We start from the raw sequence: 63,039 nt of genomic DNA on the forward strand, positions 1-63,039 counted from the left end.
CTTCGAGGGTCACGACCGGCCCTTGTCGATCCCGTACTGCTTCGGTCTTCATCTCGAGCCCTCTCAAACTGGACGTGGGGACCTGGGGGTGCTCCGCCGGTCCTGTGGGAGACAGCTTTGGAGACCTCCCTCATAGTCTCGGCCATCCGGTTATATTTGTCCTGGAGGTCTTCGAACTGCTGCCTCGTCACGTACTCCTGGGCTGCAGGAGGCTGATGGTCGCTGCCTTCACGTACTGAATATCCAGCTGAACGCTGGTATCTGACGGACACTTCCCGGTCGTCATGGCCCCTTTCTCGTCCTATCTCCGCCGAGGGAGGAAGCTCCCCTGAAGGTTCTTCCCCCATGTCTATGTTGGACGTCGCTCTTGTCCTCTTTCGGTTGTAGGTTCTCCCCACCATTACCGTCGTTCCCACAGACGGCGCCAATCTGTTGCTGCCAAAAATACCCCGCTAGTCGAACCTACACAAACACAGACGACGGAGGCCCGGAGCTTTGTCCGGGGTTAGTCCTCCGACGCTCAAGTCAGGGTCGGCCGCACAGTTCAATAAGGGAGTAATGGTGAGGGTATCAGAACTTACCTTCCCCTTTCTTCCGTGCCTTCTTATATAGCTCTTAGGGCTTAGGGTTTTTCCCCTTCTTCCCTCTTAGAGTCCCACTTGAATACGTCCAACCTTCTGGAGGGAATATTCCCCTTATGCAGACGACGTGATCCCGCGTGATTTTGCGAGCGTGCCTCGGTGATTGAGTGTGCTTGAGCGTGAGTGGTTTCTTGGAACCTTCGTCTGGCGGAGGACACGTGTATTAGAGGCGACACGTGTCATTGCCCCCACCGAGAGGTCAGTTTGGCTATATCAGTGGGAAAAAAAAAAAGACTAAACTCTGTTATTCATTAAATGCTTTTTGAGCTTTATGAAACTTTAATACTATTTATATAAATATTAAACAACTATCTTATTCACAATTTTTATACCTACTTTTGGATCTATACCTGTTGAGACTGACAGGTAAATCCCCTCCTAATTACATCCACCAATACTTCCTTTGGTTGAGACGAAATATGTTAAGAATCTTTCCTCTACCGTTGTTGGCCCATTCACCCAATTGAGTCAATATTGAGAAATCATTTGCAATGATTTTTCTTAATTTATCAAAATAAAAATGATATCTTTGACTCTTAGTTTACTTGAAAAAAAAAATCATTTATGAATAATATTATGAAAAAAAAAGCTATCCAATCCATGTGAAGATGTCTTTGTGTAGCCTCCCATTGATCTGCATACTGGTCAATTGGAAGCCACGCAAGCGGGTAAAGTTTTTTTACCCTATTTTTATATATGTGTGTGATCTCAAGTTATTAAGAGTCATCTTGTAGTACTAATCTAGAAAAAATATGATCCTAATTATATCACATCATAAAAATTGTGAACCATGATCTTCACCTGATTTTATCCAAATGATGTTGTTGTTGTTGTTGTTGTTGGGATCTTTGATACAAGTGTTCGACATGAAGCCTCTATTTATCTTTTACTCTAATCCTAATTTTCTTCTTCCTTCTTCTCTTATGGTTTGAGGCCACACACGCGCGCGCACACACACACTCAATCACTATATTCATGATTTCTGCTGATCCTTACATGGATCAGCCATTATATATGATCCGAATTCCATCTAATAGCATTGTATCAGTAAATTGGTGTTGGCTCATCTCCAATAAAATGACATCTTTCAGATTTTAGCTTCATTCTTTGTTCATTTTACACTGAAATTATTTAGCAATATCCTCTATTACTTGGAATTGCCATATCATTTGACAAGGTGTTCATTTTTTATTTTTTTTTAATATATTTGTTTATGAATAACTTCTAGAAACAAAAGAAAAATCAAATACTATGTTTTAAAGTATTCTCTTAACATGTGCCAATGCTCAAATAGGTTGAAGATAAACTTATAATTAGATGATGATATAAATAACATATATTCAATTTTGAAGACTAAATTTACATTAGGAGGAATAAGGCAATTAAAATGCTTGTTACCATACAATGGATTCCACCTACCTCCCCAATCCTTTTTATCTTTTGAATAAAGGAAAAATACACCCATCTAGAGTCATAAATGCTCTGCCCATTATGTACGAAGTTGATAATATCTCTACTGTTTTTTCGATACCCTCTACACACCATCCTAATTCCTTAGTCAAGGGTGAAGTGTGGGTGAAGGAAAATTGCCTCTATGAATAAATATAACTTCTTCAATTTTAATTCATTATTATTTTTTTTTTTCAATACTCATATTTTCCCTCATGGTCATTCATTGGCAGTTCTTTTAGTGCTCGATGTCATCCCAAACCTCTTCAATCAAACAATTTTCTAGGCCAAGCATGAAGGACAATTAGTAGGGAAGTTGTCCGACTATTGTTTAAAATCTATGAAATTCAACTACCTATTTTTTCAATTTTGTTTTTGTACAGTTCTTTCGATTCTTTATTATTTATAACTAGGTCTGATTATAAGTGAGATTTTTCAAAATTTTGTTTTCGATGGATCGTTCATTACAGGTTGGAGCTGACTGTGGAGTGATAGCTAGTAATTGTGGCTTCCGCTGCTTCATGGTGTAGACATTGAACCATGCAAAGATCCATCACTTCTTTTTTTGGTTTGGTTCTCAAAATTAAGCTTGAATTTCTTATTCGAGAGTTAACTGGAGTCCCATCATTCTAGAATTAAAATCTGAACTAAACATAGCCTCAATTCTAGGATTCTTAATCTGGAGGATTAAATCAAGGACTGATGATAATAAGAGGTCTAAGGTTCAAAGGTTCAAGTCGTATTATAAGTCTCTACCTATATCTAGCAATGATAATATCACACGCTTCGTAGCAGGGGCCCACAAAACTCTCATTTTCTCACTCTTATGGCCCTTTGTAGTGGTCCCATCGGGAATCTCGTGGGCTTACTGTGAGTTGGGGAGGGCTTGTCTTAATCGTATTATAATACACCTTTTGAAGCCCATATAGCTGTTTTTACAGAGGGCTAGCTACTCAGGCCTACCTCTATTTTTAACTAATAAATTGTGTATCACGTAGGACACTCAAAACTCTTAAATCAGGCAGGGAAATGTGATACATCATCCCCTTATCACAATTGATCACTAGAATTTCTTTTATTATTTGCTTAATAACTGTCACACCTCGCCTCTATTCATATGAAGGTTAGTGACATTGATATGCACATGTGTCCACAATCCATCCAGGATCCACGATGCAGTAGTTTAAGTGCATAAAATTATGAAATGATTCTATGATCACAAGATAATAATAAGAGTCAAATATACATAACTGGTAAGTCTAATAATATTTACCAAAATATTTTCGCAGCGTAATTTAAATTGCAATTATGCCCTTAGGGCTACATCTGATGTGTAAACAAAATAATCAAAAAGAAAGATAATACTCTCATCCTCAGCGTGCTCCGAAAGCACAATCATTGCATACACAACCATCCTCGTGCATGACCAGCTCCTCGTCCTAGAAGTCACCTCCATAGAAGGTCGGCTCCTCAACCACAGTCTCTGAAGGCTTTCCTGAATCCACATCTAAAAAGGAGGCAACAACAGAGGTGAGCTTCCATGAAGCCCAATGAGGGGTGCACATACACACAAACAATCACAATATTCCATAATAATAGAGACAAGTATGAATGCTCAACCACAACTACATTAATGAAATTAGATGAATGCAATGACATGATCCGGTTATTAACAAACAATCTTAAGCAACAATTTTTAAGTTCAAAATGGGTATTAGTGTTATTGCAACATAGGGGATATCCCTGGTTCACTGGTCCAGAGAACCCCTTCAGTCTTTCAGCGATATACGCTAGTTGCGAGTCAAGAGTCTACAGATTCTAGTCTGGAGAACCCCTTCAGCTATCCGCAAACCCCTAGTGAATAATCTCAACCTACAGCCACGGTCCCAATCCAGAGAACTCCTTCTGGTCATCCGTGCTGTAGGACAGTAGCGGTTTTAGTCCGGAGAACCCCTTCAGGTCTCCATGATGTGTTGTGGTTTAGCTAATACATAAACCCATATTGACAATGGCTGTAGCACCTGAGTTATTTTCCTAGCCCAACACATTCTAAGTCCATATTGGTGTTGGCGCTACTATAACATAGTTGTGAGACAGGAGCTTGCATGTGTCGGTCCGGAGAACCCCTTCGATCATGGCAAACCCCTTATCAATAATCCCACCCTACAACCCCGGTCCAGTCTAGAGAACCCCTTCAGTGCCCGAGCTGTAGGATAGCCAATAACTAAACTCCTATTGGCAAGGGGCTGTAGCACCCGGGTTATTTTCCTAGCCTCATGCATTCTAACATGCCACATTCCATATCATAAGTCATACTTATACACACACCATCATACCATTATGCAATATCACATTCACCAAATAGAACAAGTTAATAATATGCAAACATCAAGTTATAAATAACAATATCATCAACATTCACAATTTTATATTTAATCAGGAAACAATTTTAACATGCAACTGTCATGAATGCACGTATGGATGACACGTTATAAACATTCCATAAAATAGCATAAAATCCCCTCACCTCGAGTCATAGGTGATGATGGATAGCCGATGGCCTCGCGTCGCGTTGTCTCGTCACCTCTTGGTTCTACTCCTAGGATACACAAGATTTTTTTTAAGAAAATAAATCAACCGTAAAGAAATGAGACCCTAAGCATATGCTCTAACTTAATTTCTTATTTCTCTTTTATTGGAACTGTTCTCATATTAAAGGTTTTATAATTATAGGGCGGATTTATACGTTGGGGATGTTTACCCATCTCAATTAACTTAGATTAAGTGTATTCAATGGGTTAGTTAAGATAGATTTACACAATGCACCAAATTTCCCCAAAGTTTCCAGTCGTGATTAAGTTAAATTAGGGAATTTAAGTTGAGGGTGTAAGTGGTGACCACCAATGGCTTATGTGGTCACCCCAATCCACTATACATGTATTTAATTTCATATTTTCTAACCCAATTTCGAGTTTAAATGGTGGGGTATAGAGGGTTTGGGCAAAACCCACTATTTATATGGTTTAGTTACCCAAATTTTGGGATTTTACTAGGGAGGGGTCATGGACTCAAATTGATCCATCAATCTTGCTAAGATAAATCTCTTACACTAAACCACTTTCTCAGTTTGTAGTTTTAACAAGTGGGAAAGTGGGTTTTAATAATTTTTTCCATTTCTAGGTTTTGTGTTACTCAAATTGGGGTTTTTGATTGGGATTTCCTAAATGAGGGTTTATAAACTTGAAATAAACCCAAGATTTTGTTAGGGTAAGTTTCCCACACCAAATCCTCTTTCCTATTTGTAAGTTTAGAGAGTGGAGATGTGGGATTCAGTTGGGGCGATCTCTGTTAGCTCAAAAGAGAGGAGAGAGAGAGAGAGAGAGAGAGAGTGAGTGAGTGGAATTTACCTTAGTTGGTAGGAAACCCTTGCTCCTCCCTTCATCTTCCTTCCTTGCTCTCCTTCTCCTTCTTCTTCTTTCCCTTTCTCCTTTCCCTTGCTTTTACTTTGGTAGGTGGAGAATGAATGGTAATAGGCTATTTATAGTTACTTAATTAACTAAGGCCTGTTTGGGAGAAAAAATGGGTTTTCACCCATTACCGGATTAACTCGTTATTTGGCATTAACGGGCCCACTTTGGGGTGACCTGATACATTAATCCATTACCCAATAAGTGGTACCAACCAATGGAGGTGGTTTGAGGTGCACAAGTATGAAGGTTTGGGTCCCACGGCCACATAACCCGATTTTGACTGGTATTTTCACTTTTAAGGTTTGGGGATCTTCCCGTGAAGTGTAAGAGCTTAACTAACATTTTCTTCTGCACCCGGAACCCCTTTCAATTTTTAAGGCATGAGGAGCAAGTGCAAGTGGAGTCATCCTTCCCTTCCTGGCAAAATACGGCTGTTAGTATTCATCGGTATTGATATCCTTCGATGCTTCATTTGTACAATTAAAATAGAAATTTTAAGACATGGGTATAACAATAACAAAGAATGAGAGGAGAGGAACCACCTTATTAGCATTTGGGCTAAAAGCTTGAAACATGGTAAGTGGAGATGATGATGTGGGGAACTTATACTAGCCTTTTAGTTACATAATTACAGTTGCAATGAATTCGCCTCCAAATCTTCCAATGTTTCCATGTAAAATGCCAGAAAATAAAAATATTATGTTGACAAGGTTTTCTATTGTGAAACTTAAAATATATATATATATGAAAATTTTGCGTGGAGAAAATTTTTACAACAGAACAAACAGGGCTGAATAATAGAATTAGATTTTTTTTTTGGGTAGAATAGAAGTAGAGTTTTACTACCTTGATGTTTAGCCAGGATCTACCACATTGGATGGCCCCACATATACAATTGATCTAACATATGACGAAGAAAAAAATGAAATTACGAAATTTCCTTACAACCGATCTAATATAGAGAACATGATGCAATGTTGCCCAAAATGCGATCTCTTGCACAAATATGATGTTTACAACAATGAGTCCCAAGACTCGCAACACTTTATATTGCATTTGTCAACCGTATCATTTATCTAAAATTGATGGTTCAAGGTATTAATATTGTGTCAGTCGTTTGGCTGATATGTATTGATATCATCAATATCTAATACCAATATGATATTAATACTATACTGATGGCATTGGTATAGAAGAGGGTAAAATGGAAAAAAAAAATAAAGACATTGATATTTTAAGGGGTAAAAAATGGTTCAATCTGACACCGGCCAATCCAAATCAATACCAATATCAATCGATGCTGATACCAATGTCTTGCTCAGGTTGGCCTTACAATGACCTTAAGGGAGAAGGGGGGTTGGGAGAAATAAGAGAGAGCCATTGTCATAAATCAAACGGTTTTTATCGTCTTGACGAAATAGGCCTCTCCAACACATAAAAATCATCCACTACTCTCACCCGTGATATGCTCACTGCATCCCTCCAGCATGGGAGAGGATCCGGATCCCAACCCATATCCTTGAGCGACTTCATGTGGCCAGCCACAGGCCCACAGCCCAACAACGTAGAGGGCCCTAAACACTCCTTGAGGCACGGGATAGATTGGTCCTTTGATGATTAGGGTTTCTCTCTCTCTCTCTCACGTGAACTGTGAACAGTACTTTTTAGATTTCAAGCGGAAGTGCGAAAGGAAGAAATTAAGGAAAAGTATAAAAAAAGGGAAAGGAAAGAGTTTCAACAGGAAAAAAGAAAAGAGAGAGAGAGAGAGAAAGAAATATCCGGTTTTGAAGGGCGGATTGGTGGTGCTATTTGAATCATCGCTTTTTCATTGATCAAAAAACCCTCTCCTTCCCCAAACCCAAACCCTTGGCGGCTGACCCCCCAAGTTCCCCCGCGCCTTCCTTTCTCCCCTCTTTCTATCCCCTAGGGTTTTTCTCTCTCCTCCAGAACTCCCGCGCCTTATCCCCCTCTTTAACGTTTTAGGGAACAGGAGTACTCCCCTCCCTTGCTTATCTCCTCCGAAGGTCGGATCATGGCAGCTGCTGCCCCACCTGCAGATCGTATCCTTCACTATAGATCTTGTGTCTAATTTGTTCATTGTTATTTGGATTAGCTTTTTTTTTTTTCCTACCATTTCTCCTTGGGATCTTATTTTTTGTACGATATTGACGCATCGGATTTGATTTTTCGCTCTTTGCCGTCTGGTTTCTGCTGGTGTGTGATTAGATTGATGGGTTTTGTTTAGGGGTTTCTTGTGGATCTGGAGACTATGGATATGTGTTTTTTCCCCCCTTTTTTCACTTCTCTTCTTGGGTTTCGTCATGTTGTATTTGGTTTCTTTTCTCATGAGGAGATGGCTTGGTGAGATTTATTTAGGGTGAGCCATTTGGAAATTTGTCATGGGAGGGGTCTTTAGTTATTGAAAGGGCTTATCTATTTGGGTTTCTGCTATTAATTGTGCTTGGCGAGGTTTTAGCTTGCGGCGCTGTTTCTGGAGATCTATGTTTTTTATTTTTGTGATTCGTTCGAATTTTGCATACGGTATTTTTTTTCTTTCTTTCACAGCAATAAACCAATAATTTTTTTTTGTTTATAAAGGTGTATAGGGTAGAATTTTTGCGGTACCTATTATTTTGGCTATTGGAATTTGAGTGTCAACCAAGTTTTGTTATTATTATTATTAATTTTTTTTTGGGGAAGAGCTTTGTATGTTATGTTAATACCTTAATGGAAGTTCATCTGTTTGAGACAATTGAAAGATGTGTTAGTTTACTTATCTTTCTTTTTTACCCCCTTGTTTTGTTCTCTAAAGAAAGTAATGTTTTTAGTAGCTGACTGATGTTGCGCAAACCTAGACTGTTCCTTAACTCTTCCTACCACAGAAGCTGCGGATTTACTGCAGAAATTGTCATTAGATTCTCAGCCCAAGACTCTTGAAGTTCCTGAGGCCACCAAGAAGGTAATTTGCGACATTGAAACGTACTCTAGCTTTGAATGAAAATTACTGCTTTGGTTCTACTCCTTGTCTTTATTGGAATTTTAACCTCAGTGTCTCTGTTATGATGTTCTTTATCTTTACCATACACAGGCTTCTGCTATACCATTTGGATCAGTTGATGCTGCTGATGTGCCAAATGGTCAAATTCCATTAGAGAGGTCTATAACTCCTCTACTTCAGGACTTCGTGGATCCAACAATGTGCTATCTTCCTAATGGATATCCATCTACTGCATATTATTATGGGGGTAAGTTGATCTTTTGCTCAATACTTTTACCTATATGGGATTCTCTCTGTGCAAGGATTTTGCTACACAGTAACAATTGGTTTGCTGATGCAAATAGTTACAGTTTATTTAAAAATGTTCCTAGTGATTTGTTGATAAATTGTCCTTTTTTTGTACTGTTGTAACCATTCATAAACTCAAAATTACAGGTTATGATGGACCTATTAACGAGTGGGATGACTACTCTAGATATGTAAATCCAGATGGAGTGGAGATGTCCCCTGTGAGTTATTTTGCTTGCTTATATAATTACTTTTGTCGAAGATGTGTGCTTTTGATTGTAGGCATGTTTAAACATTCTGTTTTCTATCTCTTGTCCCCATTACTGATATTACTTGCAATTCTTAAGAGTTTGTTTTGATGTTCAACTTGAATTGTTTGTTGACAGGGAGTTTATGGGGAAAATGGATCACTCATGTATCACCATGGTTATGGATATGCACCTTATGGACCATACTCCCCAGCAGGTTCTCCGGTGCCTACAATGGGACATGATGGTCAGCTGTATGGACCCCAACACTACCAGTATCCTGCCCCTTATTATCAGCCACCAACCCCCCCTAGTGGGCCTTACACTCCTAACCAGCCCACTGTTCCTCAAGGGGATGTTTCCACGTCTGTTGCTTCTGAGCAGGTGCCTTTGCCAGTAGAAACAGCCAAAGGAAATAGTAATGGAATTGTGAATGGGAATGTAGATGGAAATAATACATCTGGGCCATTAAGACCCAGCTACCAAAATTCGTCTTTGAATTCCAATGGGTCATATTTGAGAGGTGTCTTGCCAGGTGGCATCCCTGCTTCTGGTTATCAGGACCCTAGATTTTGTTTCGATGGTATGCGATCAGCTGCTCCATGGTTGGATAGCCCAATTTTTTCGGATGGGCAACCTAGACCTGTTACAAGCAGTTCTGTTTCTTCAACTGTATCGCATATCAGTAATGGTCCTTCTGGGAGGAATTCGAATCTTCGCCCTGTTCCTCATCTTATGGTAAGTTTATGTTTCTTATTTAATTTGAGAACAAAGTCTTAGATTTATTGTTTGTGTAATACTTCTTCTATCTATTGTTTGTTTTTTTTGTTTAATTGATGAATTCATCAGACTTGCACTGTCGGTAATTATTACTCTTTTCTAACTAAATCTATTTGCAGGGTTTGCACCACCCGAGACCCACGTCTGGCATGAACCCTGCTCCTGGATTCATGAATAGGATGTACCCAAACAACAGGATGTATGGAAGTAATACTGTTAGAGGTGGTCCAGGTTTTGGATCAAATGGTTATGACTCCAGGGCAAATGGGCGTGGGTGGTTGGCTGTTGATAGCAAATACAAAAACAGAGGGCGTGGAAATGGTTTCTTTGGCTATGGAAATGAGAACATGGATGGTTTGAATGAATTGAACAGGGGCCCAAGAGCCAAAAGCTTTAAGAATCAGAAAGGGTTCGTACCTATCACATTAGCAGTTAAGGGACAAAACCTCCCATCAAATGTGACTGATATTGAGAAGGACAAGGAAAATTCTAGTTTGATTGCAGATGGCGAACAGTACAATCGGGCACACTTCCCGGAGAAGCATTCAAATGCAAAGTTCTTTATTATTAAATCATATAGCGAGGATGATGTACACAAGAGCATAAAGTATGGTGTGTGGGCTAGCACACCCAATGGCAACAAGAAGTTGGATGCTGGCTACCAGGAGGCACAGGAGAAGTCTGGTGGCTGTCCGTTATTCTTGTTCTTCTCGGTAAGAGATAATCCTGTTAATGGGCCTTTAACTTCCCCTGTTACAGATTAGCATGGTTACAAGGCCATTTTAATTTTTTCTCAGGTCAATACCAGTGGACAGTTCGTTGGACTTGCAGAGATGGTAGGTCCAGTTGATTTCAACAAGAATGTGGAGCACTGGCAACAAGACAAGTGGAATGGTTGTTTCCCTGTGAAGTGGCATATTGTAAAGGATGTACCCAACGGATTGTTGAAGCACATCACCCTCGAAAACAATGAGAACAAGCCTGTCACTAACAGTAGGGACACTCAGGAGGTGGGGTACCTGTTGAATCATTTTTAGTGCAATTTTATTCTATTCATTTGGTTTCATTAACAAGGTTAGTGGTGGTTGCAGGTCAAGTTCGAGCAGGGGCTTCAAATGCTCAAGATATTCAAGGATCATTCTAGCAAGACTTGCATCCTGGATGATTTTGGGTTCTATGAGGCTCGGCAAAAGACAATGCAGGAAAAAAGGGCTAAGCAACAGCAGTTTCAGAAACAGGTAAAACATATTTTGCCCTCGTTTTAGATATTCTACACATCAAAGTAGCTGCATTTGTTTGGCTTTCCAAATCTCTTATTGTGTAGAGTAGTTCTGATCAACTGATTTGCACTGCTGATGTGTAGGTTTGGGATGGGAAGTCCACTCATATTTCTCTCTGTGATGAAAAAGATAAAGAAATGGCTAATGGAAAACCTAGACTACAAAAATCTTTGGAGGTGGTCTCAGCTATGCCTAAGGAGCCGGTGGTGGGCGCTGCTTCAGCAGTTATTCAGTCAAATGGTGAACACAAGATATCTGAAGAGAATGAGTCAGTTGCCGGAGCTGGAGATGCCCCAAAGGGTGCTAAACCAGCTGTGACAGAGAAAAGGGTTGTAGCTAATGGGGTGGCAAATGGATGCTAGTTATCCATGGAATTAATTCTCTCACCAAAGTGGTATGTAGTTTGTGGGGTTGCTTACGAGAGTGGGTAAGAAGTTTTGCTGACCTAGATTTAGCATTCAGAAGCAAACACTGCCCCGACATCCCAAGATTAGGGTCTCCAAGTTGATCTGGCCTACTAGAAGACAATAAAATGTAGATGAGAGATGGAAATGCCTCCTTAGATTTTTCCTAGTTATAGGGAGGCAGGTTCAATATCATCTCAGGATCTCTGAATATTTGAGTCTTTCTTCTCTGCCATTTTGTTTTTTACCGTTATGACCTCTTCCTGTGGCTTTAGGATTTGATGGGTTTGGTTTTATAGGTGGTGGGTAGCTCTCCTAACAGTATTTCTCTCGGGGTTTTGGTATTTTTACTTTTGCCCTTTTCTTTTTTCTTTTTTAAATGTTCTTTCCCTCAATTTACCCTTTTTCTTTGGTTTTTCATCATGTAAATCTGCTTTGTATCTGTAGAAGGACCAGTTATCAGGTGGCATAGTTCAATAGAGTTGGAAGAGCATGAAGAGTTTATGTTTTTACTTTTTTCGTTCAACAAAGACTAGTTAGTTCAACGTTCTTTGGTTTTTTGGCTAAGATTAATTTGTTCAACTTTTTTTTTTTTTTTATGGTGAAATAACTTGAATATATCAAGTTGCAGCACTAATTGTGTTCCGCCACTTTATTGTTTGGCAATCCGAGAAGGAGAATCTTATATCAGCATGAACTAAAGAGCCAACTGATATATTGAAAAGCCAACATAAAATCAGGTTATATTTGGAAGAATTTTGGTTTGGCACTACTCTTGATCTTTGCTGCATGTGTTGGTAGATTCATTTGGCGTCTAATGAAACTAGACAACTTGTGGGACATTATCAATGTTTTGCTCTTCGCTACATCTCAAATAATACTTATATATTGGGAATCTATACAAAATTTGGTCAAAATCAAAATGTAAAAACTTTTGTGATTGATACTTGACATAATTGTGTTAGTAATTTCAAGATAGTACCAAGTTGTGGTGGATGCATCACTATGAGCGGGATATCCATCTTTCCAGAGGGGGTTTAGTAGTCATTTGCAGGGCTATGTTTCTCTTTTTAAAAAAAAAAAAAAAAAAACAATCCTTCCCTAAGGGGAAACGGTAACATCTTTGATGGCTTCATTCATTCATTGGAATTGCCCACCTCTCTCTCTCTCTCTTGTGGTGTGGGTGTGTTACAAAATTTCAAAGGGGAAGATCATGCATGGCCTTTGGTGGGAACCCTAGTCATGACTCATGAGGCAGACAAAACAATAGCCCATACACTAAAAGAGGCACTCAATCATGCAGCCTCAACCCACCCCCACCACCACGTCAAAGTCCTTTGCTGCTTAATCTCCGCCTCTATTGGATGGTGGATATGACCCTTTATAATCAAAACATCTCTTCAATCCCCTTATAAGCCCATTCTAATACCTTGCGGTTCCTTTATAAATATCTTGATATCTCCCCCCATCTTTATATGGTCGCCACTTTAGATGAACTGCTTATTATAATCATAGAGGTGTCATCTTTTGCTAATCTCTTCCCCATTTGAATTTAAAATTAAATTCTAATCTCAAAATCTCAATTATATGGAGCTTATTGTGTGAGGAAGATAGAATGCAGAAGACCAAACCAAAAGGACTGTCTTGTATTGGAGGACATGGTTTCTAAAGTTTCAAAAGTCCTGTAATTGTTAGATTATAGAATGAGAATGACTGAATAGGAAATTGGGATCTACCCATTTGGTAAGGACTAATGAAATGGGAAATAAGGAGTGAAACAATGGGTAACCTAAAGAATAGATTTGTTCCGTTCTTGCAAGTAAGGTAACCTGAGTGTGGCTAAGCTTAAGCTACCACCCTCTCCTCCTAAGAAATGTATGTGGATTTTCACGAGAGGTAATAAAACCTTGCCAAGGCTTTTAACATTTCTTGGGTCTGAAAAGAATTTTGATTTAGGTCCCAACTACCAGTCAAATTGTTACTTCTTTATATGCTCAAATTGCCACCCACGGCCCCCCAAAATGGCAATTCCGTAGATTATTAATCAATGGATTAATCTTCTCACTCGAGTGAAGAGTGTCAAGTACTTTACCCAAACCCCTCCTTCCCTTCCTTTTTTTTTTGGATTTTAGGTATCCTTCATTTCTATTATTTTAATTTATTTTACTTTCATTGCTCTGTTTTGCTTTTGCTTAGATCAATGTAGTTGTCTCCATTAAATTGGGATAAGACTGAGTTTGTTGTTGTTGTTGGTATCCTTCATTTAAGAAACAAAGAAACCACCAATCTAATGCTAAGTAAAGGAAGAACATTCTCATTCTGACATAGGGAACGCTCAGACAACCCCTATTTTAGAGGGACAGGAGCATCTTTTCACAGTGGCCTAAAAAGAGGGGTTGTGTTTGAGTGTTCCTTACACTAAACCAATAGAGTTTTTTTCATCGCTAAGTAATATATAAGTTGGGAAGGGGTTTGATGCCAGGCTGTGTGGCCCCTATGCAATGGGAGCGTGAGTGCTAGCATCCAAGGGGAGGGGTAGTGTAATCATTTCATTGCTCTATTTGAGAGGGTAATTCGAGGCACTGTCGGGCCTCATTCTTTTTCCTATATAAGTTTTGTGTGAACTTGGGTTTGGTGTTTTTACTTGGAAAACCTTAGAATAATGATGAACCGAACATCTTGAAAAAAGTAGAATGGTATAACAAGATTAATGTGGTCGACCCCAAAATACTTTGGTTTGAGAGAAAGCTTAGGCATTGTTTGGTATGTATCATATAATAGATTTTGAATCTATAATGCATTATAAAATCCGATTCTTCTCTATTTTCTTGCTTCATCAAAATATGGTTTTTTTTTTTGATAAAAAATCAATATATATTCTCGTTAGACTCACAATTTATTCTAGGAATGCATAACAAACACAGCCTTCATTTGTGTTGAATTGAGTTGTTCAAGATGTATAGAACTACAAATCAGGTGATTTAACATTATTACCGTGTTTCTTCAACATTTGGTATATGTTAACATTTGGAGGTATTTGGTAGGGAAAATTATCTGTGGAAAGGCACATTTAGAGAGCTTTTTTTTGGGATCGAAATGATAGATTTTGTTTCCACCAACTAAAAAAAAATTGATAAATTTTGCCATGTGAAAAGTTGATTCGGTAATTCTTACCGTTACATATGTTGAAAAGGGTTTGAATTGATCACTTATAATATTTCAATTCCAAATTTAATCATTTACACACGTTTGTAATGGGATAATCTCATCTATACATCCATTCATCTTTGGATGATTCTTAAATTTTCGATTCATCACTTGCAAAGTTCGTTTAGATTAAAATTTAGAGAACATGTGAGCCGTGCTTAGGGTAATCCGGTAATGATGTCTTCTTATCCATTGAATTTCTATCCCTTTTGGTTGGCAAAACCAGTAATCCAAAGAGACAAGATAGGAAAAGAATATGAGAAAAGGACAAAAGAATCTTAAAACTGTTTTCCATTTTCCTGAGAATTTTAGGGATGGAAGAATGATAAATCACGTGCATGCGGGAGACATATGTTATCTCTGCTCTGCAAAGGGAGCCAGCCAGAAGGGCAATAAGCCTATAAAAAGGAAAAAAATTTAAGCAAAAGAGAGAGAGAGAGAGAGGAAAAGGAATAGAAAATGAGTAGCAGTAAAAATGGAAGTAGAAAGATTTATCCACACTAATCAGGAATGATTCTTTGAGTCGAAATAGAATGCCCTTTTAGGACTCTCCTGCTTCATTGGGGAAGAAGGGTTGGGGCTTAACTGGTGTAAGATTAAATATAATAACCATCTTGTTCCAAGAGAAAGGGGGGGGGGGGGGGACTGAGTCTGATGATCTTTACATATGGAGATGGAGAAAGAAGAAATTAATGATACTAATACCGCTACTGTTACTACTCAGTATGAACAGAGGAGGGCAAAGACATCCTCATCTCTATCACTTTCTTGTGAGAGTTGGAGTGCTTATAGCTCACAAAGGTGGGGCTCTTGGCTGGCCGATACTCAGGCAGCAACCTGCCTGACTTGAACCTCACCCCACATGCATTGCACAGTGTTTTGGGACCTAGAGGACCTGCCCTCCACTGTGGTGTCCTTTGAGACAGACAATGAGTGCACCTCCTTGGCTGCACAACCACATTACCACCACCCTCTGAGCTCTCCTTGCTCACCACCACCTCCACTTTCTCCTGTCTTCTTTCCTCTCCATCTCTTGTTTTTCTGCTGATACAGGTGTTGCTGTTACTACTATTGTTCACCTTGTTGGGCAGAATGAGTTCACTATCAGCTAACCAATATGCTTGCCGGAGTAGAGGAGGATCTGAGGAGCTGAGATGAAGGATTTGGTTTTGTGGGTATACTCCCATATGAGACCAATTGCTTAAAGGGGCTGCAGTAGCTCTTTTCCTTTTGCTTCTGGCCTTGCCTGGTGGGATTACAAAGTCTTGATGAAGAGATGGGTTATGATGGTTTCTCTGTAAGGGCTTTGAGGCTTTTGGCTTTTGGTTGTTTTGGGTACTTTTAGGTGCTGGGATACAGTTTCCACTGCTGGATAAGCAGTCCTCTACAAATATTGAGAGCCATTCTAAGCCAACATCACCTTCCTGCATTTCAATAATAATAATAATAATTAAAAACAAAACAATTACCAAAAAATTGAGGATTGAAAATATAACATACAATCATATGGCAACTATAATATAGGGCTATGATTTAACTCCTTAAAGAAACTCTGCTGCCACCATCAGTATTCCAGAAAGAAAAATGTAGGAATTTTTTTTTTTTTAATCTCCAAGTAACCATACATGGTGAGGAAAGCTCGAGGAGGAACAAAAATTTAGCAAAAAGGTAAAATATGAAAGGAAAAAAACACCCAGAAGAACCGTCAAATTTTTTTTTCCCTGCTTAAACGAAAAACAAGAGATAAGGTATACAGGTACTCACCGTGTTTTCAGCTGGGAAAAGGTCGTCCAAAGAACCAGAAAAACCCCCAAGCGAAGAGGGAGCCGGAGACATAAGCTGCTCCGGCGGCAGTTCTGACTGCAAGCCACCGGAGACTGGCACATTCCGAGAGAAGTCCATAGCCAAGTATAGTTAAGGTTGAACCAACCAAAAGGAGCTGACAGCGAAAGAGAGAAGTTAACAAAAGTTACAAGACACAAAGTAAATGTTTTTTAGTCCCTTTCTGCTCTTTGTGGAGTCGTTTCTGTCGGTAGAGAAAGCAAAAAACGGAAGAACCACACCGCTCTAACCCCCCCCCCCCCCACACACACACACACACAAAAGGTCTTCCGCACAGGGCCACAGCACACAACCTTCTGTCTGTATTTTCCATAAATTTCCCCTATTTATGGATTTCAGCAAAAAAATTCAATTTAATAATTGTTGGATTAGTTATTCTTCTTGGGTGATAAGGGAGGGAGAGGAAATAAATGTTAGGAAGAGAGGGAAAAAAAATGGGCCTGCTTTTGTGGGCCCAGTAATATAACTCATGAATTCAAACCTCCCTCCCTCCCTCCCTCCCTCTCTTCCTTTTTTGGGGATTTGGTCAAAGAGTAGTTGAATTGTTGCTTTTGCGTGTCCTAAATCCTAATTCCCACATTTACTTGCATAGTTACATGAACAATATAACAATAAAAATGATAATATTTGAGGGTAGAACTATTTTCTCTACAGCCGCCCAACCATGATTTGTCCATTAAAAAGCGAATCTTTCTCTGCGAAGTGCCAAAAAATAGAAGAAAAAAAAGGCCCGGGATGCAAATATATTTCCTTAATGATCTTACCTGCAGACACTTGAGCTGTGTAACTGTTTTTGATATGTATTCTGGGAATATATTCTGGGTCTAGAATGCTTTGTGAAATGAAAAATAGAAAGAATCAAGTTTCAGAATACCTTCTAGACCTAGGATCTATTCCAAGAATATATAGCAAACATAACCTAAAGTCACAGCTACAGACTGCAGAGTCCCTATGATGAAACAAAAGGAGGGCTAACGGTCTAACAGGCAGCATGGTATCTTCTTCTCTTATTGTACTGTTTTTATTTCTTTTTCTTGTATAAGTTAGATTTCCTCATTTGGGTGCTGAGTGATGTTCTGTGTGTGAGATAGTGTAGTGAATGCTGGGATAGGAAATAGGAATCTCTGCTTTTTAACTCTTTAACATGGGTATATAACTGTGCCATAAGGCACCTCCTTTCCCTCCTCCCTCTTCCCTCTCTCTTGTAGTTGTAGTTTAAGTGCCATTGAACATGGGTCTACAAGTATATTACTGTAAGTTACACAGACAGAAGAGGCCCAAACTCTACTCTACTATAGTCAGAAGCCTTCCCCGTACCAAATTTGTTATCAACCACAACTGATCATGATGTCCCCCCCTTCTTTCATTTGGCAAAAGTTAGAACCATAATAATGAGTGGAGGGGTTACTTTCAAGAACAAGTGGTTGAAATGCAAAATGGAATTTTTACATAAGTAATCATAGGGAACAACCGTGCACCCCTTTTTCCCATTCACTTTTGAAACTCTTTTTTTTTTTTTTGGGGGGGGGGGGTGTGTGGTGGGTGGGGATTGGGGGGTGTCGGTTTAAAATAAGCCACAGTTTAGTCTCCTTGAGTCTTTCTTCGGGTGCAAGTAAATGCCTCCAATTAACAGCAATTTGTTTGTTCTGAGAGTCCTCACTGGCTTGGGCTGCATTTCTCATGGTTTCTCATATGAGAAAATTCATATTACTTTGGAAGATCATCACTTTATCCGAGAATCCCTCCTTAGCTTGACTTTTTCCCTATGAAATCAGAATTGCATTAATGGGGCACCACAAATCATAATGAGAGAAGATTTCTATTTTCATACTATCAATGAAGAAATGCTTTTACTGAACCATATTAAAGAGAACCAAATATACAATTGATTCTTGACAAGCACTGTGAAAATCAATTTCCTGTCAGTTTAATGCATTGATACTTCTATTTCAATTGAACAGATTTAAGGCACAAAGTAAAGGTTAATGAGATTATAGTACAACATATTAAGCTTCAGTAAATGTACAATGAGATGAAATTACAACATTTTGGGCTTCGGTAACTATACATGAACTATATATGCATCAAGAAGACTCACTAGAAGAAACTAGGCACTTGATAAACTTTTCCAACTACTTTTTGGTCAGGCAGTATCCAATATGTACGGAGTATAGATATGCACATTACAACCATCTTCATGGCTCTGAAGTTGGCTTCGCTAGGTATTGACGCCACTCATCTGGTGTCCCTTCTCTCATCCTCAGCATTTTCATAGCAGCAGTTGTCAAAGGTATCGCAAGTATGTCATATTCTTTTGGGGCCTGCAAGATCAAAGAGTACTTGTACAATCGACAGTGATGCAGTGCTTTCTTATCCCTGTTGCTAAGCTAATGACACTTCAAAAAGGGAGAACAAGCAGATACCTTAGGGACCTTGTTCAGCTTCATGTTTGCTTCCTCCAAAGTCTTCTGACCTTTCCTTGAATTGCATTTCGCACAAGCTGTAACCTGCCATACGGAATAATCACATAGATACAAGCATTCTTGCAAAAGGTTATTGCATTGGGTGAGGACATGAAAACGGGGCATTGCATGAGTTCACAGACTTTAGAAACACCCTAATAACAGACCCCACCCATCCAATAGTGTCCAATGGTTTGCCTTCAATATATGCAGCTGCAAACCACATGGCAAGAAAAGGAGGTAAGTCATCCAATCTTCTGAGAGTACGGACATCCAATTTGTTGGGAGATTTTTTTATAACAGAACCTGATTCGTCCATGCAAAAAATGTCTGGATTTTCTATAAAACCCCAAGTTTATTTTACAAGGACTCTACTATTATCCTGGGTCTATGTGTTCTCCCATTTCGTGGGTGCAAATATCTTCTGGTTTGTCACCAATCCTGGAAACCTGTTTTACTTCACAGCAAGACGGGATCATGAATTAGAACCCAACCACTTCGATTAATACAAAGTCCAAGCAGAGATTTTCTATTCACTATAAATACCCAAGAAGAGCAGAGTGGTAAACTCTTGGACAATTTACAGATAATTGAGTCAACCACATATTAATTCAACAAATTAAGACCAACCACATATAACTTTACCAAATTAAGACAAAAAAAAAAGTGAAGAAAATCAAAGATATCCTCTGAAGCATTTGACAAAAGGACAAACCATTTTCTCTGTGGCAAAAACATACAAGTTCCTGGTGCCAACTTACCAGATTCTCCCATTTCCATACTCCACCCCGAGAAATTGGCAGAACATGGTCAATGGTCAAACTTTCTCTTGAAGAGCAATACCTGTTAAAAAGGAGATAAACATGTTATAACCTTGTCTCTAAATATATGCCTCTGATTTTACACATTCCCATTCTATGTAGGAGATAAACATGTTACAACCTTGTCTCTAAATATATGCCTCTGATTTTACACATTCCCATTCTATGTACCCGCTAAAATTTCCAGTCTGTTTTCAGCAGAGTAAAACTTCAAAAGAAGTCATCAATTGGATTTATCAGTTAAGAAAATTGACAGGAGAAAAATGCACTAGACTGTTAAATCAGGCAAGGAAATACATGCTGTTCAAAGTTTCTTATGATCTTCATTTACGATAACTTGTGAAGATAAGGATACAAATATTGTTTTATTCCAGTTTAGTTTTTAGAGAAAATATGATGAACATGAAATTACACTTACTGATCAACTTATAAAAAAGAGAATAAATTCATACTTTCAAATGCTCTTTAGCTAAAATTAGGGGATCAAATATTTGTTGTAAGTAGTCTGGTTCCTTTTTCCGGATTAACCATACAGTTGTCATAAAACTGGATGGAAACTGAAAACATGGGCTTCTACAGTTAAATATGGTTCAATGGTCAGGTCTGTCCAGTCTTTTTCAACTATGTTTTATCTCTCACTTTACTTCTATTCCATTTTTCTCAACTTGTCAGTTTTCTCCTCGGTTTTCCAATACAATCAGCATTCTATCCAAAAACCTAGTTCTCAAAACCCAAGCAATCAACTGCCAATCTCATCATGCAGTCCACCATAAATATCCATCTAACAGGCCACCTTAATTTTTTCATAAAAATCAGTCATCCTTCCTTTAACCCACCAATAAGCTCTAGTGCCAGTTTCTAATCTCCAAGCAAAACCCTTAACTTCCATTAACATTTCATTCCTATTAAATCCCAAACTACAAACCCTTAACTTCCATTAACATTTCGTACCTATTAAATATTAAATCCTAAACTCCAATTCTGCTCTCATAATTTTCCCCCTTCTAGATAGGCATAGAACATCAACCAGCCAATCCTTGAATCCCTGTTATTTTGACTCAGTCATAGAACCCAAAGTCCCTCAAAGTCCTACATCGCCATAAAAAATTAAAATAAAACTATGAGATCTGGGGTGAATTAATAAGTATTGAATATAAGCAATTAATCTACATAACAGCCCATTTATTTGTTACCACTTATCAACATATGCATTCATCCTATTTTTATGTCATACAGTGTAACAAGGATCAGTTCAATCACCCAATTGGAACCTCCAACTGCATTTGAACCAAGTAACTATTTTTGTGTAATTTGTTTTGCAAATGCCAAACTGATCACAAGAGTCCAAATACTTCAGCAAATTACTTACTGACAAGTGAACATATCCCGGAAAAATATACTTTTACGACTAAGGTTTTGTTTGACTCTTCTTCTCTTGACAACCTGCAGTAAATGGGGAACCTGGAAATGGGAGTGATTTTAATCAGTTGAGATGGACTGATTCCAATATGTGTGCAGTAAATTCATTGAAAAAAAGTATTAGAGAAAAATATTGAGAGGAGTTAAATTAAGTAGAGTCCCAATTAAAAAAGTCGAATAATTATAACCATAAATATTTGATTGTACCCTTAAGACAGCTGGTAGATAGTAGGATCCATTGGGAGAGTTTACAGTCTGGTCATAATATTCTAGAACATCAGCCTGCCGGGGGGGAGAGGAAATAGGGTCAAATTCAATAGATGGATTAAGAGGTTCTATAAGGGGGTGGGGGGGAGAGATTCAATTACGGTAAAAAGAAGTATGCATATACATACTTATGCATGCCTAATTTATTAAAATCCAACAAATTGAATTAGACTACCAATCTAACCTTCTCCATGAACTCCAAACAGATAGCACGCCTCCAGCAGACAACATTGATTGGCCTACCACAGAATGGTCATAAACAAACAAAAACAAAACCAAAATTCAGTTCTACATTTTCTCCTTAAACTATGAGTGTTTTTTGAGATGAAAATAAAAAAAATTAACCACAGCACTTATTAATGTTTTGACAGAACTGTATGGCTGTAGGTATGTCTGATCCCAGATTAACAAGAGGTAGTCCAACACAACAACGAAAAAGTTCAACTATTTTGAGCTTTACCTTTCAGTGCTGAATGATGGAAAGTTCATCGAAAGAACAGAGAGATGCACGCAAAAATGAGAAAAACCAATGAAATAAACATGAGCAGAAATACATCCTTCTCATACCTCAATACTTAAGTTCACATCCCTCTCGACTTGGAAGGCTTAGGAAACACATTAAATATATTAGTTGGTAATCCTTACGAACATCTAAGGAACCACCAAGGAATAAGGCAATTGCTTCTGCCTAGTCAGGACTCATGAAAAGTTTATGAAAAACCCAAAGCCGCGCGGCCTAAAAGTGCAAAGTAGTTCGAAACCAACCCCCATTAAAGTTATTTCAAGTTTATAGATTACAAGAAAAATAAGGAAAAAAGAAAGAACAAGGAGAACCCTTACGAAGAAGCTAATACAAATTTTAGTTTACAAGATTAAAAATGGCTAACCTGTAAGAGATGTCCAAGACCAAACCTCGGAAGCAATCCAAGTCATCCCTTTCATATTCACCGTCTTCATCATAAACGTCGTCAGGCACATCCGCATTAGAGGTGGTCGATTTCCTGTTCCTAGAACGACTAACACGGGTAGAACTGTGCAACCTGACATTTTTATCGAGGAGTTGAATGGGGTGACCTTCCGCGAATCTTGACAAACCGCCAAGTTTATAATGAAACGGGTCTTTAACTTCGAACCCAAAAGACAATCTATCACCATGGAAGAGCAGCTTCAGACCTCCTTGAACTGTGAACTGCGCCATAAACGAAAGAGTCTACAGGTTCCTTTAGTCGAAGGCCGAAGGAGAGGAAAACTCTGGTGGTACGTTAAGGCCTTCCTTCACTTCACTTCAATTCACTGACAGGAAGAGGGAAAGAGTTGCAGAACATCTCACACTGAAAATACCCATTTCACATCCCATATTTGGCACCAAAAAAACAAAAAATAAAAAAAAAAAAATTTATTGGAAATTTGTGTTCACGGAACGATCCATAGCCACATGTTGCGATTGGTAGTGCGGGTTGGCGTCGGGTTGTTCATTCCCCGCTCGAATATCTTTCTTTCGCTTCACAGAGTTGGGACTTTTCGCGGTATGGGATAGGGACTCGGAAGGAAGTTGGGACATGGAACTTAAGAGTAGCTAAATGGGCCCATTACTCTAGAAGCCCACTCACCACTCATGGATTTCCTTCACCCTATATTTCATAGGTCCATCCATGACTTAGAGGCGAATATGCTAAATTTGCTGTCCTTGCAAGGCAAGGCTCTTTGATGGGCCCATCTAAGACATAAACCAGAACAAAGATCTGCATGGATGCATGATTTCAAGGATATTTTGGAAGGAATGAACTATAAATCTTTTCTAAAGAGTAACATTTCGATCCAATGGGAAAAAAATCATATGATCAAATGGGTTTTAAGCCGTGTAATCTTTAAGGCCGTGTGAACTATTATTCATGTATAATTCCCAGTCCTTTATCTATTTATTTATGGGCTGAGGATGGGCACACGGGGCCTACTTGTAGGTGTTAGTGGCATGCGCCAATAGGGAGCGCAGGATGAGAACGACGGGGGTCTTTAAGTCTTTTTCAGGGGTGGAGGGAGTGAGACAACATTGTGCCCAATCTTTTTCTTTTATTTATTTACTTACTTTTGGGGATGACATAAATGTACCTTGTAGATGTGTTGTGTGTCATGTGGCATGTTATTGAGACCCTAAATTTGTATAACCAGAAGACAACTGTTTGCTTAGCTGGTTGAGTGTAAGCTTCAAGAAGGTCATTGGTTCCACTTTTTTGTCTTCTTCACCTTGTGCCATGAGCACTTCCTTTCCCTTTCTCCCTCTCCCCCTCTCTTGTATATGTATTTAAAGTGCTATTAAACAATTAAAAAAGAAATATAAAAAAAAAAAAAAAAAAAAAAACCCATATAGCCCTAAACATGTCCTTCGACTAGACAGAAACTTGACAAGTTTATAAAGTCAAGGTGAATGACGCAAGTAGAAGAACAAGTCCATTCTAGCATATACAAAGTCCTAAATGAATGCAAAAGAAAGGGTGTGTGATGGATCTACACACGGCTTGCATCTAATGGATCTCCTCACCAAACCAATGTGCACAAAGGAGAAAAAAGGGTGTTTGATGGATCTACACGTGGTTTGCATGGATCTCCTCACCAAACCAATGAACACAAAGGAGAGGTGATTGTAGGAGTGATATATTGATCTACTTGGAAGCAAGTCCAAGGCAATAACAGGAAGAAAAAAAAAAACATTTTCTATATGCGAGGATTAAACAAATGGATTCACAAATAAAAGTACAAACACCACAAGAAGTAACCACATTGTGCATATATAGGGGCCCACATAGTCAAAGAAGAAAGAAAGTGAGGGCGATATACATCTATTTCCCCCGAAAGAGTATGGTAATAAAATTGAATATTGGTCACTTCTACAAAACTTCAAAGAGAAGAGCTTTGCTGGACCATGGGAGTACACAAAATTAAAAAAACTGTTATTGTCTTGTACACTTTTTGAGTATATTGAAAGGGCACAAAAGAAATGTGACATTATTTGACATCTTAAAGGATGTCAATAAGAATAGGGGTTAAAAAAAAAAAAAAAAAATTACAACCCATCATTTAGCAACCCTACTAAATGTAAAAGTAGAATCCACATAGAAAGGTTTAGCTAGGGTTTTTTCTAGTGCCAATAACTGTGACTTGATGCTCCAATTCTCCTCTTTTATTTGGGCTTGCGACAAGTAATAGACACTGGCAATTTAGCAGCCCTACAATATAAGTAGATTGACCAAGAATGTTAACAAGGAAAATAGTAGAATTCAAAGTAAAAAAGAGGAGAAAGTATTTTGTAAGTTTAGAGATTTAGGCATAGTTGTCCAAAAGTATTTCACAATCGAGTATTAACAAATATAAATATTTCTAAGGAGATATTGAGAAATTTTCACATTTTTTGGGCTTCTAACAGTGTTTCCTCCCCAATATTGAATCTTTTTTTTAGGCAATGAAGAAAAAAAAAAAAATTTCCATCCAATCTAAGGGTGTTAATCTATTCGGTTTCGACTTAAATGGTTTGGTTGGGTTCGGTTCACATATATTTTGGTTGAAACCATAATCGCACCAGTTACTAAATGGTTACACTTTTTGAAATCACAATCATTTAGTAAACAGTTTTGGCGTCTACGATTTTTAAACGGTTTAGATTTCACAATTTTAAACGGTTTCGATTTCGATTTTATATAATTTTTAAACGGTTAGCATTCGGTTTGCTAGTTTATTGCTTCCACGAATTTGATTACTGTAATCGGAGCTTTTTTGAAGCTTATGTTCATCAGCGGATTGCAATCGATTAACAATCGGTTCTCTTCTCACACGTATTCTATAACGAATTTGAATCCCTTGCACAAACATACAACAGCCATGAAAAGCAATGACAACTGAGACACAAAAGCTGCAAAGTGTAGGTTAGAACTAAAAACATCATACTACTCCAAATGTTTCAAGGTTTTTCCAAAGTAAAATAAAGTGGGATTTTTCATTCAAACCACAAGATATAAAATATAGAGTAAAAATTATTTGGCATTATCAGATAAAGTAATACGAAATAGAATCACATGGGAAAATAAACATATTTCAAACGATGCCTTAGTTGACTCCGCCAGTCCCTCCATATTGGAGACCCGCTCCACGACGACTCTTTATTAGATTAGATAGCTCCTATGACTTGTCTGTCCCTCTGCGTCTTCAGAGTTTCCTTGTCATTCATCTTTCTCTCCTCTTCTTGTCCTCTGTGTAATTATTAGGTCTTCATGGCGACGAGATTGAATAAATTGGGCCGATGGATTTCGATTTCCAAGAGGGGATTTTCAACTTCCGCTGATGAACATAAGCTCCAACAAAGCGGGAAAACCGTCAATCTCTTTACTGCAATTAACCAAGCGCTGTCCGTCGCACTGGAAACAGATCCTCGGTATGTCACTTTTTGGTTTCTGAAGACATCCCCACCCAGATCCTCCAATTTTCATAAAAATTAATTCGATCAGTGCTAATGGTGTTTAGCACCTTGTTTGCTTGCTTAATTGCTTTCCCTGTTTACCGCTTGAAGGAATAATGATCTTGATGTTGCTCTCGTGCAATTCGGTTCTCGAGGAGGAAACCAAGCTTCAATAAATTTCCTTTGTTGATTTTCCCCCTCTGTTCATGACTCGCTTTCCACAGAGCTGAATTCATAATTACTGGCACTTTTATGACTGGGTTTGTAGAGAATATGAAGTGGATTTCTCTCCTATTCTCATAAATATATTCTTATTGTATGCAATCCTTCATAGTTGTAAGACTAAATCAATTCGGGGCCCAAGGATTTTCTGCTATCAGTTTCTTACATGAACCAACCAACAATTCTCCAAGTCATTTTTGACACTGAATAATATTATAAAAAATAGATGCAGCCATGGTATCACCATCAATTGGTACTCTGTGGAGATCTTTTAAATTTGATCAACAATCCGCTATGCCAGATTTTTATTATTACCCAGTGGAGTCAAAATGCCATCGTAGATTTCCTGAATGGGAACTATCATGTGCTATATATATGTGTGTTCCACATAAAATTATGTTAGCTGCAGACTGTAATATGGATCCTTAATATTTTCATGTATTTATAATACATTAATACCTACATGATGAAGTGAGAACTCAGCGTGTTGTGTATGTAGTACAACTGAAATCTTTATTGAGTTCAATGATTGCATGAAGAGGTAGTCTTGGTTCTTTTTCGTGACATTCTATTTGGTTTGACTTTATGTAACCGGTCTTCTGTACTGCTTTTAATAATTGAACATTTTAACAGCGCTTATGTGTTTGGAGAAGATGTGAGATTTGGTGGGGTTTTTCGCTGCACAACAGGATTGGCAGATCAATTTGGTAAACACAGGGTTTTTAATACTCCTCTGTGCGAACAGGTATACCATTTTTCCCACTTTAATTTTGAATGGAAGTATGCATTTCAGGTAGTGCTAGACTAACTTTAATACTAATCACATTCATGCAGGGGATTGTTGGATTTGGTATTGGTCTTGCAGCAATGGTGCGTTCAAACTAAGTTCATATTCCATCTTGCCAGCAGACTTCCTATCTTCATTAACTTCTGTCAGATTTAATTTGGTCGTTCTGCTAACATGATAGGGAAATCGAGCAATTGCTGAGATTCAGTTTGCAGATTATATTTATCCCGCTTTTGATCAGGCATGATTCCTTTCAGATTCTAAATTTTCATGACGAAACAATTGAAACTTCATTCATCCTAGCCATTTTTAATCTGTAGATTGTCAATGAAGCAGCAAAATTTAGATACCGGAGTGGGAACCAATTCAATTGTGGAGGTACAGATTTCCTGTAGTGTTTACAACCCCCCAAAAATAGATTCTAAAATTCCCTTCTTGAGATTCCATTTTCTGTTCCCAGGTTTGACAATAAGAACCCCATATGGAGCTGTAGGCCATGGTGGCCATTATCACTCACAATCTCCAGAGGCTTTCTTCTGTCATGTTCCGGGTCTCAAGGTATGTCTTCCTTCTCCTCACAGCAGAATGGAGAGTCTTATTGTACAAATGTACGTATCGAGGGAGCTGACAATATATTCATTCTTAGAATTGGCCAAGTCATTATTGGACTCGACAAGGTTTAGGATCTGCTAGATGCTCTGTACTGGCTTTGCAAACCTTGTTGGAATGAACTCAATTTCTCGATAGTCTCCTAATAATTTGTTCCATGAGCTCTGAACCTCATCAATGGTTCTTGTAATAGGTTGTTGTTCCTCGAAGCCCATATCAAGCAAAAGGATTGTTGCTGGCATGCATACGTGACCCAAACCCCATTATCTTTCTTGAACCCAAGGTAATGCTTGCTTTTGTACCAGAGTTATATAAAACATTGAGATATTGCAGTTGCTAAAATATGAAAATTGAAGTTCAAATTCATAATGGTATTATTTTCCTAAATCAATATCTCATTTTATGGACACACAAAGAAGCTAAGGTTGACAAATATATATATATATATATATCAATTTCAAGCACAACCAGAAGTAATGGCTTCAAACAGAATAGGAAAGGTGGCACTAGTCCTCCATATGGCTAGTGATGACAATAAATACGTGAAATCGGAGAAGGAAACACAAACTTAATGGAGATAAAGATAAAGGGCAACATGGCAGAAGGAGGATGGGAATACGAGATGTTACTAGAACTCCCACAGTTGGCAAGTCTTTCATTTTCTCCTATAAGTCCCAAATGTATGCTTTTAGTACTATCATGCTGTTGCATTAATTGTTGTAATAGATGCGTACATTGTAATGCGGTTTTTTGGGTTGGGTTGGGTTGGGTTGGGGGGGGGGGGGGGAGGGAAAAGGAAAGGGAAGAAGCTAGACAAGTACTAATGTTATGCCCTGTCTTTCTTTTGGTGCTGCTTGTATCCATGTTAATGTCATTTTGAATTTCAGTGGCTCTACCGTTTGGCAGCAGAAGAGGTTCCTGAGCATGATTATATGTTGCCACTATCCCAAGCGGAGGTATGAATCACCTATTTATACTATGCAACCAAGCATTTTAGATCGTTAGGAACTACCTAAATGCTCTATAATCCATTAGGTGATTCGTGAGGGCAAGGACATAACTCTTGTTGGTTGGGGTGCCCAGCTCTCAGTCATGGAACAGGCTTGTGTTGATGCTGAAAAGGTAAGTGGTCTGAGTATCAGATGGATTCAGAATGAAGCAAGTCCTCAGTATAATTCATATATGCCGAATGATTCATTTTTCCTATTTCAACAACTGAAATGCTGTGATTTTCATTTGCTTGTGAACCTTTGCAGGATGGAATTTCTTGTGAGCTGATTGACATTCGAACTTTGATACCTTGGGACAAAGAAACAATAGAAGCCTCTGTCAAAAAGACTGGAAGGCTTCTTGTAAGTGGTAGAGCTTCATAAAGATTCATGGATTCTTTCACTTCTAACCATTCTGTGTTTTGTTTTATTTTATAGGTTAGTCATGAAGCTCCAGTGACTGGAGGATTTGGTGCTGAAATCTCTGCATCCATTACTGAACGGTGTTTCTTGAGGGTAAACGCAGGCATATGTTGATTCCTATTTTGTTGTTGCTTTCATACTCTGGAACTACATGTTTGTGCAAGTTTTTGTCCTTCAGAAAGAGAGAAAGGGGGGGGGGGGGTGGTCAACTACCAGTGCTTATTATACTTGTTCATCAGTTTTCGATGCGTTATTGTCTTTCGGAACATTTGGTTCTATTTTGGATGTCTTGCCTAAAGTAACAGGGTATTCTGTAACCTGAGTCTTTTACACCATATCTATTGTTCCTGCTCTTGTGGAAACTGTCCAATGTTCAACCTTCTCTTTGCACATACATCACATCTATAGCTTAAGTATTCATAGGCTGCATTTATGGTATGCAACTTATCCAACTTATATATCGTGTGTCTAGATTACATGTAGAATTCCCCACACCCCCCACCCCCACCCCCCCAAAAAAAAAAAATAAAAAAAAGGTATGGGAGAGTCAAAATAACCAATATGGCTTCCTAAATCCATGTAGGACAACTTTTCATGTTCATGGTCATGGATAGAAAGTTGAAAACTTTGCATAATGGAACTGTTTTAATTCAAAATATTTATATATTCACCAGAATTGGAATACCTAATGTGAATCTTTGCTGAGCCTAGAAGGCCAAAAGGTAGCTATTCTTGAAACCCCTGATCGTTAGTATATAGTATTCTGAAGGATGTGACTGCCACTAGAACAAATGTGTAACTGTCTGGATTGCCACCAGATGATGGAACTTTGCTACTCCTTTGATTCTTTTTTACAGCATTGTAGCTTCTTATCTAGTACAACAATTTGAATCTGACATTAATTTGTGCAGTTGGAAGCACCTGTAGCCAGAATTTGCGGCCTTGACACTCCATTCCCTCTGGTATTTGAACCTTTTTATATGCCAACCAAGAACAAGGTTGATCTCGATCTTCTCTTTCTTGTTTTCTTGTGCATTTGTTCAATGCTATCAGAATGATATGTTCTTTGACTTTTCATTGCAGATCTTGGATGCAATCAAAGAAACTGTAAATTATTAAAACAAGAAATTATGCTTGTATGTCACATATGTAAGGTAGCTTGAACTGCCTCCTCTGTAAATGCATTGCCCTTAGATGAATGTGGAACATGAAAAATGGAAATCTGCTATTGCACTTATCTTCATTCCCTTTCAACTCTGAAAAATTCTATTTTTCTTTGATTTGGGGAAGGGGGTGTTTGATGTGGCAAATAATTCCTAAAGGTCAGTAGTTTACCACTGCAAACAAAATGGAAAAAGAAAACAAAAAAGAAGGCTCAAAAGGTTTTTCCATGGCAATGGATCGCCTGTAGACAAGTCTTCTAAATCAAACAAGGTTGCCCTACTGGTTCCGGTTATCAGGATGGAAGATGAAACATTTAGATTGGACGGAGATTAGGAAGACAAATGTATTGGATCTTTATGAACTTTTAATCCACAGATAGATCATAGATTATGTAAATTAAAATTCTATGATGGGAAAACAAGCAGCCAGCCCCAAAAGAGTTGCAAGGCTTATCCTCCATACAATGTGTTGTGTGCGAGGGTTGCACATGGTGGCAAGTGCATCAGCTTTTGGTTAGTAGCATGTCATGTACATTGTGGTTTGAAGTAGTTACGTTGAGGTTGCTGGTTATTATTATCATGGGAAGTAGTTGTTTATAAAGTTCTGGTCCTTTATTTATAGTTCTTGCATTAACCGGTCGGGAATTAGGTGTAGCTATATCACAAGCTCAAGCTCATGTTTCTAGGATCTCAATCTATATTTATTTGAATGATGTTACAAATCTCCATCAAAGTGGTGTAAGGTCTCTTCAATAGTGGTAGGAAACAAATATTATTATTATTATTATTATTATTTATTTATTTATTTAAACAAGGAAAAAGATAGATTAACTAGAGTCTTCTAAATTATACAGCATATCCAACTTATAGATCAATTGTTTTTTTTGTTATAGCCTCCTTAGTTATAGATTTAAGCTCTCCCACATATCAATTGCTAGTTTTAATACAAAAATTGAGGTAGTCAAGATTAGGGGTGTCAATTCTAAGCCCGCATTGATAGGCTAGATCATGCCCGACAAGCAACTTGGATCAGTCCGATTGATAAATGTGTCATTTATTAAACGGACGTTCACAGTGTAAGTGCTAGCCCGTCGGTGCCCCGACTGAACCGATTTGTTAATACATGTGGCTTGAATCGACTCGTTGTAGCTCGGCCCCTTTAATACTACATAAAATTTTTATTTTGCCATTGCTGGTGTGAAACTAAGGCCCTCTTTGGTATCATTATTCATTTTTATTTTTACCTAATTAACAGAAATCATTAATGAAAACCATTTTTTATCATAACATAAAAATGGTTTGGTAACTACTCGACAAAGATGGTTTTTTGTGAAAAATAGTTTGGTATCTCTATGTACAAAATGATTTTTTGAAGAAGAGATTCCCTTCACCCATCTACTTTATAATTCTCTTTATCCACTTTGGACTGAAGAAGAGGGATCAAGGGGATTGGATTTCTAATTACAAACAAATGACTACTTTATCCCTCCATATTGGGACTTTAAGCACGTGTTCATTAACATTCAGCACAAAAATAATTAAAAATCAATTTTGGCCAAAACACATAAATGACTCTTGTTCTCTTTTTGGTTTTTGTGTTTTACTAATTTTTTTTTTTAAATAAAAACAAGCTCCATAAATGATACCAAATGTAGCCAAAACCATTTTTGTGAATAAAAATAAAAAAGGAAAAGGAAAAGGAAAAATTATGCTCTTCCCTTGTACTTTGTCGAAATTACACGTGAATTCAAGGGTTTGAACGAATTACGTCTCTCTGTCTGTAATTTGAAAGATTCTTACAATTATGTCCAATCCGTCAGAAATTGGGACCTATAGTTGGTGATGCCACTTACTACCATATATTATAATACCAAAAATGCCCTTACACTGATGAAATTACCTCTACACCATACCTTCTTCCTCCTCTCTCTCGTCTTCGTGTCTGCCACTGCTGCGATGAAACCTACCCAAATTTGCAGGTTCGATCTTCTCGCTGTCTCTCTATCCCTATCTCTTGATCTCTTATTCGTAGTTCTCAGTCTCTATCCCTGTGCTCCTTTCTGTACCAAATTCAGTGGATGTGTTAGGTCTGGGTGTTGCGAATTTGGTGGCGGATGGGATTTCAATGGGTTTTGGGGATTTTGTGTCCAGTAGCACGGAGAGGGACATGGCTGCAAAAGAGAGGATGGTCACTGAGTGGGAGATCACTAACCAGAATGGACACTCACGGCCACAGGAAGACTACTTAATCCAGAGATATCAAGCTCTTGGGATGGAATTTCATGATGCTATCAACGTATGTTCAAAATTCTTCTTCTTCTCTTAAAATCTTCCTTTACTCCTGAAATTTTGAATTCCAAATCCATTACTATTTCAGGTAGTGAAGGTGTTCTCCAAATACAAGGACATACTGGTGGACGAGAAGATGACGGCCGAGAAACGAATGTTACCACCAGACCAGGCGGAGAATCCATGGAAGAATGGACTCATCACCTTCGCGGCTTTCCTCATCTTCAGGAGTTTTCCTCTGCTGTCATTTATCATACTCCTCCCATTCACTCGGAACGAGTCCATCAAATTCTGGGTTGCCTGTGCCCTCTTCACCCTAGCTCTAGCCATTCTCGGCTTGGCCAAGGCTAAGATTGCTGGTCAAAACTATGCCCTCTCCATTGCCGCCACCCTCTTCAACAATGGCTTTGCAGCTGCCTCCGCTTAATTCATAGGCTGGGCTCTCAGGAACCTTGCTGTTGTCCAATAATAAATCTTTCTTTAACGAAGGATTTCTGTAATCTCTGCTTTTTTTTTTGTATGCATTTTATGCAGAGGGTACGGATGAGAATGGGTAACATGGTCTTTTGTTGTTTAAAATTAACAGCATACTCACACCGTCGAGGAGCGTAATTTTTCCAAAGAAAAATGATATCAAAGAGGGCCTAAGCTTTCTTACCCTTTGCTTTGCTTTGCTTTGTAATAGGATTTGATTTAATTAAGCTTTGTTTTGTAAATTATAATAGTCTTAATATCTTCTTCTTTTCTTTCTTTTTTTTTTTTTTTTTTTTTTAAAAGAACAACCATAATTTTATATCATTTATCTTATTTATTTAAGATTTGCGTTACATATTTTTGGGCCTTCAACCCACTTAAGAAAATAATTTTAGGGTAGGCATGTTTAAAGTCTGTTTAGATTTAAATATGTCTATAGCCCGATTAAGGCTTATTTGATTAAAGCCCAACACCTATCAGCCCGATTGTATCATGCCCCTCAAAACTAGGCCCGTTTACTTAAATGGGTATTCACGGTGCAAGGCTTTCAAGTGGTCAAGGCCGGCTTAGCCTGATCTAGACTGGCCCAGTTCGACCAGTTGACGTCCCTAGTTAGGATGGTTATCCATCTCCAAATGTAGTAATATTAAGGTCCTAGGCCATAAAGTTAGCAAATGTTCACAATTCCTTTCACAGAACATTCCAGTTCCTTTTCATCACTCCAAACCAGGTCCACTTTCCAATTCATATTCCTCGCTTTTGTCATTCCTTTGAGAAGACCTACAACCACCTCATCATTTTCTCCTGTCAACAAGTAGTTTGCCTCACATAAGTCGCATTTCGTTTGGAAAACAAAACAAATTGCCTATGCAGCCATTTGTTTAGTATTATCTATGACACTTGTGATTATAAGGGTAATTCTACTATGAGGGGGAGGGGTGAGAGTGTTGTTTTGGGAGATCAAATATCACCGGAGATGCATGTATTTTGTTGGATATTCCATCCAAATCCAGTACTCAACCTGTTTGAGAATGATTGAAGGATCTGATTTTGGGGCATAGGACATAATTTCGTGTTTGTATTTCCATATGAAATAACATATTTAAAAAAAAAAAAAAAAGCAATTCTATTTTATGAATATCACCAGAGTTAAAGCAATACATAGTAAAGTTTTTCAAAGAAAAATCTGGAAATCGGTCGGGTTTAAGGCCCAATGGGCATGCAGCCCAAACTCTTTTTGAAAACTCACATTCAAACAACAAATAGTATAAGGATTCCTGCTGGTTGCTGCAAAGTCCACAAATGGGGTCAACATCAACCCATTTTAGTAATATGTCCTTGGTGAAGATTCCAACGTTGATAGTTCTCCACAAGAAGAGCTTAAATTTGGGGTGGCTATGGATTTTCCAAAAAATTGCCACCATTGCTTGCAAGGAGATGAGCAATAATACCTGGTTGAGCATCCATTGAAGCTTGTTAGAGAATTGGTTTTGATGATAAACATTGCAGCTAGTTTAATTGTGAAAGACTCTCATTAGAAAGGAGACACCACCATCTATCAAATTGGCGGGATATGGGGATATGAATAATTGAATCAATAAAGTGAAGTGGTAGGATAGAGTTTCCACTGGTTGTTTATTATAAAATCATTGACGGAGTTCATTGGGTGGGGATGGTTATTGTTAGAGCAACGAAATCAAGAGCAATATTAGAAGAACGAACCCAAGGATCATTCCAAAAGTAGGTGTTATTGCCATTACTTATTTTCTGGATGATTATATTGTTCAAAATTGGAAGACTTTTAGTAATGCTATTCCAGCAAAAAGATCCATGTATTTTCAAAGTTTTCTTGTCAAAGACTGACCTATTATGAAAGTATTTGGATTTGAGAATCTGGACTCATAAGCTTTGATCATTGGTAAGCATTCTTCACCCTAGTTTTAGAAGGAGAGCATTGCTATGTATTTCAAAATCTCTAATGCCCAAACCTCCCAAAGATTTAGGTCGGCATATTTTTCTCCATCCGATATGATGAGGTCTTTTGGACCTGTCATTGTCACCATTCCACAAATGAAAGTTAATGAAATCTAGCTTCCTGGATAAGGTCTTAGGAAAAGCAAAGTAAGATATTTGATAAGTTGGAACAGATGCAAGAGTAGATTAAAGAACAGTTCTCCCAGCAAAAGATAGGAGACTAGCTTTCCATAGACTGGGTTTATTCTTTATCTGTCATTGATTTTCCAAAAGGACGTTATCTTGGCTAGGCTGTGGAACATGCCAGTCCCCAAGTAGGAAAGAGTCGCTCTCTCTCTCTCTCTCGTTCGTATCACAAATCACAATGGCAAAGAAAGTTTGCACATATTTCCGTTCGGGGAAGGCTTATTATCCTAAGGACAAATTTGCACATTTTTTTATTCATGAAAAGTGTCTTCTGATACCATGGTGATGAATGACTAGCAACCATGATGTATTATGATCATTTGTCAACCAGGTGAAAGAATTTTGTAGTTAGTGCAACCATCGGATATTTAGGGAATCGCTCTAAATTAACCAAATGTCAAACTAAAGCTTCAAATTTAATTTTTTTACACTTTCAAGTATTATATCCTCATATGTACCCTATGACCTATGTACATGCATCCATTTGTAGTTCCATTCATTTGATTCGATTTTTTCTTTTCGGTGACTCTTAAATTTCTCAATGGCTTGTAAGTTGACATGTAACTATGTAAGGGAACGAGACCCATATATCCACAAAATTTTAACCCTATCTAAGCCACATAGCTAATGAGTGGACATGGTTTCAATTCAATTGCCACCAACTTAATCACAAGATTAGCTCTTTTCACAAAACTAACAGAACATCTATCTTCTTTTTTTACGGGAAAAGAAAATTTTCATATTAGAGATAAAATATCCATATTCTGGTTAGTACATATGAAGTAGGAGTCGATTAGTGAGATTTAAGCTAATTGTTTGGCAAAAAGTGCCACTTTGTTACTAGGCCTTAGCTTAAACAAAATAGAGATGGGATCAAACTGTACATGCAAAAAACATGAGAAACATGCTCAAAGACCATGATGTGGTACTAGATTCCCAAAAAGGTTCCAAATCTTTTGTATCGCACCAAACTTCTTCAATCCTCCATCCCTTTCTCTGTGGCTTACTTTAGTTCAAGTAAAAGAGCCACGGTGCTTGCTTCAATGTACTTAATACTAAAATAAGACATCATAATGAACCGAAGGACTGAAATATGGCTTCCTAAGGATTCAAATTCATGATATCAACGGTCTACACCAGAAAATCTAGCAACCAAATCACTAAACGATATAGGCCTCCCATCAACCCATACACAATATGTGAAAAAGAGAAGGGGAAGTGATCATTGTCTGGCCGTATGGCCTCTGCACCAGCATAAAGACCAAGAGTGCACACAGAGACATCAACATGGATGAGATTTATATATATATATATATGTTATGGGGGCAAGGTGGTAATTTTATAGTGTTGTGTTGAGACGATCCACAGAAACTATGTTAAATTTTCAAGGATTTTTTTTTCTTACATAGACATTATTCTGGATCATTACATAATAAGGTTGAGAATTTGTGTACACATAAAACCCCCTAAAATTCCCTACTCACATGCCAAATTCCAGACCGACCACTAATAAGAGTTGCTAAGTGGTAAAGCATGAAATTGAAAAACATGGTACTATGAAGAAAGTGTGCAAGACAAAAAATATAGTGCATGGGCATATATATGAGACTGGTATGTTATCGGATGATGAAACAGATGATTGAATATAGTTGGCCGAAATTTGACACTTGATTTATTCAGTCCCTAAATATCAAATGGTGAGATTTGTAGAAACGCAACCCTAAAACCATGCAGAAGATAATGGAAAAATAAAACAAACAATGCACACGGATTTTACGAGGTTTGGCAAGGTTGCCTACGTCCCCGGTGAGATGAGATCCTGCTTCACTATCAATGGAGACTAGGGTTACAGCGCTCGTCCTCACACCTCTTAGTATTGCTTGTATTACAGAGAAAGAAATCCTCGCTACAAATATATAGTGAAAAAACCCTAATTCGGAAAGTACACAATTGCCCTGCCTATCTAGGTGATGCACCAGTACTCCCTGGATTAAATTACGACGAAATACAAGATATCATACACCAACAAGATTTACCATATCCCTCAAAATATAGCAAAACTTAATTTGCTGTCAATGAGATTCTTTCCTATAAGGCTGTAACAGCCTTGTGGCATCTTTTCGCAAATGTTTACAGTTAAAACTAGTGAAAACGTTATGCTCACCGACCACCCAAAAAATGAAAAAGAAAAGCCTGAGAGCTGGTGACCTTTACATTGATGAACAAAATATCCTCCATCTTAAAACTCTACCGGGTCTCCCCCAACTTAATGCTGCTTTCAGATCCCCTCACCACCAACGGAAACATCAATGCGTGCAAAACTTGAAGAGCAGCAACCAAAATGGAAAGACTCCAGCAGAATCCACATCTAATTTTTCTTTTTCCTATGAAAAGGATCCATATTTAAATTAAAGCCCACGTATTTACAGTTGCATTCACCTCAGCAACAGAGCGGCAAACTTTCCCCTCAAACGATTCATGATGACAAGCTGTGTGGTCTGCAGGAGGTTATCTCCCAACATAAACAAAGGGGAGATGAGCTCTACTCGCTCCCATGACATTAGATAAATATGATTTGTGGTAAAAACACTAGCAAACATGCTCCAAAGCAAGACTTTACAAATGCAGAAACCCATGACAATTTGATTGTCTACTTTCTTTGGCTGGCCTTAGTTGTCACCTGGAATGAAATGCAGAAACCCATTACTGCATGACATGGTCTTCACCCACAACAGAACTAGTAATCACCAAAATCTGAATAAACCACAACTTGTTTCATTTCATGCTAACCTAAACTGACAACCTCCTCTCACTTCACTTTTATCCAAGAAGAATATGCCTAGAAATTCCTGTTTAAAGCATCACATTAATTACATCCAGATGCTTAGGAATGCATTCAGGAAACAATTTCATTCCAGGTGCTAATAAATTTCTTCTGCCAGCTGATATAGATGAACAATGGATTTGACGACCCGGCGCAGTAGAGTCCAATAGAAACTACACCACAGCAATTGCATCAGACTTACAGGCATCCATAGAAATATATACAAGGTAAATTTCAAGGGATTGGTACAGTTATATCACACCATTATCAAACATTGACACACGTTTATCATATATCCATTAGGCAAGAACAGGACTCCGAGAACAATGCATACACCAAGAACTGGGTATATGTTCTCAAAGGCTGTGTAAGTTTCATTTCTCACCTGAAATATAAAAAAATAATCAAAGATACTAATCAGCCAACAATGCCACTGAAAAGTATAGAAGAAAACCACTACAAAAGAACCGAAAAAACCAACTAAAAAACTCAAAATTAAACTAGAAGCAATCACCTTAGCCGCTGTGAGAACAATTTTTCCAGACACGAATATGAGCAGGACAATCTTTGGTTGCTTCATCCGATAGATCAGGCCAGAGAAGAGTTCTGGTTCATACTGTACCAAGATGATGCAGCCGCATTCAAAATGAGAACCTCTCGAGGTCATAATGAGAACAAATCAACATTCCCTGACCTACACACATAAATTAAACTGAACTTTTGATCTTCCACAAATGAAAATAAATGCAGACTTTACTGAATGTCAGCTCGTTACGGCAAAGTGAAAATAAGCTTCAAAATTTATAGTTTTCACACGGTTTATCCACTACAGCCCTAACAATAATACCATATTCTAAGAGGGACCTGTTTCCCTGTGGTCTTTAGATTAGGACTTTATTTCAGTCTTCTGTTTTGGTTTGTCTTATTTCCTGTTTTGTAAAGGTTTGTTGCCCATTGGTTGCAAGATATCCTGAGGCCAGTATGATACAATCTATTCAGTTTCTAAGTAATCATGTAAGGGTAGTAGGCCTCCATGCGATTTAGAAGTTGAATTAAATTGGATTTGCTTCCATTTCAGAATAGCTTATGGTGAGATTTAAGGTAAGGCTGGTGGGTTTCCAGTCTAGGATCAAGTGAGAAGCTTGATTCATATCCTTCTACTAGCCATCTTATCATCCATCGAACTATGTTAGTATTCAGAGATTTCTATTCGTCTCTGTGCAAACCTTATTTGGTTGAATCTGGCTCTTAAATTGGGCTCTGATATTCTGCTACTATTTTGACCTAAAAAAAAATCCGAACTTCTGCTGTTTTCTCAATTTCTGAGAATCCTAGTTCAACCGGGATTTTCTGGTATCTTGAATTATGAAATTTGATTTTCACAATCTGTCCATAGATTTTAGGTCTTAAGCCATTGCTGTTTTCAAAATGAAATCCTTTTACCGATTTCATAGTGATGTAGGGGATATCCTAGACAACTAAGGTCCCTACAAGAGTGACTCAATTAGGGTAAGACAAACTTAAGAGGGGTCTTGGGATTAGGTTGGGATTTAGATATGCTCGGCAAAATAAGATTCAACATACAATAAATAAAGACAAATCAACATGTAGCCAGGAGCAATATCAATCTAAGCAGAAAAACACATAAAAACTTACTTAAGCTTCAAGTGGAGACATGGGGAAGGGAACAAACGTCATGCGAATGTTAGGTTCAACACAAATCAATCTAGACACCACATAAGATATGCAAACAATCAACGTCCTCTAACAGACAACTAAAATAAAAAATCAGCAAGGGTTTTGGAGATATAACAGTGAAGAAAAGACTTAAAACAATAGGTAAAATAGGCATAAACAAAGGGGCTAGGGTTGGTTTCAATGATAATGGGCTACAACATATAACAGGGGATTAATAGAGGTGGGGGGGGGTTTAGTTTAATTTCTTACCTACTGTCAAAGTCAGAGGAGTAAAGAAGAACTCGAGGTCTTCCAAGATAAGAGTGCAGTCCACCTTATTTAATGAAGGAAAAATTCTAGTTTGGTGATTAATTGTTCAGCAGCATTCTGATGAATATTTTGCAACTGAGTTGATCTCCATTCTGCAATACTCAGTAACACCAGCAAACCATAACAGTAATCAATAAAATAGGGAAGTGAAAGAGAGAGAGAGGGATGAGGAGAAAGAGAGAATAGTGAGAAAGAAAGAGAGAGAAAGGCGAGAAAATAGAGAAGCCGAGAGTGAGAGGAGATCGTGAGAGAGAGGAGGACGACAACCTTTTGCATTCAAAAAAAATATTGTTCATTCATTAACCCCATCGTAGCCTAGGCCATTACATAAATAATAAACTTAGTTACTAAAATAAAAAGAGCCAATTGGAAAGTAAATAAAGACTTACTAAAAACTAACAACTATTAAAATAGTTTCCTAATTAATTAAAAGACTAACAAAGAAAAAAATATTCTAAAAATAAACTACTAAACTAACAACTAATGGGGCCCACAAGATTTTTTGAAATCTGGAAAGAGAGAGGGATTCGATCCAGCGCTGGAAAGGCTGGATCAAGCCTCCTTTTCTTCCTCCTTTTTCTTCTTCTTCTTTCTTCTTCTTCTTTCTATTCTTCCAGCCACAAAGATAGTTGTTTCTTCTTTTTCTTTCATCTGTATACCTTGATGTCCCCATCAACTCTCCCCAGCTTGGAAGAATTCACCTCCGATGAATTAAAGCTCATGTAATACTCAAGCAGGTCTGGGTTGAGTTGTTAGATTTCTTGCAATGTGATCCAGGTGTTGTCAATTTTCGAACGTCCACGCCACTTGACCAAGAACTCTCTAGAACCTCCAATGTGTGTGGACACAATCCTCTCATCAAGGACTTCCTCAACTTCTTCAGTTCTTCTCGTGACCTTAGGCACATGTGGTAATGAGGTGGGGGGAAGTGGTTGGATTGGCTTAGTAGTCTCATCAATGGTGAAGGGGAAGTCTTCAAGGTCATTAGGATAGAAAGGGGTAATGGTAGAGGTACCATGGTACGGGACTAGGTCTTCAACATTGAAAATATTACTAATCTTTCATGCTGGCTGATAGATCAAGAATATACGCATTGTCACCTATCCTCTTGAGTACCTTGAATAGACCTACACTACGAGCATGTAGCTTGCTTGCTTTTTCCATAACAAAGTGTTGCGACTTGATTCTTACCATCACCATATAGCCTTCTTGAAACTCTTGTAGCCTTCTGTGCACATCTGCCTTCGATTTGTATTGTTCATTGATCATTGCTATCTGTCTCCTTTTACATGCATACAAATCATGTATATGTTGAGCAAAAGATTCGACTGACTGGGAGGTACTAGAACTAGACACGACTAGGATTCTATGGGTGCCTGGGGCTGGTATCCTGAACAAATCTCAAAGGGGGACAGACCAGTGGTACGGTTCTTAGAACTATTGTATGTAAACTCGGCTTGGCTAAGGACTCAATCCCAACTGGTAAGGTGTTCTCCTATGAGGCAACGCAATAAATTCCCTAAGCTCCTATTGACAACCTCATTTTGGCCATCGGTCTGAGGGTGAAAAGCGAAGTAGAAACGGAGTTTCGTGCCCATCATCCGTCATAGAGTCCTCCAAAAATGACTAGTAAACTTAACATCCCTATCAGACACTGTGGTGAGGGGCAACCCATGGTACTTGACAACCTCATTAAAGAAAAGTCTGGCTATTATGGATGCATCAGAGGTCTTAAAGCATAGGATGAAATGGGCCATTTTCGAGAAACGGTCTACAACCACATAAACTGAATCATGGCCTCTCGAAGTTTTTGGCAGACCAAGCACGAAATCCATACTAAGGTCTTGCCACGGGGCATGGGGAACAGATAAGGGAGTGTACAAACCCGTATTCTGCTTTTGTTGTTTGGCAGTTTGGCAGTTTGGCATATCCTACACTGACTCACAACTCTAGCAACATCCCTCTTCAGTCCTGGCCAAACGAATCGATCCTCAACAAGGATGATGGTCTTATCTTGACCGAAATGGCCAGCAATGCCCCCAACGTGCAATTCCAGATCATGAAATCTTGGAGTGAAGTCCTGGGAATGCACAACTTGCTCCCTTTAAAAAGGAAGCCCTCCTAAGTAGGTAGTTCGAGCGGTTGACCAGGTTGCCTTCACTCAAAGAAGTGAACGAATCACAAAAATCAGGATAGGTGGGGTATTGGTCCTTGACTCGCTCGAACCCTATAACCTCTACACTCATTACCTGGAGTAACACATTAGCCTGACTCCTAGCATTGGTGCGATTGAGGAACATGTTCACCTGGCTCAGTGCATCTACAGTAGCAATCTCGACATCAGGTCTGTGCTTGAGTACAAAAGTGTACTCTTGGAGAAACTCAACCCACTTGGTATGTCTCTGATTAAGTTTCTTTTAGGCACTCAGGTATCTCAGAGCCTGGTGGTCAGAGAATAGCACGAATTTTTACGGTAAAAGATAATGTCACAAATAGCACAATGATTGGATAACCGCATAGAATTCCTTGTCGTATGTGGAATATCATTGCCTAGCTTCATTGAGTTTCTCACTAAAATAGGCAACAGGGTGGCCCTCTTGTCTTAGGACACCACCCATTCCAATACCAGATGCATCGTAATTAACTTCGAAGACTTTAGAGAAATCCGGGAGGAGCAGGACTGGTGCTTCAGTCATAAGCTTTTTAATCTCATTAAAGGCCTTCGTGGCACTCTTAGTCCATTGAAACTCCTTTTTCATGCAATCGGTGATAAGAGATATAATGGAACTAAACCGATAGATGAACCTCTTGTAGAAAATGGCTAAACCATGAAAACTTTGCACCTTATGGACATTAATTGACTCAGGCCACTCTACAATCGCTCTCACTTTCTCACTTTCTCTACAAACCCTAAAAAGATGATTTGATCACTCACGAAGGTGCACGTCTTACAGTTGACATAAAGTGTTTCTTGTAGGAGTATATGAAAAACCTTCTGTAAGTGATCCAAGTGGGAAGACGAGGTTTTACTGTAGATGGGGATGTCATCAAAGTAAACCACTAAGAATTTGCTAATGAATAGTTGGAGCAATTGATTCATTATCCTCATAAAAGTGCTAGGTGCATTTGACAAGTCAAAAGGCATGACTAACCACTCAAAAAGGCCATCCTTTGTTTTGAAGGCTGTCTTCCACTCATCTCCAGGCCTAACCCTAATTTGGCGGTACCCGCTCTTGAGATCAATCTTCGAAAAGATTAAAGAGTTGGCCATCATATCCAACATATCATCAAGTCTAGGGATAGGGAACCTATACTTGATGGTGATCTTATTGATGGCCCACTATCAACACACATGCGCCATGTGCCATCTTTCTTTGGCATGTGCAAGGCAGGTACAACACATGGGCTAAGGCTTTCCCTAATGAATCCCTTCTGCAATAGTTCATCCACTTGCCATTTGAGTTTGGCATGCTCTTTGGGATTCATTCGGTAATGGGATAAATTCGGGGGAGAGGATCCTGGAACTAGGTCAATAGCGTGTTGGATGTAACGCATAGACAGTAACTCATCAAGTAGTTCCTCAGGGAATAGCCTCTCAAATTTTCTCAACAAGGGTTGTACTTTTCTAGGAGCCTTAGTGAATAAGCGTGACCTATTGGTATTACTCTGTATGGAAACTAGAGCATAAATCACCCCTAACTCTTGACACTCTCCTTCAAATTGTTGTTGATTTAAAATGTTGAGTGTCTTGGTGGGGTTTTGTTTGGTGGTACTTCCCTTGTGTTTTGGAACCCTAACTTCCCTAGGGGCACTAGGGGTCAGTCTGATCTTCTTCCCTTTGAACTCAAAGACATAGGTGTTAGACTTCCCATAATTGGTGACATCCCAGTCATACAACCAGGGTCTACCTAAGATAATGTGGCTAACATCCATCTCTAGGACATCACACCACACTCGATCCTTATATCCTGCAAAGTGTAGGGGAACTAAACACCTTAGATTAACGGGGATGATGGACTGATCTACCCATGTAACCTTGTAAGGCTTGGGATGGGGTTCATGTTTGAGGCCCATTCGAGCAACAACGCTCTTGGCGACCACATTCATGCAACTCCCATTGTCTATGGTGATGCGGTAGTTCTTGCTCTGATGACATGTGTAAGTGATGAAAATATTAGTTTGTCGCCAATCATCACTACTCCTAGGTTGCGAGACCATACATCACACAATACCGAGCTTGAGGTCACCGGCCTCCTCGGTAGGGGTGTCAATTCCTAAACAGAACCGGTAAACTAGCCGGACCGAACCGATAACAACCCGGACCGGATCGAACCGAACAGAAGCCTTATTGGTTCAGTTCGATTTCGAGTATTGCAACCCCAAAACCAAATCGAACCGCACCGAAAATTGGATGAACCCGAAACCAAACTGAAACCGGCTCAAAACCCAGACCGAAACCGAAACCAAACCGGTAAGAAATCGAAACACTCCAAAATTCATTAAAAAAATCAAAATTTACATAGTTTTGTATACATTTGTATGGAAAGTCAAATCCAAACTAGACCAAAAACCAAAACCAACCCGGTTGCAAATCGATTTAAGAAATCGAAGTTCAGCAGTTCAGCATTTGGTTGTTTCCTAATGGCTCCATACCGGTTTAAAAAACCGATCCAAACCAAAATGAACCTGATAAATCCAAACCGGTACCAACCCAAACCCAAACCGCACAAAAACCGACACCGGACCGAAACCGATAAATCCTTAATGGGTCGGTTTCGGTCAGTTCCAATGTCACACCGAAACCGGTGGAATCGGACCGAAACAGCACCAAACCAGACCGTTGACACCCCTACTCCTCGGTGTCCTCATCAGATATGGTCTCATCTAGTCTATGGTCCTCATACTCAAGGTCCTGAAAACCCTCTTGGTCACTCTCTTCAGGAGTCTGTTCTCCCACATAAAGATTCCTATTGGGACACTTTCTGGAGAAGTGACCAAACCCGTGACACTTGAAGCACTGTTGTTGCCCACTGCTCTTGGGTGCTTCTCCCAAAATTCCTTCACCCTTCTTGTCAAATTGACGCTGTGGTGCAGCAGAGGGTTTTGAGAATCCAATTGAGCCTTGGGGTGGTTTTCTAAATTGGGACTCCCCAGCTTGGAAGCTCTTCCTCTGAGAATAAGTTCTCATAGAGGATTTCACCTCAAGGGCTATCCTGAAGGCCTATGGAACGTCTTGCACTAGTGGGGTGCCATATGAGACTGAGTTTTAGAGTTGAGCCAGGTAAGGAATCTGTATAGTGTCTGCTCAACATCCTCCCGAATACAGCTTCTAATTATCAATTCATTGAACTTGCTCATGTATTCGGTCATAGTCAACTTTCCTTGCTTCAGGTTATTCATTTCATTCAACAACTAGAGCCTATAAGTGATAGGTAAAAATTTTCTCTTGAGTCTCTCTTGTATTTCTACCCAGGTGATGATTAGCTCAAGTGCTAGGTGGTCCTACAGTACTCTAGGTTTGTCTTGAAGTCCTGGGCAGCTCCAATAAGCTTGAACTTAGCAAATCGGTAATGGACTTCCTCTGACATATCGTAGAAATCGAAGTACTTATCCATCTGCTTGATCCAATCCAGAAGGATCCTAGCATCAATCTAACCATCATAGGTAGGGGCATCTACCTTAATCATCCGTCTAACATCAAAGCCCCTATCATAATTTTCATAACCCTCATCATCTCCATATTGGGTATGGTGTCTTGACAGTGGTCCTCGACCCCCTACCTCGACCTCTACCATGTCTTAGGCCTTGGAAGTTATCCCCTATCTGGTCATAACCATCAGTGTGGTTATTCTCGTTCAATTCCTCAGGGTTAAGGCCTCTGTCCCTAGGTTCAGTGCCAGTAGTGTTACGACCTTACCGTCCATCAGGGTTTTGGGCACTTGTCTCGAGGGCAGTCAACTTATCGATAAGGGTCTGGAGATGGGAAGCTTGTGTCTCCTGTACAACTTGGCTAGCTTGGAGGGTAGCTTGGATGGCTTTCATGAATTCAGCCAATTGCTCAAGTTGGGTGGAGATGCTAGGGAGGTCAGACATATCTTGGTATGCTCTACCACTACGAGTGGACATAAGGAGATGGGTAGCCAAGGTACAGTTGCCACCAAAGACTCAAGGTCTACTCAGAATCTCCAATTGAGACAAGTGGTTAGCCCTCTCAATCTTAAGGTCAGAAATCTCCCTCTCAAGTGTGCTTTTGGTGGGAATAGTGTCCAATGCTATTTGGTCCCGCCAATCTAAAGAAGAAAAAGGTGTCCTCTAACCTATGGTAATGCTCTCTTAACTCAGACTCAACTACAGACAGATTGTGACGGAGACTAGACCTCAAAAGGTAAGACATGTAAACAATGGACAGCAGTACCTAATTACCCTAAACCTAGACAAAACCATACTCTGATACCAAGATGATGTAAGGGATTTCCTAGACAACTTAAGGGGGGTCTTGGGATTAGGTTGGGATTTAGATATGCTCAGCAAAATAAGATTCAACATACAATAAATAAAGACAAATCAACATATAGCCAAGAATAATATCAATCTAAGCGGAAAAACACATAAAACTTACTTAAGCTTCAAGTGGGGACATAGGGAAGGGAACAAACGTCATGCAAATGTTAGGTTCAGCACAAATCAATCTAGACACCAAATAAGATATGCAAACAATCAATGCCCTCTAGCAGCAAACTAAAATAGAAAATCAGCAAGGGTTTTGGAGATATAACAGTGAAAAAAAGACTTAAAACAGTAGGTAAAATAGGCATAAACGAAGGGGCAAGGGCTGGTTTCAATGATAATGGGTTGCAATATATAATAGGGGATCAATAGAGGTTAGGGGGAGTTTAGTTTAATTACTTACCTGCTGTCCAAGTCAGAGGAGTAAAGAAGAACTCGAGGTCTTCCAAGATAAGAGTGCAGTCCACCTTATTTAATGAAGGAAAAATTCCAGTTTGGTGATTAATTGTTCAACAGCATTCCGATGAATATTTTACAACTGAGTTGATCTCCATTCTGCAATACTCAATAACCACAGTAAACCAGAATAGTAATCGATAAAATAGGAAAGTGAAAGAGAGAGAGGGATGAGGAGAAAGAGAGAATGGCGAGAAAGAAAGAGAGAGAAAGGCGAGAAAAGAGAGAAGCCAAGAGTGAGAGGAGATCATGAGAGAGAGAGGAGGACGACAACCTTTTGCATTCAAAAAAAGTATTGTTCATTCATTAACCCCATCGTGGCCTAGGCCATTACATAATTAATAAACTTAGTTACTAAAATAAAAAGAGCCAATTGGAAAGTAAATAAAGACTTACTAAAAACTAACAACTATTAAAGTAGTTTCCAAATTAATTAAAAGACTAACAAGGAAAAGAATATTCTAAAAATAATCTACTAAACTAACAACTAATGGGGCCCACAAGATTAGTTGAAATCTAGAAAGAGAGAGGGATTCGATCCAGCGCTGGAAAGGCTGGATCGAGCCTCCTTTTCTTCCTCCTTTTTCTTCTTCTTTCTTCTTCTTCTTTCTTCTTCTTCTTTCTATTCTTCCAGCCACAAAGGTAGCTGTTTCTTCTTCTTCTTGCGTCTGTACACCTTGATGTTCCCATCACATAGAGTCCTGTTTCAGTTCTCATTTCTGGAAACCCTCTTTTGAGATTCTTTTCAAGTTCTTATTTCAGTATTTTGTTCTACTGATTTAACTGAGTTACTACTACTACTTATCCCAAGTATTTTTTTGCAGCAGTTCTGAGGTTATTAAATCCCAGCCATCAATTCGGGTTCTTGAGTTTTCCTGCTTCAAGTTCGGATACCATCTAGAGCACTCGAACAGCTTTATAGCCAGATCTGTGTTTCTGATTTTCTGTTATTAAATTTCCCTGTGATTGTGGTGTCTCCTAGATTTCTGAAAACCTATCATCTTAGTTTGCTAGACAGTAGAAGCCCATCACCCCTGACGACTATAAACCTCGGTGCATAACACACCCATGCATCACAAGGGTCTTATAGGACCACATACAAAATGAACGAAAATGAACGCATCTTAAAGTGGAAAGTTTTCACTCACACTAGAAAAGGCACCATGAGAATATGCAAGACCTTCAAACCTAATGGGAAATTTCACATCACAGGAGCCAACAATGTTCTGAATCTTAAAGTCCTACAAAACATCATAGGACATGTAAACAAAGAAGCACAACTCATGACTTCATGTGAATCAAAAAGTAACAAAGGCTTATATGTGTGTGTGTGTGTGTGAGAGAGACATCGAGAGAGAGAGAGAGAGAGAGAGAGAGAGAGAGAGAGAGAGAGTACCTTAAACTTAGCAGGAAAACCAAGTTTCTGAATTATTCGAGCATACTGGAAAACAAATTCAACATGTTAGGTTTAACAGAGAGAAATGACCACAATAACAGCCTTCTCACACCAAATACAAGCTAAATAGAAGTAAGAGAAACATTGCACTCCCCACTTTCTCTTCCTTGTGGTTCATTCTTCATGACAAATAAAACAGGAATTAGCTTAACATAATAAGAAAACCACATGCAATTCAAATCTTTCTTCCCCGTTTTATTTTCTTGTGTTCATTATTTCTGGTAAGTAAACTAGGAATCACCTTAACATAATTGAACTCCATAAGCAATTCCTTACCTTTCGTGCTGCCAGTTTTGACTGTTGTTCACTCTTGGCTCCAGTGCAGACCTAACACACCAGGCTTTCGCAAGTCAGGATACAGTGAAAACTAGAAGAATTGCCATTGAATTAGATTGTAATTTTCAAGGGGGTGGGGAGGAGAAAAAATAGTGAGGACCTACAGTTGGAGAATGCAAACCATGCTAGCCAAAAACAAAGAGCAGAATGTCTACAACATCATTGAAGGTTTCAGTCCAGGAAAGTCTAGTAAGCAGTAGGTTGGGGATTACATCAGGAACCAAAAAGTAGTTACATTGGTTTCCTATATGTTAACTAGTTTAGATGCATTCTAAAATTGAAACTTTTTAGGTCCTTAGTAATACAACATGCCAGGACTCAATATTGTATCCCCTAGTTTTTTATTTCCCTTTTCTTTTTTTGGGCCCCCTGGGTGTGTCACCGTGACTACTTGGTGTTGTTTTCTTGTTAATTCATGAATCTAAGTTGTGGCTCCATTTTTTCGAATGCTGTTGTTGCTTCCCAGTTAACACTAGTGTTCTGATGCTAATTGCTATAAAAACCCCGCATTTCCTCATGACCAGCCCCAAATCCCCCCCACACCCCCAAAAAAAAAAAAAAAGAAAAGAAAAAGAAGTCATTTTCTCAACAATCCACTTCTCTTGATGCACATACTCACTTCCGATCACTTGCTCATAAACCTTTAAAGAAATCCATTAAACCCTATTTAGCATTCTCTTTGCATTGACCCCTGAACCCCAAGGACCATTAACATTAGAAATCATAATAACATGACAAAACAAAGGCTTCACAAACAGCAGGTATCCTCACATCCAATGTTTTCGATAAAGTTCACGGCATGCACCTCAAGGAATGGCTTAGGGAGAGGACTAAGGAGAATGCGCTGGGCACATTCAGAAAATGCTGGTGCTTGTGGAGTGTATGCCTCATAGGGAGAAACACAAAACTCAGCACACACCTCAAGCCTTTTTTATGATAGCCTTCAGGCACATGCCCAACAAGTTTACATATCATCTCCAACATGTTTCCATATTGAGAAAAAATAAAATAAAGGGAAATTTTTTGGGGGGGATTTTTTTTTTTGGGGGTGAAAAAATAATTCATTACCAAAGGACAAGAAAATAAATATAAACCCAAACCGAGGGGTGGGGGGGAAGGAAAAGAGAGCAAGACAACATTCAAGGGGAGTCATGATTCCTGATTACAGAACTTGGAAGCTCTTAGGAAGCAACAATGTGACAATTTCTTAGGGAAGGGGAATCTTTGGAAGAAACTTTTGAGATCCTTGAAGATTGGGTCATTATTTCTTCTATATTCTTCATGCCATTAAAAAAAGGTCTCCGGCGAAGTGGAGTAATACATATAATTAGCAGCAAAATAGGTCATTGAGCCCTTCAACATTGATCATATTCATTTTTCCTTATCCCTCTTTTGTGATTTGTGTGTATAAATTAAATGGCTCACAACTATTAACCAGGAAAATGAGCTAGTGAAACCCTAGAACCTGACATAGGAGTTCCATAGCTATAAAAGAAAATGGCTCAAACCATGCATGCATATTAAGCTTTGAAGCAGAAAAATTTACCATATTGAGTGGATTAAGTGGAAGAAAAACAAAAAGAAGAGAAGGAAATAATCTGAAATAACCAAAAACCAGTGAATAAGGGGAAATGAAGTTCTAGAAGTACTCACCATCTTTCCAGACGAAAATATCAATGCCGTAGTTTTTGGTTCTCTTATCCTCATAATAACGGCAGCAAACCGCAGCACCGAAATAAGCAAAACGGTAAAAATAAGGGCACAAATTTCTTAATAGAAAGAGAATATCAAATCTAGCAGTCTGATCTCTCCAAAGGCATAAAATAAATATCCAATTTGAAATAAGGAAGAAATCATGTTCTGTAAGCTTTGAGTACTATACACTAGACTGAGTATCCCCCTCCCCCAACATGAAAGAGAAACCAAAAAGACAATACCATGTTGTGCTGAACAATACAAACAACAACAAACTCAGTCTTATCCCAAATTAATGGGGTCGGCTACATGGACATAAAAAAAGTAGGAAAAACAAAGCTCTAAACAAAAAAAAGGGGGAATGAAGAGATGAAGAAACGAGAAACGAGAAATGAAAGTAAGAGGAAAGTGGCAATAATGTAAAACTAGAATCACAAGTGATCCTAATCTCAGGCAGGATCTAAAAAATTTGGCTGAATAGGGAGAAATATGAGATCTCTCAAACCGTATAGCTTAGATGGAGCTGAAACTTGGAGTAGATGAAGGTCCTATATGTGTCAACAAACCTTCAAAAGACGGGACAATTCCGAGGGTTGAATTGAGAGATATATTGTCGACATGAATTAGGAAACTTTATGGAGTTCTGCAGAACAACAACTATAGGACTTCATACTAGTCTTCTGATGGCACTTCTAGGCTTCAACAAACTTGCTTTTATCACTCAAACACTCTCTCACATCAAACAAATAAAAGGAAAATAAGAAACAAAGACAATTGATGGAGGGTTGAGAAGAGTGGAAGAAGAATTAGGGAATAGGCATCTCACACCCCTCAAGGTAATAGCTATCTCAGCCATCAGTAAACACAATTCATAAACTTCAATCTCCTTTTTTCATTATGATCAATGGGCTTTAAATAGCCTTACAAAACTTAGACATTAAGAAATAACAGAAAAGGAAACTAATGGACTGATTCTAACTTCCTAAATTGACTTAAGAAATTACTTCTAATTACCTTGCCTCACATATAAAATGAAAACTACTAATTTACTTAACCACCATGCTAGCCAGATAGGAAACAAAGTACTAACTAAAAAAGGAAACAAATCTTCCTAAGTTACAAAGCTTGCTTGAAAAGATAAAACAAAGAAATAAAAATAGAAACTAATATCTAATATCCTAACAAGTGCTGGCAGCATCTTTCCTAAGCCAACTGTCGATATTAGACCCCAAGGTATTGTTCACATGAACAGTAACAGCCGGTTGGCTGATCTGATTGGAGAAAAATAAGGCTAGTTCGATGTATGAAACCGAACCAGATCTAAACCAGAATTGGGCCATCATTGAACTCTCTTTTTGACAGTTTGATCTAAATCAAGGCACACCCTAGCAAGTTAGGAGATTTCAGCTAAATGGGATCGGCTATATGGATCCTTGCTCTCCAATAGGCTCTATCCGAGGTCATACTCGGTACAAAACCTAGACTTAAGGGCGTCAATTTGGGACCAAAACCAGGAACCATCTAATGCAGATCAAAGTCTGAGAAGAAGAGGGCTAAGAATCAACTTTAGGAAAAAAAATATTTTTAACTGTTCACGAGTTACTGTTCACGTGAACAGTAACCAATATGGGACCCATTGCCAGCTCGTAATGTGGAGAAGACTTAAAGAAGATTCCCTCATTATTTTGGGCCCCATGGCCAGCTCGCATGGAGAAGTTTCAGCTATAAGATTTTTAGGAATCTTTGATTGATTTAGTTTCCATTTTTCATATCCTTGTAATACTTAGGAAGATATTATCTAGTTAGTTTCTAATTTTAGTTATACTTTTAGAAAGTAGGAATTCTACTTTATTGGGTTTCTATCTTTGTAAAAGGGAGGGATTTGATTTGATTTGTAATTAGTCTCCAAATATGATAATGTCTAATTATAAGGGGCATTTACTTTCCATGCAAGGAAGGACCTAATTTTGTAATCAATTTAAAATTTAAAATTTACAAATAAAGGAAGAAGGCTGATCTACAGCCCACGATTGAATGAAAAAAAAAAAAGCTTTGTGCTGGAAAACTATGAGATGTAGTAATGTGAGAGATAGCTTGGGTGAGATGCCCTAGGGAAGAGTGAGATAGTCGACCCAACCTATCCCCCCTCCCCCCCGTAACATCCAAGAATACGGTAAGTACCAGACCTGCTTAGGAGATCGGTAAGGTGTCCCCATCAAGAATATGACAAATACCAAAGGGATTGAGAGATCGGTGAGGGTGTGCAAACTTTAGTCCTACATCGCCTAGGGAGAGATTACTGGGCTAGTTAATAAAATTTAGCCTCCTCAACATGATACAACGCGTTTTAAAACCTTGAGGCCCAAAAAAGACAATATTTTGCAAGGTTAATAAAACCGGAGCATTACAAATGGTATCAAAATAGACCCCGATAGCGTGTGGGGCCATAGCAGGGACGCTGTGCTGAAGGGGAGAAGTTGTGACACCCAAGAATACGGCAAGTACTAGACCTACCTGGAAGATTGGTGAGAGTGTGCAAACTTTAGTCCCACATCGCCTAAGGAGAGATTACTGGGCTAGTTAATATCCTTTAGCCTCCTTAACATGGCACAACGCGTTTTAAAGCCTTGAGGCCCATGGGCCAAAGAGGACAATATTGTGCAAGGTTAATGGGGATAGGGCGTTACACCCCCTCCCCCTTCTCTATTTTTTGTTTAGGTACCAGATGGCATCAGATTTTCTAGTACCGTTTCAAAAGATATTATTTTGTTTTCTTGCTCAAGTTTTATGGCTATAGTTTGATGTATTTGGGTGGTATTTTCTCTCATAGAGGTTTTAGTTGATGGATTTTTAGCACTAAAACTATATCAGGTCTTGTTTATTTGGTTATCATTAATTTTTACTTGTTATTTTTTAGAAGCCTACATGTGATCTTATGTAGTTTGAAGAAGTAAAACCATGAAACTAATGATGGTTTTGTATTTTAATTTGCTTTCTAAAGTAAGGCACCTTAGATCTCATGATAATGAAAAACCCACAAAACCAAAAATTGAGTCATCTCGTCAGAAAACATTGAAGTTCTTCTCCCTTTCCCATAGTGCTTGGAACCTTATAGGAACTGGTACCCGTTAACTTAACAGGATCTAGGTTTGGTCCTCGTTAACTTAATGGGACGGTACTGGAATAGGCACCTTTGGTACCGGTACGGGTGCAAACCATCTCGAATACCGGGATTGTCCCAGTCGGTACCATTACCTAGACTATGCATGTCATTCCTCACAACTCTTCATATGGTCTCTTTAGGTCTGTCCCTAGCTCTTTTGGCTCCATAAATCGGAATCATATCACTCTTCCTTACTAGGGCATCCCTAGGCCTTTGATGAACATGATCATACCACCTCAAACGACTTTCTCAGAACTTATCATTGATCGGGGCAACTCCTGCCTCATATCTATCTTAACATCCTCATCTCTGATGCAAATAGCTTCTCAATATGACACTTCTAAACTGCCCAACAATTTTCCCCATACATCATAGCCAGTCAAACAATAGTCTTATAGAACTTTCCTTTAATCTTTAAAGGAATACATAACCTGTCCAAATTAACTGTTGAACAACCAACCAAAAAATGCCTAAGAGAACAGGAAATTATAAAAAAAAAAAAAAAAAAGCCAAAAATGTTCTAAATGACTTCCACACCTTAGGGTTATATTCCGCATTACGAGGTTGCAATGCAATAGCCTTAAGATCTAACTTGCAGTCCAAATTTACTGTTGAAACTATGTTCCTGCATATGAAAAAAAATACAAAATCGGGTATATTTCCAATAATAGAGAAGCACGTAATCCCAAATTCCAAGCTTTAGTAATCTTTTACGAATACTAAAGATGGAACATCATTAAAGATGGAAGCAAAACCATGCTTTATTCAACTTAAAAAATGTGGGGAGGTTTTACCCCTTCACCTTCTTTTATATGGGTGAGTTAATAGGATCTCATATTCTAGGAAGAAAGTAAAACAACATGTGAAACTAAAGCAAAGTTTTAAACTAAATCAAAGCAGATGCAATTCTGAGGTCATTTCATGTGAGGAGAGAGATAGAGAGAGAAGGTGCTAGTGTACTAGGGGTGTCAATTTGTGGCCCAAACCGGCTAAATCGACCGGGACAGACCGTTTATAGACCGGCCCGGCCCGGACCATTTATTAAACGTGTCGGGCTTGAGCCCGGCCCGTTTATAAATGGTCGGTCTTGGTTTTGCTACTTGAACCATCGGGCGCCCGATCGAGACCGATCGAATAACGCCCGATCGAGACCGGCCTATTGTGCACCGACTTGGCCCGACCCTTTAATGATTGTAGAATACCTATTTTACCCCCCAAATTAAAGAATAAAAACTAAAAAGTAAAGACATGTTCATATTTTAAATAATGGTTATAATAAGTAGCATGTTCACATTTTAAATAATGATTATATTTGGTATCATTTATTGATTTATTATCATTTTTTTGGGCTTGCATGAGTGGGTCGGAATATAATAGCACATTTTAAAGAGGGCCCGTTTAAAAACCGGTTAAAGCCCGTTTAACATTAAACATGTCCGTAGCCCGGTTAAGGCCCGACTAAAGCCCGATTAAGGTGGCCCGATTATAGCCCGAGACCGACCGACCGAATATAAAGTGTACCATGCCCTCAATAACTAAGCCCGATTAGTTAAATGGGCGGACACGGTGTAGCCTTTGAAAGTCTTCAAGCCCGATTAAGCCCGATTAAGCCCGATTAAGCCCGACCGGTTACCCCTATAGTGTACCGTATGTGGTCGGCTTAGAGAACCTTGTCCCTTGTATTTACTTCAAACATATCTTATTATAACATCAGCTTTGATTCCACCTTAAATGTAAGTGAATAAGCAAAAAATTGCTTAAGAAAACTGATACTTGGCCTTAACTAATCATAGTTGTCAAGGAGTTGCCTAGACGTTACTTGGTCGCCTAGGTAGGAACCTAGCCTACAGGCCCGTCCAACGCCTTGGGTTGCTAAGACGTGGTTACAACAATGTAGCCAATTACCAATGAGGTGAATAAAAAATCTCCATGATTGAGAATTTAAGCCAACCTTTGTTGCTAACCTATTATATCGCCCCAGAAATGCAACGCTAAAATGGTAATCTCCCTCTTACTCATTACAAGAAGGTTTAAAATTGTTCTCATTGACAAAATTCAGGTCATAATCATGTTCTAAAAAAAAATGTGGTTGCAACTGAATATGGCGTAGATACATAGGACAAACCCAAAGAGAAACCAAAAGGGAGAATCACTTACTGAAGCGTAGGAACAATGCCAGATGGATGCTTGGAAAGATCTACCGGTTGGCTCCCTTCCAAGACTTGAACAACCATGTTCCCTTTTTCAGACTCAGACCTTTGCTATTTTCTCCAGCTCTTACAATTTCTTGCTCTCCTTGAGAGATCAAATCAGACTTCGCCCTATAAAACATGTACGAGGCTTATTATTTTTTAAAAGGAGACCATGGAAGGGCTCCTAAATTTTTTTTAAAACCTGTAATTGTGTGAAAAAAGAAGATGTGATTTTTCATGTGAAAAGAAGTCCTAACTCATCTTCAAATAAGAGAATTAGAATCATTATTAGAGTATGGTTTAAATGATAGAACCTATAAGATCTTTAAAAATTAAAACAAAAAAAGGGACTCCATACGACATCAATGCAACCAAAGATGCTTCGAGGAATGGTGCAAGCATGAGGAGGGGCTAACCACACAACCAATCCCATTAAACTAGTCTTATAGTCTTCTGCATGGGGACATAAAAGGACAAAAGGGAGGGGGGAAGGTATTACATAGCTTATTATTTGGTATATTGAAAATGAATTATTAATGTAACAGCAAACACAAAAAGAAATCCTGACATATCGATCAATATTAAAAAAGCAAAGACAACTCTACTTTGTTGTCAAAAATTGGAGATAATGTCACATCCCGTTCACACAGAATCGGACTAGTGATCGAGTTAACTCTAGTTAACCTAAAACCTGTCAGGATCATCTGATACAGTATCTTCCACCACAGCATACCCACATCTAAGATAAGTGATCAAAAGTTCAGTGGAAGACTTAAATTACCAGTAAATATCCCTAATATACTTGATACCTAAATTGCAGTATATAGCTAAGTACATGTGGGCCCGCAGCAAGGATTAAAGTATCGGTATCGGTCACCGTATCGGTCAGCCAAAATTAAGATACGTATCGAAGGGTATCGTATCGTATCGGAGATACACTAAGATACGCTAAAGATACACGCATAAATGGATAGGAAACATTTTTTTAAACACTTTTGCATAAAGAATTTGTTAAAAAAAACTATTGATAATATGTATTATGAATAAACACTAAATTGAGGGTATCGTACTAAGAATTCAAGGTCTGTAGTTGTCCTATAAATGTAAAATCCTTGTTCCCAACCTTGATTTCCACTTTAGTTAGAGAAAAATATGGCTGACAGAAACTTTGGAACAAAAACCCTTCAAAAAATCGTGTTTTTCTGAAAAATTATCCCTCTTGGCCATTATATGACCGTAGCGCCGATACGTATCGATACTCATCGATACGTACCGATATATATATATATATATATCGATACTCACCGATACGTGCCGATATATACCGATACGTACTGATCGATACATACCGAAACGTACATTTTACCTCAATTTTATATTTTTCATAGAATCGTATCGAGGTATATCGTATCGTATCGATGTGTATTGGTGGTGTATTGATGCATATCGGTATGTATTATAGGATATATATCGATACGAAAGGATTTTAAAATTTTCATGTATCGTATCTGTATGTATCGTATCGGTCGGTTAAATTTAAGATACGTATCGGAGGGTATCGTATCGGTATCGGAGATACTTAAAACCATGGCCCGCAGGTATGATATTTATAAAAAAAGAATAACAATTTACATATCAAGTACACAAAAGGGGAGGTCATCAAAAATCAAAAAGTGAAATCCTGTACGGTGTCATTACTGCGGTCCCGCAACACAGACCTCGCACATGCAATCAGTACTGTGCTCATACTCCTCAGAGACCCACAAATCCTCAATAGGAAACTCGACGGTGGGGCCTGACTCCTGATCTTCAGGTGGGTGACCTGCAAAATCATCTAAAAGAGGTGTGCACGTGGGATGAGCTCACTAGCTCAGTAAATGAAAAGAAAGACCACACAAACATTCACATCCATATGCACTATATGTAATGTAATTCATATGTGCTACTCACAACCACAGTGCGCGTATGCCCCGGGTACGAGTCGCGAACTTCATCTCGCGATATGTCCATAGGGTTATCGGAGAAGACCCACTGTGAGTACTCAGAAAAGTAAAGCATGCCGACCACCGGCTCTCAACATAAAAGTAAATGACAGAAATATAAAGATGCTGACCCCGGTAATTTAAAAGCAGTACGATTGGCCCTCTTGAATATACCACTAAGGTTGCCGACTGTTCTAATGACCAGCTGGGCGTATGTCTAACCACCACAGTGACCTGACAACCGCTACCACTGCTTCCCCCCAAGTGATAACCCAACACCTCAACCCTTGTTGGGAAGGGTCGTAGCACAGGGAATGATAATCCTAAATCGCATGCTCCTATATGAGAAAGTACGATTGTATAGTACCACCACGTCCCATATCACGGGCTACCAATGCACTCTTTTTCAAACCAACTACGGCGTCTAGTCTAATAATGCATCACGAATAGTAATCCGGCCATCCATCACATAAGCACATCAATCATTTAGCATTGAGAATATAAAGCATAACACATATCATAAATCATTTGCTTAGAATGCACAAGCAATGCATACGAATGGCATACGAGGATGACTAATCTACACATAATTTGCATGATAATATGGATAGTCTAGATACAATTTAATGATGTAAAAACACGCCTTAAAATAAATTCAAATGTCCTCTCCCCACTTACTTGTTGGGTACAAAAGCTCACGTTCGGTACAGGTGAGATCCTACGTGAGAAATGTAAGTTTCTAGTGGAACCTATCATAAGCGAATGAGGTTAGCATTTCACCACCATGGGATCAAAACTAACGAGGTTAAATGTTGAAATCATGTTTAAAATCATAAAAGAAGGTTGCCAGCCCGTTTTGGGCTCATTCGGGCGCAAAAATCTAACTGGTGGGCCAACAGGTGGGCCAGACAGCCCACCGGTCTTCGCCACCGGTTCAACAGACGGGCCTGATAGCCCACCGGGCTTCACCCATTGGTTCAACAGGCGGGCCGGATAGCCCACCGGTCTTCACCCATCGGTTCAATAGGTAGGCCGGATAGCCCATCGGTCCTTGCTCACCTGTTGGAATTAAGGTTCTGCCCCAACAGGTGGGCGGGTTCACCGAACCCGCGGGTCTTCGCCCACTTATTGGTGCAAAAATTTGTTTTCTCTCTTAAAACACTCCTCAACCTTGGAAAAATCAAATGGGGTTGTTCCAATCACATTTTCCACACATCTAAGGTCTCATAATATGATTCTGACCTAGATCTAAGTTAGATTTAAGGATTGAAAAGCAATCTTACCTTTTTTACTCAAGAACTCTTTCAAAACCCCAAAATCACCTCTTAACTCAAGAAATCACCAATGCTTCTCAAATCTTGCAAACACTTCTTTAAACCTTCAAAATCAACACATAGACCATCTATTAAACCTTAGATTCATCATCTCAAGTGGGATTAACAAGATCTCATGGAACTCTACCTGAATCAAAGGTTTCACTTGGGTTTTGTAAAAGTTTAAGAAGTATAGGTTTCACTCATCTCAAATCCTAAGTCTTGTGTTGGGGATCACTTTTTCGATGCCAGAATGAGAAGATCAAACCTCAGCGTCTCTTAAAATCATTTCTTCCTCTTTTTCTTTTCCTTTATTATTCTTCGTTCTCTTTTCTTCCTTTCTTTTCTCTCTCTTCTTTACTTTTCTCACCCACTCTTTAAGGCATTAAATGAGAAAAAGAAAAACAATATGTACTATTTATAATAGACAATATTTAGTAACCACATGGGTGGGTTACACTGCTGTGACCACCCACCTGTTGGTCAAAACTTGGCCAAACAATTGAGATTTCGATGGAATTCGACTCTCAACATGTATCTAACTCTCGGCACAAGATATATAATACGTATACACTTTAGGATACGGCTACATACTAGCATTACCCGTACATGGTCTTATGATACGTGCATGTACACGGCTTGGGTACACCCATCTCCTTTGGCATTGACTCGGACTTGTCTGGCCAACCTGTGTTCAAAGTCACCCTTGCCATCATAGTCCATAGGGAACCCACCTTAACCCTCTCTGGTTTGGGTCCTGCATGGTTAAACCAGGTTAACTGTGTAAGTAAACCAAGTTTTAAAAGTAGGGTATCACATTTACCCCCTTTTGAAAATTTTATTCTCAAAATTAGCGTACCTGGTTGTTCGAAAAGGTGAGTGTACTTGGCTTGGATTTCATCTTCTTTCTCCCAGGATGCTTTTTTAAGTGAATGGTTAGTCAATCGCACCTTTATGAAGGAAATGGAGCGGTTGCGAAGGGTTTTCACTTTTCGGTCCAAGATTTCGACTGACTGTTCTTTATAGGTCATATCAGTTTCTAGATGTTCTAGTTCCACGGGTACACATGCCATAGATCATGAACGTATCACTTCAGCATGGATACATAGAATACATTATGAACATTTCTGAGCGAAGGTGAAAGAGCAAGTATGTAGGCTACTGAGCCAACCCGAGTCAAAATCTCAAATGGGCCAATTTATCTCGGGCTCAACTTACCCTTTCTATGGAACTTATGCAACCCTTTAGTAGGAGAAATCTTGAGAAACACCTTTTCTCCTGCTTGAAACTCAATTTCTTTCCTATGGGTGTCTGCATTGCTCTTTTGACGTGACCGAGCTGCCTTAATCCTTTCTTGAATAACATCGACCTTGTCACATGTCATTTGTATTATTTCGGATCCTGACATTCGGCGTTCACCTACCTCATTCCAATACAGAGGAGTTCTACACTTCCTACCATATAATGCCTCATATGGAGCCATTCCAATTGTAGCTTGATAACTGTTGTTATAGGCAAACTCCATAAGGGGTATATATTCTTCCCAACTACCACTCATTTTCATTGCACATGCCCTGAGCATGTCTTCTAATATCTGTATGGTTCGCTCTGACTGACCATCAGTTTGTGGGTGGAAATCAATATTCAAGTTCACTTGTGATCCCAAAGCATGCTGAAAACTTTTTCAAAATCTGAAAGTGAACCTTGGGTCTCTATCTGACACAATGCTCACTGGCACTCCATGCAAGCGCACTATGTTATCCATATAAAGTTGTGCTAACTTGGCTATAGAGAATTTGGTCTTGATGGGAATGAAATGAGCAGTCTTAGTAAGTCGATCAACTATCACCCAAATCGCATCCATCCCCTTAGGTGTGCATGGTAGTTCGATGACAGTCCATCATAATCCTATCCCACTTCCAGTCTGGTATTGGGAGTGGCTGAAGAGTACCATAAGGTTGATGCCTCTCAGCTTTTACTTTTTGGCATGTAAGGTAAGTCGCCACATATAGGGCTATTGTGATTTTCATGTTTAGCCACCAGTAGTTTTGCTTGAGGTCCTTATATATCTTTGTACTTCCTGGGTGGAGTGAGTACTCAGAGCTATGTGCTTCTTGCACTATCTTGTCTTGTATCTCCAAATCATCGAGCACACACAACCTACCTCGAAACAATAATGCCCCGTCACTGGCTAAAACGAAATCAGGGTTATTCATTGTTTGCTCTTGAATCTTAACTCTGATCCGTTGCAACTCAGGATCTAAAGGTTGTTTCATTATCACCTCTTTCCTAATAGACGGATGCACCTGTAGGGCTGCCAAGGATACAGTTAACCATTTAATGTGTTCTAGTTGATGTTCAAGCTCTAAGGGTGCTCCTTCATATAAGAGAGATTCATCCATTAGCATCGCCTCTTGTACGAGTTGCGGGCTGATTGCTAAGTGTGAGAGTGACACAGTCTATGCCTTCCGACTCAACGCATCTACCACTACATTAGCCTTGCCAAGATAATATTGAATGTCATAGTCATAATCCTTCATGAGCTCGATCCATTTCACTACCTCATATTCAAATCTCTTTGGGTGAAAAAGTACTTAAGGTTTTTATGATCACTGTATATCTCGTACTTTTTTCCATACAAATAATGTTGCCAAATCTTTAGGACAAAAATGACTGCAGCTAGTTCCAAGTCATGAGTGGGGTAGTTCTTCTCATATTCCTTTAGTTGTCAGGATGCATATGCTATCACCTTACTGCGTTGCATAAAAACACAACCCGATCTGACCTTAAAAGCATCAGTGTAGACTGTCATTCCACCTGTACCTTCAGTGATGGTCAACATAGGGGCTGACACCAACCATTTCTTCAATTCTTGAAAATTCTTCTCACATTTCTCTGTCCATTCAAATTTTACCCCCTTTTTGGTTAATTTAGTCATTGATGCTAAGATCCGAGCAAAATTCTCAATGAAGCACCGGTAGTACCCAGCTAAACCCAAGAAACTTCTAATTTTTGTAACGTTCTTGGGGTTTTCCCACTCTACTACTGCTTTCACTTTATCAGGATCCACCTCGATTCCATCCTTAGACACGACGTGTCCTAGGAATCCAACTTGCTTAAGCCAAAATTCACACTTACTGTATTTGGCAAACAATTGTTGTTCTCTCAGCTTCTGTAATACCATCCTCAGGTGTTGAGTGTGCTCCTCTTCTATCTTAGAGTAGATCAAGATGTCATCAATAAAAATAATTACCCATTTATCAAGGACATCGTGAAATACTCAATTCATTAAATCCATGAATGGTGCCGGTGCATTGGTTAACCCAAAAGATAACACTAGGAACTCATAGTAACCATACCGAGTCTTGAAAGTTGTCTTGGGTATGTCATCGCTCTTTATCTTGAGCTGATAATAGCCTGATCTAAGGTCTATCTTTGAAAATACCTTAGCACCTTGTAGTTAGTCAAACAGATCATCAATACGTGGCAATGGATACCAGTTCTTAATGGTTAGCTTATTCAATTCCCGATAATTGATGCATATACGTAAGCTACCATCTTTCTTCTTGACAAACAATACTGGGGCACCCCAAGGTGAAACACTTGGGCGAATAAACCCCTTCTCCAATAATTCTTGCAACTGCATTTATAACTCCCTCAATTCGGCTGGTGCCATCCTGTATGGGGTTTTAGACACTGGAGCTGCTCCAAGAATCAAGTCTATGGTAAATTCCAACTCTCTATCAGGTGGTAGCTGCATCAGATCATCTGGAAAGATGTTGGGGAATTCTTTAATCACCTCTACCTCTTCTGGAGGTGTAACCTTTGCATCAACATCAAGTACCGATGCTAAGTAACCCTGACATCCACTTTCCAACAACTTTACCGCTTGAAGAGCGAAGATGAGGACTTTTCTAGCCCGTTTTACTTTATCTGCTTGGTATACTAGTTCTTTCCCTTCATCATTTC

General features: G+C 38.9%; 6 protein-coding genes across 8 annotated transcripts; 3 read left to right on the top strand and 3 right to left on the bottom strand.

Annotated features, from left to right (window-relative positions):
* Window positions 1-7,302: 7,302 nt before the first annotated feature.
* On the top strand, window positions 7,303-12,125 carry LOC122088593 (YTH domain-containing protein ECT4-like). The gene is made up of 9 exons (XM_042657907.1): window positions 7,303-7,620; window positions 8,443-8,519; window positions 8,649-8,805; window positions 8,994-9,067; window positions 9,233-9,832; window positions 9,994-10,587; window positions 10,672-10,884; window positions 10,966-11,112; window positions 11,238-12,125. The coding sequence occupies exons 1-9, from the start codon at window positions 7,593-7,595 to the stop codon at window positions 11,514-11,516; spliced, it is 2,169 nt and encodes a 722-aa protein (XP_042513841.1). The 5' UTR covers window positions 7,303-7,592; the 3' UTR covers window positions 11,517-12,125.
* A 3,104-nt stretch (window positions 12,126-15,229) lies between these two features.
* On the bottom strand, window positions 15,230-16,860 carry LOC122089841 (GATA transcription factor 2-like). Its single transcript, XM_042659555.1, has 2 exons — window positions 16,530-16,860; window positions 15,230-16,189 (listed from the first exon to the last, which is right to left on the bottom strand). Exons 1-2 carry the CDS (start codon window positions 16,665-16,667, stop codon window positions 15,482-15,484), a joined length of 846 nt encoding a protein of 281 aa, XP_042515489.1. The 5' UTR covers window positions 16,668-16,860; the 3' UTR covers window positions 15,230-15,481.
* A 1,652-nt stretch (window positions 16,861-18,512) lies between these two features.
* Window positions 18,513-23,016, bottom strand: LOC122088514. 3 transcript variants are annotated; one of them, XM_042657800.1, is made up of 7 exons: window positions 22,464-23,013; window positions 21,761-21,815; window positions 21,517-21,591; window positions 21,260-21,351; window positions 19,831-19,912; window positions 19,031-19,114; window positions 18,575-18,946 (listed from the first exon to the last, which is right to left on the bottom strand). In XM_042657800.1, the coding sequence occupies exons 1-7, from the start codon at window positions 22,772-22,774 to the stop codon at window positions 18,803-18,805; spliced, it is 843 nt and encodes a 280-aa protein (XP_042513734.1). In that variant the 5' UTR covers window positions 22,775-23,013; the 3' UTR covers window positions 18,575-18,802. The 3 variants fall into 3 exon arrangements, with proteins under 3 accessions (XP_042513736.1, XP_042513734.1, XP_042513735.1); XM_042657801.1 differs by having other exon boundaries at window positions 18,575-18,928; window positions 22,464-23,007; XM_042657802.1 differs by lacking the exon at window positions 21,517-21,591 and having other exon boundaries at window positions 18,513-18,946; window positions 22,464-23,016.
* Window positions 23,017-25,722: 2,706 nt separating this feature from the next.
* On the top strand, window positions 25,723-30,296 carry LOC122088534 (2-oxoisovalerate dehydrogenase subunit beta 1, mitochondrial-like). The gene is made up of 13 exons (XM_042657830.1): window positions 25,723-25,999; window positions 26,879-26,990; window positions 27,080-27,115; window positions 27,214-27,273; window positions 27,353-27,410; window positions 27,493-27,590; window positions 27,835-27,924; window positions 28,529-28,597; window positions 28,677-28,763; window positions 28,898-28,993; window positions 29,069-29,146; window positions 29,965-30,051; window positions 30,137-30,296. Exons 1-13 carry the CDS (start codon window positions 25,839-25,841, stop codon window positions 30,170-30,172), a joined length of 1,068 nt encoding a protein of 355 aa, XP_042513764.1. The 5' UTR covers window positions 25,723-25,838; the 3' UTR covers window positions 30,173-30,296.
* A 1,641-nt stretch (window positions 30,297-31,937) lies between these two features.
* Window positions 31,938-33,140, top strand: LOC122090106. Its single transcript, XM_042659949.1, has 4 exons — window positions 31,938-32,195; window positions 32,292-32,512; window positions 32,594-32,910; window positions 32,953-33,140. The coding sequence occupies exons 2-4, from the start codon at window positions 32,342-32,344 to the stop codon at window positions 32,972-32,974; spliced, it is 510 nt and encodes a 169-aa protein (XP_042515883.1). The 5' UTR covers window positions 31,938-32,195; window positions 32,292-32,341; the 3' UTR covers window positions 32,975-33,140.
* Window positions 33,141-37,198: 4,058 nt separating this feature from the next.
* On the bottom strand, window positions 37,199-55,817 carry LOC122088805 (TATA-box-binding protein 2). The gene is made up of 9 exons (XM_042658136.1): window positions 55,741-55,817; window positions 54,122-54,208; window positions 50,379-50,451; window positions 48,666-48,716; window positions 48,330-48,374; window positions 48,082-48,174; window positions 38,478-38,579; window positions 38,226-38,348; window positions 37,199-38,136 (listed from the first exon to the last, which is right to left on the bottom strand). Exons 1-9 carry the CDS (start codon window positions 55,815-55,817, stop codon window positions 37,993-37,995), a joined length of 795 nt encoding a protein of 264 aa, XP_042514070.1. The 3' UTR covers window positions 37,199-37,992.
* Between the last annotated feature and the right edge of the window lie 7,222 nt (window positions 55,818-63,039).

The sequence above is a fragment of the Macadamia integrifolia genome, chromosome 9 (genome assembly GCF_013358625.1).
Source record: "Macadamia integrifolia cultivar HAES 741 chromosome 9, SCU_Mint_v3, whole genome shotgun sequence".
Classification (NCBI taxonomy): Eukaryota; Viridiplantae; Streptophyta; class Magnoliopsida; order Proteales; family Proteaceae; genus Macadamia; species Macadamia integrifolia.

What these genes read in the sequence shown, in the direction of transcription:
- LOC122088805 (XM_042658136.1), bottom strand. Translation starts at nt 55,817, where the DNA reads ATGGTTGTTCAAGTCTTGGAAGGGAGCCAACCGGTAGATCTTTCCAAG. An exon ending in GTTTTCCTGCTAAGTTTAAG is followed by an intron (nt 48,175 to 48,329) that starts GTACTCTCTCTC and finishes GATGTTTTGTAG; the next exon opens with GACTTTAAGATTCAGAACAT. An exon ending in TTGTTCTCACAGCGGCTAAG is followed by an intron (nt 38,349 to 38,477) that starts GTGATTGCTTCT and finishes TTTATATTTCAG; the next exon opens with GTGAGAAATGAAACTTACAC.
- LOC122089841 (XM_042659555.1), bottom strand. Translation starts at nt 16,667, where the DNA reads ATGGACTTCTCTCGGAATGTGCCAGTCTCCGGTGGCTTGCAGTCAGAA. An exon ending in TTTTCCCAGCTGAAAACACG is followed by an intron (nt 16,190 to 16,529) that starts GTGAGTACCTGT and finishes ATTGAAATGCAG; the next exon opens with GAAGGTGATGTTGGCTTAGA.
- LOC122088593 (XM_042657907.1), top strand. Translation starts at nt 7,593, where the DNA reads ATGGCAGCTGCTGCCCCACCTGCAGATC. An exon ending in TACTGCATATTATTATGGGG is followed by an intron (nt 8,806 to 8,993) that starts GTAAGTTGATCT and finishes TCAAAATTACAG; the next exon opens with GTTATGATGGACCTATTAAC. An exon ending in GCCCTGTTCCTCATCTTATG is followed by an intron (nt 9,833 to 9,993) that starts GTAAGTTTATGT and finishes ATCTATTTGCAG; the next exon opens with GGTTTGCACCACCCGAGACC.
- LOC122088514 (XM_042657800.1), bottom strand. Translation starts at nt 22,774, where the DNA reads ATGGCGCAGTTCACAGTTCAAGGAGGTCTGAAGCTGCTCTTCCATGGT. An exon ending in CGGGATATGTTCACTTGTCA is followed by an intron (nt 19,913 to 21,259) that starts GTAAGTAATTTG and finishes CCTTTTTAACAG; the next exon opens with GTATTGCTCTTCAAGAGAAA. An exon ending in AGCTGAACAAGGTCCCTAAG is followed by an intron (nt 18,947 to 19,030) that starts GTATCTGCTTGT and finishes CGATTGTACAAG; the next exon opens with TACTCTTTGATCTTGCAGGC.
- LOC122090106 (XM_042659949.1), top strand. Translation starts at nt 32,342, where the DNA reads ATGGGTTTTGGGGATTTTGTGTCCAGTAGCACGGAGAGGGACATGGCT. An exon ending in AATTTCATGATGCTATCAAC is followed by an intron (nt 32,513 to 32,593) that starts GTATGTTCAAAA and finishes TTACTATTTCAG; the next exon opens with GTAGTGAAGGTGTTCTCCAA. An exon ending in GCCACCCTCTTCAACAATGG is followed by an intron (nt 32,911 to 32,952) that starts CTTTGCAGCTGC and finishes CTGGGCTCTCAG; the next exon opens with GAACCTTGCTGTTGTCCAAT.
- LOC122088534 (XM_042657830.1), top strand. Translation starts at nt 25,839, where the DNA reads ATGGCGACGAGATTGAATAAATTGGGCCGATGGATTTCGATTTCCAAG. An exon ending in ATACTCCTCTGTGCGAACAG is followed by an intron (nt 26,991 to 27,079) that starts GTATACCATTTT and finishes ACATTCATGCAG; the next exon opens with GGGATTGTTGGATTTGGTAT. An exon ending in TTATCTTTCTTGAACCCAAG is followed by an intron (nt 27,925 to 28,528) that starts GTAATGCTTGCT and finishes TTTGAATTTCAG; the next exon opens with TGGCTCTACCGTTTGGCAGC.